Raw genomic sequence first — 72089 nt, 5'->3', positions numbered from 1 at the left:
AGAGCCTATGGAAGGAAAGATCTTTGCCAGCTTTACATCAGAATATACAAAGAGCTCTATAAATTATACTAGAAAAGAATTAACAACCCAATTAACAAATGGGCAAACAAGCTAAGAAGAGACTTCTCAGAAGAAATAAAATTGGCCAATAGTCACATAAAAATGTTCAAAATCTCTGGCCATAAAAGAAATGAAAAGCAAAACACTAGAGATGAACTGGGAAGGTGTCTCAGTGGTAGAGTGATTGCCTTGCAAGCATGAGGCCCTGGGTTTGATTCCTCAGCAACACATAAGCAGAAAAAGCTGGAAGTGGTGCTGTGGCTCAAGTGGTAGAGCTCTATCCTTGAGCTGAAGAGCTGAGGGTCAGTGCCCAGGTTTAGAGTTCAGGTCCCACGACTGAACAAAAACAACAACAACAAACAAACAAAACAACAACCCTTGACTTGCTGCTTTTTTTCCATCTCACTTCAGATTGATCATACAACATTATTGGAGGGAATGTGAATTTGTTCAACTACACTGAAAAAAACCCAACACAAAAAAACTAGAACTTCCCTGTGATCCAGTATTACCATTCTTGGGCATTTATGCAAAAGACTATAAATCAGGATAAAGTAAGGCCACCTACACAACTATGTTCATTGTCAAGGTATAGATATAGCACGAATGCCTTCAATAGATGAATGGATCAAAAAAAATATGGTATATATACACAGAGTAATTTTACTCATCCATTAGAATATTGCATCATTTATAAAGAAATGGATGAACCTGGAAAAATTTTTGTGAAGTCAAGATGCATATTTTTTCTAATAGGTGGAAAATAGTTCTATATGTATACATATAGAGTGTTGCATGCACGTATACATAAATATATTTTATGAAGTACAGTATATGTTGCAAAGAATTTAACTGGTGTAATTCTTTAGAAAATCTAACAGTACATGGGGCTGGGAAGGTGGATCAGGCGTACAGCATTTGCCTTGAATGCTTGAGGCACGGTGTTCAATTCCTCTGCATTACATAAGCAGAAAAAAAAGCCGCAAGTGGCATTGTGGTTCAAGTGGTAGAGTGCTAGACTTGAGCTGAAGAGCTGAGGGACAGCGCCCAGGCCCAGAGTTCAGGGCAACCACCAGACCCTCCCCCCACCAAAAAGAAAAGAAAATCTAACAGTACATTAAATGTATATGAGGAAACTGGCACTTGAAAGGCAGAAGAGGTTAATGAAGTCCCAATTTTCAACTCATATCCAATAATACTAGAAAAATTGAGGGGAAGGAGTTGAGTTTCAGGGATGAGGGAGATGATGAAAATAGTGTCACTGATTAGGATTCATTGTACTTACAATTAAAAATATAATTAAAAATAATTATGCCTGAGCCCCACCTATGATTTCCATAGTAACACTTTTGAGTAGCCATCCCCTTTCCAAACCACCATGAACCACCTCATCTTACATAGAAAGGGTACCACTTTGCTGTGATTGTGAACCAAGGAATTGTCGGTAGATGAAATTAATGCTGTCCACATATGCCAAGACATTAATATAAGGCCAGAAACCATGAAACTATTGCAAAAAGTGGCACGGGAAACACTGTGGCTCCTACAGGTTGAAACTTTCTAACTAAAGATCCAGAATCACAAGAATTCAAAGAAAGACTGGATAGACAGGATTGCATGAAACTTAAAAGTCTCTGCATGACAAAGAACATAACAAGGTAAATACAAAACCCACAGAATGTAAGAAGAATTTTATTCATCACACAAGGGCCTTATAGAGAAAATATACTAGAGCACAAAAAATGACCTCTAATAAAACCTCAAATAACATCCCAATTAATAAATGACAGATAAATAAATAAAAAACAGATTTCTCAGAATAAGTAAGAATGGCCTACCAACACATAAAGAAATGTTCAATATCTCTGAACATAGAGGAAATGTAAACCAAAAACAACACTATAATGCCACCTCACTGCAGCAAGGAAGGCCAATAAAATAATTTAAAAATGGCCAGTAACAAATGATGTCATGGATGTGGCCACAAGGAAGCTTTATCACTGTTGGTGAGAATGTAAATTGTTCAATTCGTCTGGAGACTGAGATGTGATTACTGTGGTTTGAAGTCAATTGTGCAGGAAATTCTGTGTGTGTGTGTGTGTGTGTGTGTGTGTGTGTGTGTGTGTGTGTGTGTGTGTGTGTGTGTGTGTGTGTGTGTGTTTATCTCGTATTGGCCACCAAAAAGACAGAAGTAGAGCTGTGGTGCAAATGAGTAAAGTGATAGCTTTCATTACAAAATCTCAGGGACATTACCCACATTCTGCGCTCAATCTCCAGTACTGGCAGTGTGTGCATGTTTCTGTTTGTGTGTGTGTCCTAGTGATTTCCTGACTGCATCAAATGTTTTGTTGTATTTAAAGTATTAAGAAAACAAGGTTTAAATATCCTGTGATTATTTTTGTGTCCCTGGGTTTGTATGTAATGTCTATGTGGTGTAGATGTGGGTGTGGCATGTGAATTTGTATCTGCATTTACTTTTTATCTTTCTTGTTCTCCCCCTCTATTAACAAAGTTGTCAGACTTGAAAGGTAGACACTACTGTTTAATGTTATGACAATTCTCCAAGCGTTTTTTTTCAACAAATGCTTATTTGAATTGTTTACTGAATGACAGAGAAGGAGGAGAAAGAGAGGGGGAGAAAGAAGGGAGTTCTAAATCTAAGACTGAAACAGCCATATTCCAGAACAAGGCTGAAAATCTAAGTATTAACTACATACAGTGTTGTGCCTTCCATCAGCTTGCTATAAGAAAGCCCTATTTGGCCACAGGTGTGGATTGTAGGAAAAAAAGACAATTCAGTAAAAACAAATTCAAATAGTCTGAGACACACAAGGAATTACAAAGTTAAAACCCAAAGTCTAGTAAACTCTAAAAGGCCTGTGTAACCCCTTAGTCCCCATAACTGATACTGTGACGTAGTGGGAAAGGCAGAGGACAGATTTCCAGCTATTGCAGACTTCTTCCTTATTGAACAATGAGCTATCACCTTCAGACATGTGGTTGCAGCACAGACTTAGCGCAGGTCTGTGAACCTGAGTGTAGAAGTTTGCATCTCCATAGTATGAATGGAAATTTGGCCTCCTATTAAGATAACACTTTGGGGGACCTTGGGTAGCTGTGGGAAAGTCTCTTTTTAATAGCCTTCCTTTGTGCATATTTGGTTTAGATGCAGGGATATACAAATAACTAGTAGCAGTGGTCATCACTCCAGGCGAGAGCAAGAGAGCCACAGTAGAGGGACAGAAATCAAGCTCATGCCATCTGCCATTTTATGCTGCTTTAATTGACATGTTCTGCATGTATTTTAGTAATTCAAGAATAAAAATTAACATTCCATATAGATTTTTAATTGCCTCTTGGCTTCTGACAAAAAGTAAATGTAAAATTGAATTTAAATGGAAAGGCAGTATGGTAAGTGCAGGGAAAAGAAATGGAGAATGATCATGGTCAGCTCCTGAAGTCCAATCTGGAGGCTTTATTTACCAACATTGGGGAATAAAATGAAACTATGTAACAAGACAGGCCTGCCTGCTTTTTCTCAGCAACAAGGCATCCCTGTCTGTTTTCCTTAGCAACAGGACAGCCCTGCCTGTCTTCCCTCATTTATGCCAGAGCCAAATGTCTCAGTAGACCATGACTAAGAGTGGAAGTTAGAGCTGTCTTTGTAAGATGAAAAAGAACAAGCCCTGGATATGTCTGAAAACCTAGAAAGCTTCTGGATACTGAAACTCGTAGGCCTTTCAGACTCTAGTCTTCCACAGAAACTAAACATTCAGAGAGAAAGCCAAGATATGCTCTGAGGTGTGTAGAATCCCTTACTCAAAGAACACACAGACCTCCAATGACACAATCCTCCCTGCCAACAATAGCCCTTCCTAGTGAGGCTCAGGGAGTAGAAGACACATAAACCTTTTCTACCTACCAGAAACCAGCCCACTCCCTGAGGGCACCAAGGAGTGCTCAGCCCTGTTGCAATACAAGGATGAAACTCAGAGGACTAACCTAGTTTCATAATGTATTCAGACCTCCTAAAGTTCCAACACCTTCCAGAAGGTGTCCATACCCCTTCAAAAAGATCAAGCTGTGATGCCCAGCTCTAAAGCCCAAACACCGTACCCCGTGTTAGCCCTATTGAGTGAAATACAAGCCAAGTAGGGCTCTCTGATAAATTTCCTAAAACCACTGGACTCCATGCCAGCATACTATCACTTGTCTTCTGGTGACAAATCCACGGGGTCATTCAAGACAAAAGCAGCTATAACCTTAACTCCACCTGCCATGGGCAGTTCAGCAAGCCTTATTCTTTTGCTCCCTCAGCAGTTGGTTTAATTTTGGGATAATTTCACTAACACTCTCTCCTAATATCACTGCCTTAATATCACTGTGGCCCCCCCTTAACCAAACAGTCAAACAAGCACTAGGTGTTTTCTTTGGGCAGGACAGATCAGCCTTTTCCATGATCCCATTTCCAGGGACTCTCCATCCCTCAGATGCCTTGGAAGAGGCATCTGCTCCCTCCAGCAGCAGGTCTGCCTTTCCTCCCAGACCTGCACTGACCACAGAAGCGTCTAGCTAGCTGGATATTGCATGTCCAATTTGGGAGAGTTGCTGTCTCCAAGTTCTATGGATGAGGAGATGCCAAGCAGGTTCTTGTGCCAGCAAGTGGGCCAGATTGAGGACTCTACAAAGCCATCCAGCAAAGTTTTACCTACCAGCCTGTCCAGTGCACAGCTGGCCAAGCCTAGTGTCTGCTTGGTCTCTGGCTTCCCTGGATCTGCAGTGTTAGGCGACCTTCATATCCCCCTCCAAGAGCCAGCATTGAATTGCCCACAAAGAGCACCAAGTGCTCCTGGTCCATCTACTGAAGTCTTTAGCAGTTTCCCCCCACCAGCATGGGACTCTCTGGTCCAACCAGTTTTAGAGAGATATTTATGGGTAGCAAGCCAGTCTAGCTTTTCATTTGGAAGCCAGCAGACTACTAATATATGCTCATCATCTGCCCCCTGCCAACCTAGACAGCCTTTCCCCTCCCACCTCCATTGCCCACCCTGTGTTTAGGGGCTCCCTGAGCTCAGCTTCTGCTCCTAAACTTGCCCATGTATTCTGAAAAGAGCCCAGAGAAACACTTGTCATCCATTGTGCCCCAGAAGTCAGGCCACAGTGAGGCTTCTGCAGCCCCCAACTTTGCTCCAAGCATAGCCACCAACAAGGGAACACCCCCAGGTTCCACCATAGACTTCTGATGGGTAAATAAAGAGGCTGTGCTTGTGCCACCCACAGTCACCAGTCAGCAGTCCTGGCATAGGAGCATCTCTTAAGACCACCCTAATGAGCTGCGGGGGCTCTGACATCAAGACAGAGACAGGCAGGTGCACCCATGCAGGTGGACATTGGAGAATCTCTTCGTCAGTTGCAGGCCTGGTGGCCTTTGAAGCAGAACATGACATTGCAAAAGATCACAGCACACACTAGAAGAACCCGATAAGCAAAGGCCTTTTGTCAGAGACCTGACAGAGGCAGGAAATCAGAGAGAGAGAGAGACAGACAGACAGACAGACAGACAGACAGACAGACAGACAGACAGACACAGAGACAGAGAGCCAGAGCCAGAGCCAGAGACAGAGAGGCTAGTTGTGCTCTATACCTGATTCAATATCCTTACATAGAAATGCATATTTTTACCAACTTAAAGAAAAAAATTCTAACTCTAACTCTGATGGAATAGCTAGGATTAGTCTAAATTTCCTACAATAAACAATCACAAAACTGGAACTTATGTGAAAATAAATATATGTATATAAATGAATAGTATAAATATTTAGGCATATATATGTATATTCACATATGCAATATGAACATGTAATGTATGTATAATGTATAATATATATGTATAATGTAGAGAGGGAAAAATGAAATACACAGTATTTGAAGGAATAATAACCAATATCTTCCCAAATTTGATTGAAAGCATGAACCCTTCTATGCAGGAATCTAGCAGATCAAAAAAGTCATTTAGCATAATTACATAGGTCCACACTAAGATACATTCCAAATAAACAAAGAAAACCTCCCAAAATGCAGAGACACCACTCATCACACACAAGTGATCTCCAATGATATTATGACAAATTCACATCAGAAATTTGATTAACTATTAGAAAGCAAGGGCAACAAATTTAAAATGCTAAAAGGACATATCTAAAAACCACCTTTCTAACATTGAACAGAAGTGGGGTCTCTGAAAGGGTATTTGTATGGTGTTCTCTGTCTGCCTTGGTACATACGACATAGAACCACTTTCTCATGCCTTCAATGATTTTGACATGCTCCATGTGGTTTGTGCTTCACTGTTCTCAATGCTGTAACAATGTAGAGGTCATAACTGTATATTGTGTTGATAGCTATTCGTGCTTGGGCATGAGTCACCTTTCCAGGCAGGGCCCATAACTCCATGTTGGGAAAGTGAGAGGAAGATTTGCTTGCTTATACCTATGTAGTCTGAATGACCCGAGTAGACATTGAGGCCTCCTCCTCATGTCCAAGGCCCATCAGCATATTGATAAAGAATGATGCACTATGACAGTCATCACCAAAATGCTAACTTGGTCTTGGCCATTATCACCAGCGTCACACACAATTTTAGCAACTGCCCTTCTTTCAAGGCCTTGCCAATCCTCCTCCTTACAGTCTCAGGTAAAATGCTGCTGTCAGTGAATAAAGAGCAGAGGACAAGGAAGCAGGTACCCTATGGAAAATAAATACTGGAGCCTCTTTCTTCCATGGTGAGAAGATAATGCAACCTGCAACCATAGAATAGTGAAGGAGTTAAGATGGTTGTGCACAAAGTTTGTGCACAAAAAATGCCAGACCTAGTAGGCCCTGTTCACAGTTTCAGTCCATAATCGTCTGTAACAAAGGCATCACAGTTACAGATAAACCATGTTCATAGTATATTTTCTTCTTTTATTATGTGCCGTTCTGTGGCTTGCACTCAGGAAATAGACATTATCCCTGAAGTTTATTTTTCCCCTCAAGGCTACTGTTTCACCACTGGAGCCACAACTCTATTTCTAGATTTTATTTTTACATAATTGGAGATAAAAGTCGCACATGCATGCTTTCATGCCCAAGTTCGCTTCAATCACTGTTCCTCAGTCTCATGAATAGCTAGGATTACGCTGAGCCTGGCAGCAACTCTCTTCCTTTTTCATATCCTTTTCTTTATTTTTTTGTCAGCTATGGGCCTGAATTCTGGGCCTGGGCAGTGTCCCTCATCTCCTCAGCTCATGGCTAGTGCTCTACCACTTGAGCCACAGCGTGGCTTCCAGCTTTCTTTCTGCTTATGTGGTACTGAGGAATTGAATCCAGGGCCTCTTCCATGCAAGGCAAGCATTCTACCACTGAGCCACCTCCCCAGCCCCGTCTTTCCTTTCCTTTAAAAACTATTATTAGGAAGATGATATTCAGAGGGGTAACAGTTAAGTCAGTTAAATTAGACAGTTAAGTCAGGTAAAGAATACATTTTAGGGGGACAATTACACCCCTTCCATTGCTCTCAGTTTATCCCTCCCACTGTGGCTTTTTTGTGGTTAACTGGAGATTCTTCCAGACTTTGCTGCCCATAGTGATATTGAACCACGATCCACAGACATCAGTCTTCTGATGAGCTAGGATTAAAGACAGGAAGACTGTTCTGAAGGTTGTTCTATATTGGCTATAGGGCTGTGGGCCTGAATGAACTTAGGCAGTGAATGACAGGCAGGTCACACATCGGGAAGCATGTGTCCCTTCTTAAGCCTGACTGGCTCTCAGAACAGATAGGGGATGCTTTCATATCAAGAAACAGTGTGTACTAGTTCAACAGAAGTCCTCATTGTATTTGTCTTATTCAACAACTATTAAGTTACTTATATTATCAACACTTTTTCTTTCTTAAGAACATTTTTATTGTAAGTTTGCAGTAACTGCAGATTCGTAATGGCCTAGGAATATATGTCTGCTATCAGGTTTAATATCCAAGCCACTTAGCTGCTCCAAATCATGGTTTATTTATCTTCAAGTAGTTCTTGAATATTACTCTTTATTACTAATGATATTATTAATATAAGTATTAATGTTCTTCAAACATGTTTCTCTTATTAAATGAATCCTTACAGTGACATTGAAAGCATCTTCAGGAGTATCTATGGAAAAGATACTTGGTTAATAATAAGAATTAAGAATGAGAAGTGTGAAAAACAGAATTAAGAGACTTACCAGTGTGACTGGAAAACATCTTCCACAGAGCAGAATCCCAGACTTCTGAAGGCAATTAAGTGTGAGAACAGGTCTTCAACCAGTTCACGTGACCACATGGGTGAGTCTCAATGTTGCCGCATAGATATTATTCTGATACCTATATGTAAGTCTCATAATCGATGGGCTTTCACAACCCCTGATTTATGAAAGTTTGCTTTCTTCTTTCCCTCAATATTACTTCATACTTTGCTAATGAGTACAGTTTTTCTTTTAAAGCATGAAAATTCAACAACATCTTTTGGACTGAGGTATTTCCTGTCTCCCTATGAATATATCTGTTATTTAAGAGGCTTGCTCACAGGTGCCAGTGCCTCACTCCTTTAATACTAGCTACTTAGGAGGCTGGGATCTGAAGTTCAGAGTTGAAGCCTGCCTGGGTAGGATAGTCCATCAGACTCTCATCTCCAATCAAGTACCAAAACAGCCAGAAGTAGAGCTGTGGCTGAAGTGGTAGAGCAGCAAAAATGGCATAAGGGAAGGCAGCACTCAGTCTGAGCCTGAGCCCCAGACTGGCCTTCAGACAGACAGACAGACAGACAGGCAGACAGACAGGCAGACACACACACACACACACACACACACACACACACACACACACACAGAGGCACGCACATGTCTTCCTGCCAGGCTTGTCAATGGGGTCCCATGAAATGGTTGGAGACTTCTCCTTAAATGGACTCAGCCTTGTATTCACTCAATTAATGTGGAAATTGACACTCAGTTACCTATAGGTGCATTGGTTTAGTTTGTGTACATTGCATCCCACTTTCTCTGCTTGTTTTCTGAGGTGAGGCTTGTAGCTCAATACAACTGTCCATAGACTTCAACATCCTACTTATGGTCTCAGGCCTGCATTCACACTCCAAATGGAAAAATAAAACATGACCAGAGAACCTCTGCTTACTTTGAAGACCAGGCAAAAGCAGCTCCCAATGAATGTCAAACTGGAAGCCAGGCTCAGGGTGTTCACAACAGACAGAAGTGAGTGTGGAGAGCTTGGGTTGTTCTGAGGGAAAGCAGAGAATGGAGGAAGATGGAGGAACTGGGAAAAGACAATCTACCTTCCCATGTTTCTTTGCAGTTCCGGATCCACAGTATAACCTTTGCTAATTGCTCTGCTCTGTGTGTGTGTGTGTGTGTGTGTGTGTGTGTGTGTGTGTGTGTGTGTGTGTGTGTGTGTGTGTGTGTGTGTGTTGTGTACGTGAATGTTTGCATGTGTACAGTGGTTCTGAGCCTTGAATTCAGGGGCTGGGCACTGGGAAGGGAGGGTGAATGTGAGCAACTATATGATATGCATGTGTGTAACTCCATCAAACCTCTCAGTGTGTGCAACTAGTATATACTAATTAAAGTGAAAAAATAATTAAGCAATTCTCAAACTCCTTCATAAGCTATTTAGAGATAACTTTAAAAAATATCAGAAAGCATTGTTGGTAGGGGATAGGAAAATGGATGTAGTTAAATGTATGGGATGATTCAATCCAGGTGCTGGTGGCTCATGCTTGTACTCTTAGCAACTCAGGAGGCTGAAATCTGAGGATTATTATTTTAAACCTGCCTCCGCTGGAAAGTTTTGACACTCTATATAAGATATACTACTCAGAAAAAGTTCAAAGTGGTGTTATAGGGCTCAAGCGCTTGAGTGCCCAAAGTTCCAACCACAAGACTGGCAGAAAAAAAAGAAAGTCCAAACTTAAGATGTCTAGGGAATTTTAGAATAAATGTCATATAAAAAACAAGTTTCTATATCTTGGGGTTCATTTTTTGTTGTTGTTTTAGGTATATTATGTAAGTTTTTGCTTCCTTTGTATATTCTTACCTCTATTGTATATCCCCTTTTGTCAGTGTTCTTGACTTTGATACCCTGCATCATGTATATCCATTTTTCTAATTTGGGGAGGGAAAGGGAAATAACAAAACGCTGAAACAAGGACACAGGTCGACCCATTGCAACAATGATACCCAGAAGACAATATGTTGGAAATTAACTTTACAAGTTCGGGTGGGGAGGGGAGAAGTGCAGGAGGTATGGGAGGTAAGGGATAGTCAAAGAAAAACAAGGGAAGGGGTAACAATGGTTTACCAGAAATGTACCCATTACTTTATATATTTAACTCTAGCCCCTCTATAGAATCCTTACAATAAAATAAAATTTTAAAATGAAAAAAATGTAGTTACAGCTAAAGTAGGAAATGAAAAAATCGTTTCACACATTGGACTGTGGCAATAGTAATTAGAAATACAGTCAATAGAAAAAAATTGAAACCCCCCACAGATTCATGCCCATGGCTACTTCACCCTCTTTGTCCCCAGGGGAAAGTAGGGAGAAATCAGTCCAAGCTTCCTATCCTAAGAGAGTCTACTCAATTCCTGTACCAAGATTGCTATCTGTAGGACATCAGATGGAAAAAAGTAACATTCCTTCCAAAAGAGCCTCAAATGGGCCATATAAACCATAGCCTCCTACTGTCCTGATTTAAATCTTATTTCCCTTCTCAAGCTACAAATACATATAAACTTGTTGAGGGCTATAGAGAAATGGACAATGACTTATAAAACGTACACTAAGTCACACCTGTAGAAAATGAAAACTTGATCCTTATATAGCACCTTGCACCAGAATCAACTCAAAATGGATCAAAGACCTTGGAATCATAGCAGATACCTTGAAAACATTACAGGAAGGAAGAGTAAAAACTCTAGGGCTCCTTGGCACAGGCCGAAAGTTTCTTAATAAAGACCCAGGAACGCATCAAATCAGAAAAAGGTTGGACAAATTGGATTGCATGAAACTGTAGAGCTTCTGCTTGGCAAAGGACATCGTGAGCAAGATCAATAGAAAGCCTAAGAACTGGGAGAAGATCTTCACTAGCCATACAATGGATAAGGGTCTCATATCTAAAATATACTTAGAACTCAAAAAATTGTATCCCCAAAAAACAAATCCTCAAACAAACATCTGCCAGATAAATAAGTGGGCTAAAGACTTAAAGAGAAAGTTCTCTGAAAAGGGAATAAGAATGGCCAATAGACACATGAAGAAATGCTCAACTTCTCTAGCTATAAAAGAAATGCAAATCAAGACAACATTGAGATTCCACCTCACCCCAGTTCGAATGACTATGATCAAGAAATCTAACAATAAGAGATGCTGGAGGGGATGTGGTCAAAAAGGAACTCTACTGCATTGTTGGTGGGAGTGTAAACTTGTTCAAACACTTTTGAAAGCAATATGAATATTCGTCAAATGACTCTACATAGAGCTTCCCTAGGATCCAGCAGTTCCACTTTTGGGCATTTACTCAACTGATCACAAACAAGGCTATATTAAAGCTACCAGCACAACTATGTTTATTGCAGCATTAATTACCGTAGCTAAGATATGGAACCAACTCAAATGTCCCTCAGTAGATGAATGCATCAAGAAAATGTGATACACACACACACACACACACACAAACACACACACACACACACACACACACACACACACACACACATACACACACAATAAAATAAAATTAGGGCTTAGGGGTAGAGTGATTGTCTTGCATGCACGAGGCCCTGTGTTTGATTATTAATCAACACATAAGCAGGAAAAAGCCAGATGTGGTGCTGTGGCTGAAGAGCTGAGGGAGAGTGCGCAGGCCCAGATTTCAGAGTTTAGGCCGCATGACCAACAAAATAAGAGAAAGCAAGCAAGCAAGCAAGCAAGCAAGCAAGCAAGCAAGCAAGCAAGCAAGCAAGCAGGCAAGCAGGCAAGAAAGCAAGAAAGCAAGAAAGCAAGAAAGCAAGAAAGAAAGAAAGAGAGAAAGAAAGAAAGAAAGAAAGAAAGAAAGAAAGAAAGAAAGAAAGAAAGAAAGAAAGAAAGAAAGAAAGAAAGAAAGAAAGAAGAGAGCAGGAGAGAAGTAGGGAGGGAGGGAGGAAAGGAGGGAGGAAGGAAGGAAGGAGGAAGGAAAGAAACAAACAAAGAAATAAAGAAGGAAAAATAAAGAGAGAGAGAGAGAGAGAGAGAGAGAGAGAGAGAGAGAGAGAGAGAGAGAGAGAGAGAGAGAGAGAGAGAGAGAGAGAGAGAGAGAGAGAGAATGTAAACCCCTTCAATGAGTCTGAACACATTAGGGAGTACGTGATGGTTTGGTGGCTGAGCTATTGGCTTCAACTTGATCCTCAGATTTCAGCCTCCTGGGTAGGTAGCATTCCTGGGTATGGAAGCCCACTCACTGTCTTGGATGCCACCTGAGGGCGTGGATGTGGATCCCCCCCCCCACTACTTCAAAAAACAATGGCCATATATTACTTTTTATTTTTCCAGACTTGAGACTTGAACCAAGTGTGTGGGCATTGTCCCTGTGCTTCTTCTGCTCAAGGCTAACTCTCTACCACTTTAGCTACGGTGACCCTTTTGGCTTTTTCTGTATATGTGCTTCTGAAGAATCTAACCTAGGGTTTTATCCATGGTAGGCAAGCAGTCAAACCACTAAGCCAAATTCCCAGCCCTGACCATTCTATGATGTCACAGCCATCTTTCCCATGGCAGCAAATACGTGTCAGCCACTGATCTTGCCCTAAGGTGGACTCAGGTAACCAGAGAGGCAAAAAGAATGAGAGGAAATGACAGGTAGCTACCAGACTACAGCTTGATGAGCTGTCCTGACTGGATTCTAAGATTACCAGATCCGAAGCAGGCTCAATTCCACACAATTCTCCTGTGATCTAAAGACCAGGGACTACTGCTGTCTTTGGAGAGACAGAAGTGAGTGCAGCTTCCTCTATGCAGCTTTCACACTGGAGAAGAAAACCAGAAATCACAATGATAATTTCTATAAATCAGAGGCATGACGTTGATGATGAGGTTGGAACAACAACACAGTGGGAATGAGAGGAGACATCCCTGAGGAGGAGACATTTGACCTGAAAGCAGGGGCACCATCCATGTAATTATCGAGGAGCAGGTTTTCCACGCAGTGAGAACAGCAAGTAAAGCCCCAATTAGGGGAATGGACCTGACTGGTTTCACAAAAGGAAAACAGCACTGACATGCTAAAGCTCACAAACCACGAAAAGAATTGTAGAATGTGGAAGAAATAGAACAGAGGTGAAGACAGGAATGAATTAGGTCGATACTGTATGCTACAAGTTACAAGGAGAAACAATTGATTTTATTCTATTTGTGATTTAACCCACTGTAGCCAAAGTGTTCAAATGCTAGCCACACATATCAGAAAAACCTAGAGAACATTTTTCAAATGTGATTCTAGCCAAGTTATGGCGGCTCACACCTGGAATCCCACTTACTCAGGAGGCTGATATCTGAGGATCAGATTTGAAACCAGCCGCAACAGGAAGTTCCATGAGACTGGATCTACAATTAAACACCCAAAATCTTAAAGTGGAATTGTGGTTCAAGTAGTAGAGATCTAGACAAGCAAAAAAAGTCAGGGACATTTCCAAGGTTCTGATTCAAGTTCCAGGATAGGCATGAACAAACAAAATGTGACTCTGATTCCTCATGCTTTGGGGTTCTAATTCACAAGCCTTGGAAATGATATCTCTACCAAATGCTCTCCTCCCAAATCCTGCTTCAGAGCCACTTTTCAAAGCTCCAGCATCACCACTGTCTCCTCACAGTTAGCATACAAGTCTACCACTGAAAATTGGAAGAAATCTTTTTAGGAATCATGAGAATTCTGATCATCTTCCCACATCCAATAAATTACCTTCTACTATTGTCTGAATGTATTTAATCCTCTTTTGAGTTAATGATCCTTAAGGAGTAAAACCTAGAGAATAATTATCAAACTAATTCAGCAGTCATCATTCTTCCCCCCAATATTTTAATGTAAGTTTATAAAATAGGGACTATACTGAATTGTGAACATAATACCTTCTAACTACAATGCTTTCTCATGAAGTAGGATTTAACAGAAACATCCTGCTTTCTTTTCCAAAATGATAAGTATTTGTAGGAAGGTACCTCACATCTCAGAAGGAAAATGCTACTGGCCTTAGATCAATTTTGGTCACCAAGCACTGACAAAATGAATTTCAGAAAAGCCAGAGGAAAAGAGTCATTATACAAAATATTTTACAATGACACACAACCAGGCCACCTGTTTGAACTTTCAGAAATAAAAAGGAAAAAATGAAAAGCAAGTCTTGTAAAATGAGCTGGGTTTTGGTGGCTCATGCCTGTAATCCTAGCTACTTAAAAGCCTGAGATCAGAGGATATGGGTTCAAACCTGCCCAGGAAGGAAACCTTCCTCTCTGCAACCAGCAGACAGAAAATATCAGCTCTGTGGCTGCAGCCCAGCTGGACATCCTCTTCCCGCTGAAGCTCCAGACACGCAAGACCCCTGACCCCAAAATAATTTGAAATGTATTCACATATTATCTTGTGTTTTTGAGATAATATTTGAAAAGTGTATCAGAAACATTTTACTGACTTCTAGATAAAAGCAGAATGAAAGAGGAAATATGTATTCCCTCCCTGAAGGGTAAAAACTGACCAGAAGGATGTTAATGGGGCTAGAAGCCCATTATCTAACATTGTGCTTAACCATCTTTCATTGCACCTTGTCAGTTAGAGTGAACAGTGAGTGTTTTGATGTGAGATTGTAAAATTAATGATTAAAAACTTGGCACTGTTGGCTCGGCTCTGTAATCAGAAGACTGAGATCTGAGGATCACAGTTCAAAGCCAGCTTGTGTAAAGAAGTCCATGAGACTGCTACCTCCACAATTAACCAGTAAAACACAGAAAGTTAAGCTGTGGTTTAAATGGCAGAGTACTAGCCTTGAGTAACATAGCTAAAGGACATCATCCAAGCCCCAAATTCAAGCCCCAGCATTTGCTCACACACATTAAAGTAGCCATCATAACGCTACAGGATATGCATGTGTTAAGCAAGGAAACGTGGTTGGGATTCTGACTGTATTTACCTAACCTTTAGTCTCAAGCATTCTATACAGGGTAGCCCTGTCTGTGAAGAGCTCTAGGTGAAATCTTTCCTCAAGATCAACACATGAATCCTAATTCACCTCTGCACATTTAAAACGACAAATACATATATACATACATATATACAGACTTACATAGCTGTATATTCCTATATGATCATTTCAAATACATAATCATACACAATTGCTTCAGAATACTGTGCCCTTCTTGACTCCAACAGAAATACTTGTTTGATTTTAACGGTAGCTGAATATAGCCAGGGTTCAGCTAACTCTTGTAATTTTAGCTGCTTAGGAGGCTGAGATCTAAGAATCTAAATTTGATGCCAACCCATGAAAATAAATCCTGAAGATTCTTATCTTCAATGAACTAGCAAAAAGCCAGCAGTGGAGATGCTATTCAAATGGTACAAAGAAAGCCTCGAGTAAAAATTCTAAGCAAGAGCTTCATGTTGAGTTTAAGCCTACTAGTACCCTGAAAGCCAAAACATCCCAAAAGACCAAAACAAAATCCAATTAGGAAACATAATTTTTAGTTTGTTAAATGTTTGGTAGAAAAATGGTTAAAACCCCCAAATTCAAGATATGTTTAAATGATGCAACAAATAAGCAACCAAATAATTTCAAGGTCAAGAATGTTCCTTAGTATACACTGGGACCCATGACAAAGAGATTAAATTCTATGCATTTCAAAAAAATCAATTAATTTTCAATAAGGGAAATAATTTACACCTATATTATAATTTATAGAAGCAATTTTAAAGTTCCAAAGGGAATTCAATATAAAACAAAAATACATAATAAATACATAATATTGCAAGTGACTATGCCTCTTGTAAGACACTAGAAACCTGTAATAGTGTGGCTTCTAAGAAGGAGAAAGAGGAAGGCTAGGCATGAGTGTTTGCGAAGAAGAGTTTACAGTTTACTGTGAGAATCACATTTTAGTATGTAACATCCTTCTTCCCTTCTCCTTCCCTGGGCTGGGCCTGGGGTCCATCAGGGGTCGGGTGCTGTCCCTGTGCTTGTTCAGCTCAAGGCTAGCACCCTATCACTTGAGACACAGTTCCACTTCCTGTATTTTCTGAGTAGTTTGTTGGGGATTATAGTGTCAGAAAGTTTACTGCTTGGGGCTGGCTTCATATCTCAGTCTCATGATCAGCTAGGAATATAGATGTGAGCTACTCATATCATGCTTACATGACACAGTTTTGAAAACAAAATTCATACACGCACTGCTGGCTAAGGCCTATAATCCTAGTGATTTAGAAGGCTGAGATCTGGAGAATGGTGGTTCAAAGCACAGCAGGGCTAGAGCTGTGATTAAAGTGGTAGACTGCCAGCTAAGGAAGCAAGGTAAGTGTAAGACCCTGATTTCAAACACAGGTATGTGAAAAATCAAAACAAAATGAAGCAACCCTCCAGCCTATAAAAATTAAAATAGTGGGCTGAGAAGATAGCTCAGTGGTAGAGTTCTTGGCTTGTAGGCATGAAACCCTGTGTTTTATTCCTCAGCACCACATACGCAGAAAATTCCAGAAGTGGAGCTGTGGCTCAAGTGGTAGATAATTAGCCCTGAGCTAAAAAGCTAAGGGATAGTGCCCAGGCCAAGAGTTCAGGACCCATCACTTAAACAAAAAATTAAAATACTGGGTTGCCCAATAGTAATATAATGTTCATTAAGTAGTGGCTTGAAAATTAAAAAAAAAAAAAACAAATACTCCCCAGATATCCATAAAAAAAGTTTCCAGAAAATATTTTAAATGTCCTGTTAGTCATATTATCTTTTTCCTTTCAGTCAGTTGTGGGACTTGAACTCATCCTGGGAACTGTCCATGAGCACATCAGCTCAAGGCTAATGCTCTAACATTTGAACCATTGAACCACTTCCAGATTTCTGGTGGTTATTTGGATAAGAGAGTCTCACGGACTTTCCTGCTGGCTTTGAATTGTGATCCTTATATCTCAGCCTCCTGAGTAGCTAGGTTTATAGGCGTGAGCTACCAGCACCTGGCCAGACATATTTTCAATAAGGAAAAAAAAAAAACTTTTTGTACCTAAAGAATATCTCAATGGAGTAAAAGAGTAGGAGAAATAGATTTATGTCCAGACAATTAGGGCAACATGCAAACCTGACACACATATAATGACAGAGATGAGAATTAGAATGATAGAAAAGAGGACTACATCCCAAAGTATTGGACAGGGCTGACAAATCAGAGTGGGGAATCAGGGTATGGGGTAAGGACTATATAATAGCTATGAGTTTTGAAAAACGGGAAGTGTTACCAGGCCTAGGAAATCATGTTTATCATACCAAACAGACATTGGAAAATTGTCCCTTACCTATTTCACTAAGGAAAATTTTAAACCACTAGTCTCCCCAAGGTGTATCAGGAAAACTAAACTTCATCCAGGTACTTACTACTTGGGCATGGTACTTAATATTTGGATCATCAAGTGCCAATTGTAAATATAATTATACAAAGAATCTATTTACTAATAGAGATTGTTAATTTTATGTGATATAGAGTCACAATCCTAAAGGTACAAACTTAAAAACAATCTGAGCCAGGCACCACTAGCTCACACCTATAATCTTAGTTACTCAGGAGGCTGATATCTGAGGATCTTAGTTCAAAGCCAGCCCAGGCAGGAAAGTCCATGAAACTCTTATGTCAATAAACCACTAGAAAACTGGATGTAGCACTATGGTTCAAGGGGTAAAACACTAACCTTTAGTTGGAGAACTGAGGGATATTGCCCAGGCCCAGTTTTCAAGCCCCAGAACCAGCCCTAATTTGGGGGTTTTAACCATTTTTCTACCAAACATTTAACAAACTATAACCACTCCCCCCAAAAAAAGCAATCTGCTGAATCAAAAGGGAGAAGTATACCTTGGACAGGCATTTGGTGATACAGAAACATTTTCATAAAGCTAAAATATATCTATAAAGCTTTACTTACCCAAGCTATAGGTCCAAAAGCCACCATTTAGAATAGAGGATCAAAGCTGCCTGCAAACCATGTCTTTTTACCACTTCAATTTTCCCACATTAATATAGGGCCAGAGGTTTGATTCTAAGAGGCACAGAACTTTCTTGGAAAGCAAAAGGCTAAGTTTCAACCCAAGGAAAAAGCCCCAAAAGCCACGTTCTTTCATTTAGATTAAGGATAAATAATTTATAGTATCTCTTTTTTTATTGTCTGATATATTTATTCATTTCAGTAATTAATGGTTTTTATGAGTACTTTATTAGACTTAAGAGTCTCATAGACTTCCCTGCCCAGGCTGGGCTTACCCACCATCCACAAATCTTAGCCTCCAAAGTAGCTAGGATTACAGGCTTGAGCTGCTGATGCCTGGCCACATTCCACCCCTTCTTCTCCCTTCTTCTTCTTTCTTCCTCCTCTCCCCTCACAACCTTCCTCCTCCACACCATGTTAAATAAGTATAGCTTTACAACTGAACTGCACACACAGACATAGGCTACAATCTTTATTCAATGAAATAAAGAGCTATATGCTAGCACCAACCCCCCTTTTGCTTTGTGATCTTGGTAATAAACTGATGAGATCGGTAATCATTATCTTAATCTTACAGACCAGGACACTGGAACAGAACCAATGATTCGCTAGGGCCAAGATCACAAAACTTAAATCCTGGGCAAACAAACATCTCAATCCAATTCCAATAATGAAGATGAGACTCAAACCCAGTCACTCTCATCACTAGACTGCCATGTACTTAATAACACCTATAGGAATTTTTGATTCCTTGCTACAGGAATGTGAGGGTAGGACATAACAAAGGCCTCACACTAATGACGTATTATTTGAGTATAAGGTTTGCAATTGGAAAGACCAGGAGAAAAGACCCAGGTCCAGCATTTACTAACTTGTGACATCATACACAAGTCATTTCAATTTGTTTGCCTCTGTTTCTATATCTGGAAAATGGAGATAATCAGAGCCCCTTCCTTCATAAAGGAGCAGGTTCCCAGCAAGGTGTAATTGGATCACACCTGAAATCCTAACTACTAAAGAAGCTAAGATCAGAGGATCAAGGTTCAAGGCCAGTCTCAGCAGTAAAGTCTGTGATAGTTTATTTCTAATTAATCACCATAAAATCAAAAGTAGTCTAGTAATTCAAACCCGTAGAATGCTAGCCATAAGCAGAACTCAGGTACAGCGCCTGGGCCCCAAGTTCAAGCCTGACAACAAAAACCAAAAACAATAAAGAGCAAGTTCAAATAATTTGTTTAAAGTAGTACATTAAGGCTGAAATCTGAGGATTGAAATTCAAAGCCAGCCCAGGCAGCTAAATCTGAGAGTTTTTATCTCTAATTAACTTACAAAGGACCAGAAGAACAGATGTGGCTCAAATGATATAGTGCCAGTTACAAGTAGCACTCACTGCCTTTGCTCCAACCTGGCATAAGCCCAGCACAAATGGCCCAAAGCAGATATTTATGGGTGGGAAACTGAACCAGTGACCTTTATAAGGAGCCTCACCTCCTGCCATCTTTTCTTGTCCAGGCCCTCTCTGGCTTAAATGTTATCTATTCTCTCACTGGGAAAAAATCAATAGCATTAAATGTTTCATATGAACCAGTTATAATTGTACACTTCAGTGGTTTTAAGTACATTCACATTTTCATGCACCGTCATTGATATCAACCTCTAGAACTTTCTCAGAGTCCAACCTTAAATTCAGCACTTATTAAACAGGATAATCCATCCATCTCTTTCCCCAGTCTCAGGAAACCCACCTTTCTACTTCCTGTCTCACAATTTGACTGTTGCAGATCTCTTGTGAGTGGAGTCATGATATTCTAGTGATAATGATGGTCATGGTGTGTATGTGTATGTGTGCATGTGTGTGTGTTCATGCTCATGCACATACCAGTCTTATTTCTTGAACTCTGGTCCTGGGCAGGACCAGAAAAGATCCCAGGGATCTTTTGCTTAAGGCTAGCACTCTGCCTCTTGTACCTTAATTCCATGTCAGTTTTCTGAGGTAGTTAATTGGAGATGAGTTTCATAAAGTTTCACTCCTCATCTCTATCCTTCCTAAATAGCTAGCATTATAGTCATGAGCCAACAACACGTGGCTAGAGATGGTGAATTTTAACACATTAGTTGTGCTATCATGAAGTGCCTAATCTTTTAGTCAAACAGGATAAATATTGCTATGAAAATATTTTTGGATGTGATTATCATTTTAATCACATAGTAAATTTAAAAAGATAAGATTAAATAATTTTAAACTTTCAGTAATAAGATTTATTACAGGCTGGGAATGTGGCTCAGTGTTAGAGTGTTTGCCTAACATGCATGAATCCCTGGGTTTGATTCCTCAGAACCACATGAACAAAACTTGAAGTGACGCTGTGGTTCAAGTGGTAGACCACTGGCCTTGAGCAAAAGTAGCTCATGGACAGTGCCCTAGCCCTGAGTTCACACCCCAGGACTGGCAAAAAAAAAAAAAACAACAACAAAGCAAAGCAAAAAAAAAAGATGATGACATTTCCAAAATAGAATGGGCTTTATCCAATGATTTGATGAATTTAAGAATTTGAGGATATTCAAATTCTGCCACTTAGCTGCAGTATAGATATTCTGAGTCTCCATCTACAGGCTGAATGATGCAAAAATTTTCATTTGCATGAGCTATCAGGCCTGATATCTCCCAATCAACGTATACACATGCATGTATACATACATGCATGTGTATATATTTGTGGATATATTATATATATGTATATATGTGTGTATATATATATATATATATATATATATATATATATATATATGCTTGAGACTAGTACTGTACCTATTGAGCCACACCTTCAGTTCCAGGTTTTTGTTGGTGTGTAGGAGATATTCTTGGGTAAAGTTTATGAGCTGTTTTCGTTGTTGTTGTTTGGTGCCAGTACCAGAGCTTGAACTCAAGACCTGGGCAGTGTCCCTTACCTCTTTCACTCACAACTAACACACTACAACGTGGGCTACAGCTCCATTGCAGGCATTTTAATGGTTAATTGGAGATCATAGCTGTAAACCATGATCCTCAGAACTCGCCTCCTGAGTAACTAAGATTACAAGCATGAAATACCAGCACCTGCTTCAGATAGTATTCTTATGGTCATACTATTTTCATTTTGAGCTGTGTGGCTTTAGTCAGTGGCTTAATCTCTCTGAATACCATTTCCTGATATGTGAAATGAAGATTAAGAAAGTACATTAATAATAATAAATACTTTATGGGGTGGGCATGGACATTTGATGGGGTAAAAATAAAATAAATGAAACCTTCATCTGCCAATACATCAGTTTTTAGTAATCAATATTTATTATTTGTCATTGTTATTATTTGTCCTGACCTTGTTTTGAAAAGTCTTATAAGATGTAGGGCAGAGAAGAGAAGTCCCACTGCAGCCTCTTCCCTGCCCCCATCTCATTGGTTTCCTTTGAGGTCACCAGCCATTTTAAAAGCCCAAGCCCAATTGTTTATAACTTGCTCCCAGATTTAAATTTGACTTTAATAACTGGTGCTCTGGCTTTGATTTTGATGAAAATGGCTAAATACTGCTGGTGACAATGGGGAGATAGCAGCCAATTCTATAGTCAACTTTGAAGACTCCCCCAGACAATAGGATAGGATAGAGAGAGAGAGAGAGAGAGAGAGAGAGAGAGAGAGAGAGAGAGAGAGAGAGAGAGAGAGAGAGAGAGAGAGAGAGAGAGAGAGAGAGAGAGAGAAAGTTTTTCCAAAAAGCTGTTTAGTCTACTAATCATGGTGCTGGCAGAATCTGTCCTGAGGACTGCCAAATGGGGTAGAGAGACCCACCATATAGCCATTGAGGGGGCTCCCTTTCTTCTCCTGGAGTGCTGGTGATGTAGGTGATTTTTTTACATTTTTCAGTCTACCAGAAGATAATAGGATAGGAGAAGGATCAGAGTGGGCATGTCACAGAAAGGATCAGATTCCAGGGAATGGATACCCATCTCTTCCTCTTCTTGCCATGAGAGGTCCTTGATGTCCCCATCTTGGACAATAACCAGGCGTGATGGTGGTGGCTGGGCTAGAGCGGCCTTGCAAACGATTTAAGGACACTTTATTTGTGAGTATACTGTTTTCTTAATGTTTGTAAAGCATTAGTTTTGTTAGGTGAATAGGTGTACATGTCTTCATTCTGACCAGATTGGTCTAATTGAACATTTTTATTAATTTACTTTATTGTTATAAAGAGAATGTACAGAGTGATTACAATTAAATGAGTCAGATAATGAATATATTTCTGTTTGTAGAGTGTCTTCTGTTCCCCCACTCTTTCCCAGCCCTTTCCTCCCATTAATTAAACATTTAGGGAATTCTCTGAAGGAAATATGGACTAATGTAAAATAAAATGTTTATGACAGTACAGACTTAACCCAATCACATTTTTTTTTGTAGAATAGAGAAATCTATTTTCTGCAATGAAGAAATATCCATGAGCTATTCTTGGAGACTGGAGGGAAGTTACTGAGCACCCTAACCTGGGCACTATGGAGAAGATCATTTGACCTGAAAGGATGCCTGAAAGAACACAGAGCTGCAGCTAGGTGAGATGATCAAGCAGGTCCAGAGCATTGTAGAGGTGGCATTCACTTATTCTCTACTGGTGATATTCACATACCATACATAGTTTTATTTGCTGTATAAAAGAAAGGAAAGTTTAGAAAATTTTAAGAGAATTTTCCAATGAAAAAGCAAGACTTACCAATATTAATGTTGTGCTCAATAATAAAGAATGGGAAAAGGTTCAGTATAAATAAAGTACTGTGAATATACTCTTTTATGAATCATGAAATTTGGTCAATGGAGCACAAATCTAACTTTATATGTTTTACAATCCTGGGAGATCTTACATACAGTGATGTGAGGGAGATGGTAAGTGTAAACAAAGGAGGAGGCAACAATGCTTGATAAGAAATGTACTCATTACCTTGCTCATGTAATTTTAATTCCTCTGTATGATATTTTCACAAAAGAAGTAATTTCTCAAATACAATCCTCCAAAACTCTCCCTGTGATAGACAGAGAAAGTTGTTTCCCACTGGATCTGACTTGTTACACACAATCCTCCCTGTCATCCATGAGATTCCAAAACCACAACCACTTCTACTACTGTGTAATCTGCTATCCACTGAAGTGCTAAGCATCAACCTCCTGGTGAAAATCACAACTGGTGTGCAAAGTTGACTTTGATTCAGAAAACTAAAAGATACCCATTTTTCAAGGACAGAACTTCTCTTCATGCCAATGTCCACTTACTTCTTCACTTGTTCATCTTCTTTCCAGTTATGGTAGAAGGATCTGTACCAGTGGGACAAGAGACGGAAGTTAACTATGCTTCTCCTTTTATGAACTAACAGGGCATACATGAGACTGGTTAAGTCCCACATGGTAATGTAAACATGACAGACAAAAAGTAGATATATATCTATACAGTTTCATGGAGATCCTGTGAAGGGGCTTATATGCACCTGTCAAAATAAATGAACAATTGCTCGTGCCTGTAATCCTATTAATCAGGAGGGTGAGCTCTGAGGATCACAGTTTGAACCCAGTCTAGTCAGTAAAATTCTAAAGACACATATTCAATTAACCAGCCAAAAGCCAGAACTGGACCTGGGACACAAATGGTAGAGTGCTACCTGTGAACACCCATGGGACAGCACTCAGGCCCCAAATTCAACTTTTGTCCCTTTCTTCTAGTTACTTCAAAGGCCTCCAAGTTAGTGATTTCCTTGGTGAGGGTGAAAGTTGGGTGCCACTGGCTCATGCCTTTAATCCTAGCCTTAGCAAACTGCTAAGGCTCCACTAGATTCTAGGCAATTGAAATATTCTGGCTGCCCGGTCCTAAGAAATTAGCCAGGGAGTGCACTTCTTTGTCTCAAGCCAAGCTTCTATGATAAAGCCCAAGTGAAACAGTTTCAGAGAGGTGCCAAGTATTCCAATACTCTGCCAGGGGGTCTCATCAGTCCTGGGTTTGAAGGAGGAACACTTACTTTTTAAACAAAAAAAAAATCCAGCACCTGCTTAATTGTTCCCCACTGTCTATAGTGGTGGAGGAAGTTTCCAATATAGAAGAGATCACCTTTCTTTTAGGCAGGGACCAGGTCCTTCACCAGCATTTCCAACAAGCTTGAGTCCAGACTCCATATATTATAAGGAATATTCAGGGTCTCGGCTGACTCAATCTCACATTAATGTGGTAAAAAGAATGGATCTTTCAAAAATGGAAATGGAAGTACAATTCAAATTGAGTAATTGTAATAGAGTGGATTGAAAACTACACAGTAAATATTTTCTCAGTATACACATATAAAAACACACAAGAAGAATGTTCTAGTATGGGCTAGGATGAGATTAAATAAGTATCCTATCATGGTTATACATTATCTGATTTGCTTTGTGCTTCCTTTGGTTTGTTCTTATAACAAGGGCTGAGACACTGGATTCATGGTTTGGCACTAATCCAATGTCTGCAGCTTCAAGTGAGGCACTCACACCTCTCATGCCTGAGACCCGAGTTTCTTCCACTTTGAAAACAACACAGGAACACCTTTCATGTTTCTGAGCCACAGGCCAAGTGAGTGGCTTGAACTGACAGTCAGTTAACAGTTACCTGGCTCTCAGGGTTCTATATTATGTTCCAATTTGAGGTAGCTAGAGTCATCTCTCAGGGCCAATGATCTAAGCTGCTTGCTTACATAAGACCACCCCAAAGATAAACTGGAGACTGAAATCTCCCTTCCCACATCACTATATACATATGTGGACATTGTCTTATCCCAACAACTTCAGCTAGGCCTAGGTACTAGCATGATTTCAGCTAAAGGAGACTTTCCTAGGTCTGCTTCATGCCTTATTTGTCACTATTTCCCTCATCCTGCACAAATCATTTTGCTCTCAGGACCCTCTCATCCTGCCATGGGCTTCTTGCATGTACTTTTGACCTCTACTTCCTAGGACATTGTTAGGATTTTGAATCTTAATCTTCTGTGCTCCTGAAGCCCCTGTGTGCTGTCATCTGGAAAAAAGGCAAGTACTTAGTGGTGGGAAAATCAAACAAGTATTGAAAAACAAACATTACACATACAGTCAGACATTTTTACAGGTGTACATTCTTGTAAGATAAAAGACTATTTTTGATATTTTTGTAATACTTTATGACGGAGGGGAAGGGGAGAGGAGAAGAGGTCCTTCATTGTTTTCTCATAATTCATTGATTATTATTTAAAATACTATAGTTAAAGGGATGTAATATTTAAAGATAAAAAACTGTGCTCCTCTTCTTTTTATAAGCTACGCATTTATGAAATATTCCTCACTAAAGTCTTGTTGACTATGTCCCATGAACTATCCTCCCTTTTCAAAATAATCAAGGAAAACTCTTCAAAAATCAGTGAGCTGTTTCCAATCTCTGGATAAGAATTTAAGATACAACATTGCCTGCGATTTTGTGCATGTATAATGTGTGTGAGAGTGTGTGTATTTTTGTGAATGTGTGTCTGTGTATATGTGTGTTTTAGGGCTTGAACTCACAGCTATATGACCATCCCGAGCATATTGCCCTTGAATCTAGTGCTCTACCAATTGTGCCACAGTTCTACTGCAAGCGTTTTGTAGTGAACTGGAGATGAGAGACTCATAAAATTTCCTGTGCAAGCTGTCTGAATTAAATCTCAGGTCTCAGCCTCCTGATTAGCTAGAGTTATAATTATGAGCTTCCAGAACCTGGTGATAAATCATTTTTACTGAAGACAGTGGGGTGATAAAGCATTGTTACTGGATCAAGTTTCAGTCCATCTTCACAACACTATATATCAAAAAACAGCAACAGTAAAATCCTATACAAAATATAATAATAAGATATAATTACAATAAAATTTAGTGATATAGTCTGCTAGCATAACTTTCAGGAAACTGTGGTCTTAATGATTTAGCATCACAAAATCAAACAAAATGAGATAATTTTAGTAGACCATGTATTTTTTAATTCCATCTTTTACTAATTTCAAAAAATTAAAAGGAACAGGAAAAAGATTCATATTTATAAGGAGAATGTAAAGAAGATAAAAATGGCAGATTATGAAATTGAAAATTCTACATTACAGGAAAATTATTGTCATGATGAATATATGATAATAATCTTCAGAGCAGCAATACATAAATATGTATTTACTACACATAGTCAAACTTGTCCCTATCTCTATCAACTTCCAATCCTCTAGTACATATTATCAATGTATTCATGTTTATGCTATATTCCAAAATAACTACCAGAGTCAGGAGGTTACCAATGTACATTAGCATTCAATGATTTAGGAGATAAACCTGCTAATTATATTGGTCGGATTATTCAATATACTAAACAAGTAGTATGTTATCTTTGCACTTCCTATGTATGTACAAACACTACCTCAAAGTGAAAAAAATACAACAAGATTTTTGAAGGCATATGCCTGTAAAGCTAGTTATTTGGGACATCAGTTCAAGATCAGTGTAGTTTTACCTGCAATGGTCCCCAATCTGACTATGTGGATGGAATACATCTGTCATCCAAGGATCATGGGGAGGATGAGAGCAGGAGGATTTCAATTTCATGCCATGCTAGGAAAGAATTTCCACATGGCTTCATCTCAACCAAACAAGGTTCAACACTACAGAGCCCCTATCAACCCCATTAGGGGAAAATAAACATAAGAGCCTTGTAGAATCAGAAATAAACAATAGTAAATAATGCCAATACAAATATCATAAACAACACACAAGTAATGTTGTTTCTCATACCAATAATCCTAAGAATAGGTAGGATTATATATGTGATCCAAAAGCACTAAGCAATTCATGATTTAAAAAAATGACAATTTGAAGCCAAGTGCCAGTGGCTCTTGCCTGTTATCCCAGCTACAGATGAGGCTGAGATCTGAAGATCACTGTTCAAAGCCAGCCCAGTAAGAAAAATCCCCATAAGACTCTTATCTCCAATTAACAACTCAAAAACCAGAAGTGGCTCTGTGAGTCAAGTGGTAGATTGTTAACTAACTTGAGCACAGAGTCTCAGCAAGAGTGCCCAGGCCTTAAGTTCAAGCTCCATAACCAATAAAATTAAATAAGCATTTAAATATCTGAATTCATTGTGAATTAATAAAATAACATCTGTTGTATACAATTCTACAGACAACTATATTATATTTTTAGTTAGACAAAGTAGGAGCACTTCAATAAAGGACACTTTTTCATAAACTAGGGCAGATAGGTCTCTAATTAGAGGAAATTGCTGGACTCTTATATACTATTTTTTGGTTGGTTTTTGTTTTGTTTTAAGAACAGGATGAGAAACCCCATCTCTGCCAACGCCCACTTGGATATGTATAACATCATTCACAGGCCATGCATAATTAACCAAATGATTTTGTTTATCTCATATGTCCCTATTGCCTATAATTTCCTATTCTCGCCTTCCTCAAAATACAAACATGTTCCACTGATTCAGATTTGAGCCAGGCAATGTGTAGTATTGGTGCCAAGAGTTGAGGAAAATTGTGACACAACAGGAAGCATGAAACCAACACTTTAGTAGCTGGACACTGGGGGCTCAGGCCTATAATCCTAGCTACTTAGGAGGCTGATGATCACAGTTCAAAGCCAGCTGGAATGAGAAAGTTTGTGAGACTCTTCTCTCCAATTAACAACCAAAAAGCCATCAAGAGATCTGGGGCTCAAGAGGTAGAGTAGCCTGGATTACAAAAACTCAGGGGCAGCACCCAAGCCCTGAGTTCAAGCTTGAAGTTCAGGCACATGAACAAAAACAATCATCAACAACAACAAAAAACAGAAACTGGGAGAAAGCTCAGGAAAGTTTGGCAGTGTCTACAAGACAAATGTACACATTACATGAATTGTGAAATGTTCACCTCGCTGTACACACCTTAGTAACAATTATATTTTTAAAATAATCTGAGAAATCGAAAAGTCATGGTACATTATAAGGTTCATCTGCTTTCCAGAATTTGAGAGCCCCATCATCTGAGTTGGTGGCAGACACGTTGTATGGCCCAGCGTGATGCGAAAATATGAAGCCAGAGATGATTTCAGATTGTCCCAACAAATCTTCTATGACTTTAAGCAAAAAACAAAACAAAGCAAACAAAATAGACTTTAAGGTTAATTAAAGATTAAGGTTAACTACAGAATTCCAGGTAGAAATATACTGTTAAATAATGAGTGAGCACATATTCTTTGTAGATACTAAAGTCACATGTGTCACAAAATTATCCACAGGAAGAAATATCCACAGATTTATAACTAGAAACTCCGAAGTGTCAGGTATATTAATTAGATAGCTGATGAAGAGAATACCACACTGTATTCAGTCAGGTAATGTATTTTATTTACCAAACTGCTGCCCATCCCATGCATGGTGGAGAGACATGGCCAGAAAAAGGACGACCCAACCTCATGCCAGGAATTATCTAAGCTGGGGACCAGATGAGTTGTGGCCAGGTGGGGGTAAATTGTGGCTACACTGGATCTGGATGTGACCTCAGGGCCTGCAACCCTCCTCTGGTCAGATGGGAGGTGTGACAAGAGGTAGCCCAGTTTGTTACCTAGCAGGAGAGGAATATGGCTGCCTCCAGGTGGGCCAGATACCTAGGTAACACAGATAAATTGTGAAAAGCACTTAAGTTTGCATGTGCAGTAGTGTTGCAGCTGTGTGGAGGTTTGTAGAAGTCCATACTTCTGATGAACTTGCCATGAGTAAATTGCATAACCATACAGTTCACTGGACAGATCCTGCTGATATATACACATACACACACATATATATATAAACATACATATGTATAGATGTGTGTACATATATACATACATGTTTACATACATACATACATATGTATATTTAGTGACATGTAAAGAAAAATAAAATTTACAATGAATAAACTTAATAAACATAGTTTCCAAAAGAATTATTTTACCTGAATCAATTCATTTCTTAAAGTCTCCAATGCTATATCATACTTAAGGTAGTTGGTGATCCTTTTCAAAATATTGTGATATTGTGTTTATTTTTTCAGATGAAAAAGCCTGCCATTAAAATACTTTTAAGAAATTCCTTATTTTTGAAAAGGAAAGGCACTTGTGCCTTCCTGTGTCATCAATTTTTTTATTCTTTCAATTATATATTCTCTCTTAGACTTATATCTGTAGATCTAACTCATCCTCTTTCAATAGTGTCTTATGGGAAGTGGAAAATGAAGTATCATTCTGTTATTTTGGGAGGTTGTGATATTATTTAGAGAGATGATTTGGAAGTTACTTTTCTACACATTCATGCTCCTCATTCAACTAAGCCAGAGATTTTAAAATAAGTAACATTTTAGCTGGGCGCCAATGGCTCATGCCTGTAATCCTAGGTACTCAGGAGGCTAAGATCTGAGGATGGTGGATCAAAACTAACCCTAGTAAGAAATCAGTGAGACTCTTACCTCCAATTAACCACCAGAAAACCAGAAGTGGCACTGTGGCTCAAATGGTAAAGCACTAGACTTTATCTGAAGAGCTCAGGGACAGCGCCAAAGCCCAGAGTTCAAGATCCATGACTGACAAAAAATAAAAAGGTAAGAAGTGGGGAGAGAGCTTGGAAGGTGGCTCAGTGGTAGAGCGCTTGCCTTGCAAGCGTGAGGCCCTGGGTTCGATTCCTCAGCACCATATAAGCAAAAAGAAAAAATCCGGAAGTGGCGTTGTGGCTCAAGTGGTAGAGCAGTAGCCTTGAGCTGAAGAGCTGAGGGATAGCGCCCAGGCCCAGAGTTCAGGCCCTATGACCGGATCCAAAAAAAAAAAAAAAAAAGTGGGAGGAAAGTGTAATGTTAAGGCTAATATTCACATATACAAAAAATTGTCTAGAAATATAACTATACTTTATAATATCTTACCAAGGTGATAATGTGAATAATAATTTGCCGTGTAAGGCAGCAACTTCACACATTTTCCCACAACATATATGTGCTAGTAGCATAACCCCAAACTAGGCTAACAAATCTAATATCTGCTACCATATTTTAAATTCCTTTGCTTAATACCGTTTATTTGCATTGGTGATTATTATGACATCTATGAAAAATATAAAATTTTGGATAAAACATTTACCAAGAAGGGGCCTGGGAAGGTGGCTCATTGATAGAGTGTTTGCCTTGTATGCCCGAGGCCCTGGGTTCGATTCCTCAGTACCACATAAGAAAAAAGAATAAAAGCCAGAAGTAGCACTATGGCTCAAGTGGTAGAGAGCTAGCCTTGAGGTGAAGAACTGAGGGAGAGCGCCAGGCCCAGAGTTCAGGCCCCACAACCGGACCCACCCAAAAAAAACATTTACCAGGAACATATATCTACTGAGGGGCATTGGTTTTGATTCCATATCTTAGCTATGTTAAATAATGCTGAAATACACATAGTTGGGCTGGTAGATTTAGTATGGTCTTGTTTGTGGTCATTTGTGGAAATGCCCAAAAGTGGGATTGCTGTGTCATAGGGGAGCTCTATGTGGTCTTTTGAGGAACCTCCATACTACTTTCCAAAGTGGTGAACAAGTTTATACTCCCACCAACAATGCTGTAAGGTTCTTCTGTCCACATCCCTTCCAGCATCTGTTGTTATTACATGTCATGGTTATAGCCATTCTAACTGGGGTGAGGTGGTACCTCAATGTTGTTTTGATTTGCATTTCTTTATCACTAGGGAGGTTGAACATTTCTTCATGCATCTATTGGTCATCCTCCTTTCCTCTTCAGAGAAGTTTCTCTATAAGTCTTAAGCTTACTTATTTATTGGGCAGTTGTTTATTTAAGGATTTGTTGTTGACGGATTTGATTTTTTGAGTTCCAGGTATATTTTAGATATGAGTCCTTTGTCCATTGTATGGCTAGTGAAGATCTTCTCCCAATCCGTGGGCTTTCTATTGATGTTCCTAGGTATGTCCTTTGCCATGCAGAAGCTCTGTAAGATCATGCAATCCCATTTGTCCAACCTTTCTTCTATTTGTTTTGTTTCTGAGTCTCTTTTAAGAAAATTTCAGCCTGTGCCACGGAGACCTAGGGTTTCTCCCATTCCATCCTGTAATGTTTTCAGAGTGTCTGCTTTGACTTCCACGTCTTTGATTCATTTCGAGTTGATTCTGGTTCAGGGTGATATATATGGATCTAACTTTCGTTTTCTACATGTAGTTAACCAATTTTTCCAGCACCATTTACTGAAGAGGTTGTCTTTCTTCCATTCTATATTTTTAGCTCCCTTATTGAAGATTCTGTGGAGTACTGTGGATTCAGTCTTGGGTTTTCTATACTATTCCATTGGTCTTCAGGACTGTTCTTGTGCCAGTACAAGCTGTTTTGATGACTGTGGCTTGTTTGAAACTTGGTATTGATATTCCTCAAACTCTGTTCTTTCTGTTAAAGATTGTTTTTGCTATTCAGGGTCTTTTATTGTTCCATATGAATTTTTGGATTGCCTCTTCTATTTTTTTGAAGAATGAGGTTGGAATATTGATAAGTATTGTATTGAATTTGTAGATTGCTTTGGGATGTATAATAAAAACAGTAGCATTTTCTTTCCACATACATTTAAAATAAATTAGGGATTAGATTAAACTAATTCCTTTAGTATGAACTTTTACTTTCATTCCTGTTGAGTATGAATAACATCACTGTATCATATCATGCTCAGAATCACAGAATAGGCTTGGAGTATAAATCACTCTATTTGATCCAACCGTTTTCTGTAAGCAAAACTAGGGCTGGGATGGTGGCTCGCTGTAGAGTATTTGTCTTGCACACATGAGGTCCTGGGTTCGATTCCTCAGCACCAAATAAGCAGAAAAACATGGTAGTGGCACTGTGGCTCAAGCAATAGAACTCTAGTCTTGAATTGAAGAGATGAGTGCCAGCCTGCAGGCCCAAAGTTCAGGCCTCACCACAGACAAGAAAAGCAAAATTATAAATTTTAAAACTAGCTAACATTATTAAAAAATAACAATTCCATAGTATGAGGAAATGTATATAAATATTAACTTACTTTTCAATGATTTAGAAATCATATTTAAAAACTAGTACTTTAACATCCTATATTGGAAAATTTATTGAAGGTAGACAATTAGTAAAATATAAAATGATTTATATATACTGTTCATTTATATCAGGTTCTAATTTAAAAAAATTAAACCAGAAAACTTTTCCATATACTGATATTTCAGGGTGATATACTTCTATTCAGTCACTTAAATTGTGATTTAATATGCTTTTCCAATTGGATGCATGGATTAACCACTTATCCAGTAATTATAGACAAAACAAAACAGACTCTGAAGAAACATAGAAGAAATTTTGAAATGATAAAAGTCTCCCTGTGAATATATGAATTCCTTTGTATGAATTTAAACAGAAAGTGTTCAAATATTTCCATATTTTCAGCAGTAATACCTTAAAGGAAAGCAGATGTGCCCTCAAGCTCAAATGCCAATGCTACTAAATTATAATTTAATAAATATAGATAGATACAATTAAATATAGATTGATAGAATTAGTATTTTAGGAACTGTCATCTAAATATTGTATATATATATATAATTACATATATAACAATCCTATGAACATTTATGTATTATATGTTTGTCTTTATTTAAATTATAAATTACATTAGGTATATTTATTATGTTTATTATATTATTTTATATATTGTATTATGTTGTATTAATTCATATATATTTTAAATACATTATCAATTTGATACTATATATGCTAATCATAATATACACAAGCATATAATAATGTACCATATATAGTATAAATAAATTTATTTGAAATAGAGCAAAATGGTATGCATATATATATTAAGAAGTGTCATTTAAATACAATCAAACGTTCATTCCTTCCCTCTAAATAAGGTTTGTAAGAATTTTGAGCCTATGTCATTCATATATTGACATAATGTAAAAATATAAACCACCAGGATTGGGAGTGAGTAAAAAATTCTTTTTTTTTTAATCGTGAAAATACCATACAGAAGGGTTACAATTACATGGGCAATGTAATGAGTACATTTCTTATCAAACATGGTTGCCTCCTTTATTTCCCCTTCCCATCCCTTCCCATCTCCCTGCTCCCAACTCACACCCCTGCTAACGCTACCCCCCTCCCCCTGGACATCTGGGACAAAAGTTCTTTTTATTAGAGAAAAGATTTTATGCATAATATTAGGTAAATAATTCCAAGTTTTTTCCCCAGCATATTGACAACAAAAACATAAAACATAGAGAGTCTCCCAGGTGTTGCTTACACTTGCATATTATCCTAGCTATTCAGAATTGAATTGTGAAGCCAGCCTGGACAAATGATCACAAGGCTCTCACCTGCAATTCATCAGGAAAAAGCATCAATAGAGTTGAGGTTCAAGTGGTCGAATGTAGGCTTTAACTGAAAAATGTTAAGGGAGAGTGCAAGGCCCTGAATGCAAACTCCAGAAATGGTATAAAGAATAAAAACAAAACCACAACATCAAACACATGGAAACACAGAAAGACAAAGGCTATGCAAACTTAAATGCTACATCATTGAGGGATCGATCACACTAAATACAATAAATGAGATTTAGGCATTTTCACTCAATTGAATAATAATTAAGGAATGGAATTATATCCATCCATTAGAAAATAGGACACTGCATCATTTTAAAGAAATGGTAAGACCTCTTAAAAACCAGGTTAAGTGAAGAAAGTTAATCCAAGGGAAACTAAGAATACATGTTTACCCTTAAACAAGAAAGATATTATTAATCTATAAATATAAAATATACAAGTGTGTACACTTGGTGTACACAAGTGTAAGAACTAAAATATGATAAAGTCCTAGTAGAACGTAAATGATGTAATTTTTAGAAAAGCTTAACTCACAGCCCAACAAAATAAGCACCCAGAATTGAGTATTCATATGTGGGAGTGGAACCAAGTGCAGAAAGGCACATTAACGAGCACAAAAAGGGTGGAGAAATACAGTTACAAAATCAAATTCATAATTAAAATGAATGAATATTTCATTTTTAAAATGTATTTAATTTTACATGCATTTATTTTTATAAATAATCTTTATATGCCTCTTGCCTTTTGTACTTTTAGGTTATCTTTCAATCTCTGTTATGTAGGCAATGCATGGACCATGTTACTCATACTTATGATGCTTGTGTTTTACTGAGATTAATGGTATGAGGCTTCATGCTTCATTTATTGTTGAGATTGATATGTATACATTTTTGTCGAGGTTATGTTCTCATTGTGATGCTCTAGACCTCTGACTTCTGACAAAAAGTGGTCATAGATGTGAGATAGCATATCAGGTCATTCAGTCTTTTATCCAATTTGGAATAAATAAAGTTTATTTTCTAAAATTACATACAAAATGACAAACAGCAAATCTGTTACAGATGTTTCTAATGTGAAACAGATTACTTCCCAAAATATCTGATTAGTGAAACTATATTTTCAAACTTACTTACCCTATATTTTAACAGCAACAAACCTATTTTAATATTTATGCCAGTGATTAAACTCAAATTGTAAGCATGCAAGAGTGCCTTACATCTGTAATCCTAGTTATTTGGGATGCTGAGACCTGAGCATAATGGTTCAAACCCAGCCTGAGCAGGAAAGTCTGTGAGTCTCTTGTCCCCAAATAATCACAGAAAAGAAACAAAAATGTCACTGTCGCTCAAGTACTTTGAGCCAAAGCATCCTAGGGACAGAAATTTCCAAAGTTCAAGACATAGGACTGGCAAAAAAGAGATTAAAATCAAATTGCCAGCACTCACTCATTTAGACAATCTATAGTGAGGGCAGGCTACTGGAGTTCACATCATTAACTGAAGAGGTAGAATTTGAGATGATCATAGTTCAGAAACAGTTAGCAAGGAAAGTAATAAGATCTCCACATCGAAAGCCATGCAGACAGAGTTGAAGAACTTAGAGTCTGTTTGGCCCTTATCAAAACTGATAACCTATGAGCAAGTAAATCAAAAAAGGAATGTTGTTTAGCAAACAAAGTATCTAAATTCATAGTCATGTTCTAAAGAAGGAAAGGAAAAAGAAGAACGAAGAAAGAGAAAGAAAAGAAAGGAGGGAGGGAGGAAAACAGGAGGGAGGAAAAAAGAAAGTGAGAAAGAGGTATAAATAAAAATCTCAGCATGTGTTAGATGTTAATAATGACACTGAATCATTTTAGCTATTATGCCATTATTTATTTATTTGGCAGAAACATTTTGTGTGAAGCCTAAATAAACCCAAAACTAGACTTGGACATCTAATAGCTATCTCATTTTTATGTTTCCTGTTTACAACACTGCTGTTTTATCCTATTGTTTAGTGTGAATTCTATGACCAATATAAAATCACATTTGGAATAAAGCAGTTACTAGGTGATCCTTCCTGGATGAGGTTGTGTGGGGATCCTGGTGGAGCCCTGTCAGGATCGAGGGAGAATCTGGTATTCACAAAGGTTCTGTGGTGGAACTGGGCAGGGATTTGAGGGTAGAGGTCGTCATGGGTAGGGCTATGAGACAGTAGGGAGGGGACAGGAAAGACTTGACTTGTTAGGGGTGGGGTTTCTATGGGAAGAGGGCAGGGCTTTAGGAAGAAGGCAGACAGGTGGCCTGGTTTTCAGTGTAAGAATGAGGGGCAACAGGGGAGCTTGTTATTTGCAGACAGGAATTTGAAATGGAAGAACAAGGCTACCAGGGAGGAGGGTTTCTGGGGGAGCACTGTGAGCCTCCATGGGATAGTCAGGGTGGGGTTTTCCGTGGAGAAGGGCGGGGAATTGAGGGAAGAGGCTGAAACAAGGAGGGGTTTTTGGTGGAGGAAGGCATGGCTATAAGTGAGAGGCTTTTGGGGGGTGTGGTTTTGAGAGGGAATGGAGGTGCTAGGAAGGAGTGGGCTAGTAAGGGGTTGGGTTTCTGGTAGAGCTTGGCAGGACTTTGAGGCATGTGGTAAGGTGGAAGTGATGTTTCTATGGAGCAGGATGTGGTGGCAGTTCACAAGCCTTATTAGGACCAGGGCTTTGTGCGAACAGGGAGAAAATCCAATGGACTAGATTAGTTAGGATGAGGTTTTCAGTAAACCCAGCCACAAATTCCAGACAGGAAGTACAGTTAGGTGGAGATTTCGGTATTGCAAAGCAGTACCAAACCTACTGTGGCTGGATTTCCAGTAGGGCAAGGCAACCTTAAAAGAAGGGACGAAGGAGGGAAAGGGTTTTCCATGTGAGCCTGGCGAGGATTCCAGAGGGAAGCCAACTGTTGCATTGGTTTCAGGTTGACCAATATGGGTGTTGAGAGATGGGATAGGGTGATTGGTATTTTCTAGAGGAGCTGAGTAGGGCTTGAAGCATTAGGGCAAGCTGGAGATGGGGCTTTGGGAAGGAGTGGAACCGCGACATGGGTACAGTATAATTATGGGCAGGACATCTGATAGAGCAGAGTGTGGATCCAAGAGAGGAGCCCAAAAGGCGGGTTTATCTGGGGAGCAAGGCACGGCATAGAGGGAGTTTATGTGGGAGGTGGAGAGGCATGTGGTGGATTAGGAGGAGCTTTCCTGGGAGGTGGTGAGCTGTGCGAGAAACTTCTGGTTTAGCAAGGCAGTGCTTCTAGGGCAGGTATAGGGAGGTGGATAATTTTTGGAGTAGCATGGTGGGCTTTGTGGTAGGAGGTAGGTTCAGGACTGGGCTTTGAGAAATTAGGCCACTTAGAAGTAGGCTAGTAATAGGCGGGGTTTCCTTTGAAACTGGGAGGGACTCCAGGGGGAAGGTTGGTTGGGGGCCCAGTGTGAGAAGGAAAGGAGGGGCTTGGAGGGACAATTATATGGGAGGGGCAAGACTGGGAGGGGCTAGGGTAGTTAGGAGGGTGTAACCAGTTGATAAGGGAGGGATTCTTGGTGAAGCAAGGCAGTACATAAAGGGAGGAGATAGGGATGTGGACTGGTTTCTGCTAGTGCGGAACAGACTTCCAGGAAGTGGTGGAGTGGAAGAGGGATTTCCCTGTAGCAGAGCAGGGCTTTCAGGAAGGGGTCTGGTTGCAGTCAGGGCTTTGAGAATTTATAGAAGGGCTACCAGAGGGTAGGTTAGTTTAGGGTGGGCTTTCTAAGGAGGAAGCAGAGTGGAAGTGTATTTCCAGTGGATCAAGTCAAGTTTCCTGGGAGGAGAAGAAAGGAAACGGGCAAGACATTGACAGTGAAGAGAAGGGCTAGAAAAAATGGTTACTACTAATAAATGCAACATAAGAATACCATTTTCTGTCAGTGTAGAATTAAATTACTTTTATGTATGCGAGAAATACTGGATAAATAAACCAAGTAATTCCGTCCTAGGGAACTTTTTCTTTAATCCAGTTGAGTGAGAATAAAACCACAGATCACATCAGGCTCAGAGGAAGACAGTAGATTAAGACAAATGAAGCACTGTACTTGATTTCCCAGCACGAGCTTTGGAACACAGGAATTATAAACTGTCTCCCTTAGTCATAATGGACACTCTATTGTCTTAAAATTGTGAATTAATAGTATCTTTCCTCTGAACATTTTAGAAATACTAAAACCAAGTAAATAATTATGCTTTAACTTTATGCTTCTATATTGGAACCTAAACTAAAACTAAATACTTAGCAAAATATAAAATATACAGAATGTTCAATCTTCCAGTATTAATTTTTTATTGTGAAAATACTGTACAGAGGGGTTACAATTACATGGGCAAGGTAATGAGTAGATTTCTTAACAAGCATTGTAGCCTCCTCCTTTGTTTCCCCTTCCCATTCCTTCCCATCCTCTCCCCGCCACCCCCAATCTTCCCCACCTCCCTCCTCCATTTTATTCTAAAAGAATTTAAAAGTAGAAAATTGTCATATGATGAGATTGCAGTATGGTTTTCTTTTCAATCACCCAAATGGTGACTTAAGCAATTATCATTGAATGCCTCAATACTTATAACATATCCAAGAATGTGAAGCACTACTATGCAGACCCTGAAGAACTTCTGAGGGTACCATGAATTGATTTTGGAATAAAATTAATGACTGCTTAAACTAGGAATTGATCTTCACAAGGCCCACAAATATTTTCCAGAAGAAAGGTCTATATTGAAAAAGAATGTAAAGGAATCAGGCAGGCAGACCATGAAGTAAACATTATCCAATGAGCAACATCTACTGAGGCATGATTGTGATCTTCATTTACCTAGGGTACAGTTACTGAGCTATGTTCTTCTCTGAAGGCAAATAACAGGCAAAGCCGCAAAAATACAGTAATCATTATTAAGACATTAAAATGTACAGAATGAATTCAATGAATGTATTGCTAGAAAGTAAAGTTATATGTCTGAAATAAAGAGTAAATTAAATATTCCCAATATCTGGCCCTCTGCTGTGCGAGGGGTACAGGCCAAGGCACAAGGAGAATGGAGTGAAGTAAAATAGTAAATATCAGTAGTTCCCAAGATACAGTGATGAAAGAAACAGGGGAGAAAATCAACCTGACCATCACAGGACTTACAACAATGAAAATCCAAGGAGAATTATCAAGGATACCCTTGCATATTTGGCAGAACAGTGAACTCATATGTGTTCAGAAAAATGTCTGGCAGTGACTTTGAAAACATGTGGAATGATTACAGGAAACTACCTGTGGTGCTCACACGGTGCCACAAGAAGAGATTAACTTATGATTTACAGAACATTGAAAAATCATAAAGGTCTTGCTTCAGTAGTACAGAGTTAAACTTTAATAAACTCTGTCGTGAAACAACACATTATAAACCAACACAAGGACAATGAAATTATATATATATATATATATATATATATATATATATATATGACTCGACTGTGTGAAATAATAGAATTCAAAAAATCAAAATACATAATGTACATGTCAAGTAATAAAATCATCCAGAAGAATAACATAATTAAGGTAATATTTCAACAATACATATTTTATTTGAAGAGTCCTGTTTATGAATAATTTGCTTTCCTTACAGATTTTTGAATGAACAAAACAACAGCAAGAAACAAAACAAAACAAAAATACTTGATAATGGAGGTTGATGCCAGTATGCCATCAATATTCCTACAGAAACAGGAGGCTAAGATTTAAAGATCACGGTTCACAGCTTTTTGCAGTAGCAATCAATGAGACATTTATGTTCCCTTGTGCAGTAAAAGACAGAGTGAAACCTTGACTCAAGTAGTATAGCCTCAGTCATGAGTGAAAAAACCAAGCAAGAGTTTGAGGCTTGGAATCTAATCTCATTACTACAGAGAGAGAGAGAGAGAGAGAGAGAGAGAGAGAGAGAGAGAGAGAGAGAGAGAGAGAGAGAGAGAGAGAGAGAGAGAGAGAGAGAGAGAGAGAGAGAGAGAGAGAGAGAGAGAGAGATTGAGTCTTGGAGTTTCTCATTACTACAGAGAATAGAGAGGGGGGAAGAAAAGAGAAGGAAAGGAAGAGGGAGAGGGAGAAAGAGAGAGAAGGAAAGGAAGAGGGAGAAGGAGAGAGAGAGGCAGAGGGAGAGAAAGGGAGTATTAAATTTATAAACTGAATCTATTAGGGAAAAATATCCTTATCAAAATAATACATCTGTAAGCATACATGTAAGGATTTCTACAGTTGAGTCATGAAACCTGGAAAGGGATAAGAGATAGAAAAGCCATCTCAAACAGCACTCAGAAGGCCGAAAGGTATGCCCTGGGAAGGGCAAACAGTCAAGTGAAGACTGGGACATAATTTTCTGCCTTAAATTTATTTAAGTTAGAGCTGTTAGGACACTAAAATATTAAGATTTTGGAGATAATATTGTTGTCTGTGTTATGGTTGATTTGATTATTGCTCCCTTCTCCACTCTAACAGCAAAGGTCACTATGTATACAAACAATAACTCATGTTAATGACTAGATTGATGCCATAGTTTGTGCACATACCCGTAACCACTGACCGAAACCCTGTATTAAAATGAATATATAGAATATTAAGAAGGATTTTGGGATCCAGAACAATGAGCCTTCTGTTTCCCTGGTGTCTTCTTTCCTATAGCACTCTGTGATTTCTCAGTTCTTTGTCCAGGTATCCCATCATCTGTGCTGTTGTATTGTTGTAGTTAGTGACAGTACTGATATAACACCTCTAAACAAACTGTTGATAGACTTTTTCCCAAAGAAGATACATAAAATTATATGAGCATCTGGAAAGAAACCAAACCTGTCATCCTGTGATACACTAGCAAGGATGTACATTTCTGGAGGATCTTTACTTCTGCTAACATAATAGATGGATAGTTCACCCTTTTGTACATTTGGTATGTGGTATTGCATAAATTTTCACAAACATATATACATTGTGAAATAATATAAGTCACAAACGACATGACTCGAATGGATGACCCTAAAGTCTTATCTCAGTTGCCTGAATCAGACTTAGATTAGTCTGAATTGCCTAATTATCAATATTTCTTCATGAAACTCAACAACATAGAATGAAGTTTAAGGGTCATATCATCCCATACCTCTAAGGTGTGAATGTGTATTAGAGTAATACATACACACCTACACTTCTCACTACTCACAGATGTATTATAATTGTCTTCAGATCAAAAATATGCTAGAGACTAATGCAAGAGTGAGGATCACCCCTGCTATTTTTCTCTGGAGAATCTTTTCTATACCTTTTACTGACTTAGCTTCTACTCTGTACTTTAGCATTATTAGGGAGGGCCACTCTGTATCTACAGCAACAATTCTGCAGCAACCTTAGCTGCCTTTGAATTGTCCCTACAATGTTGAGACCAAGGTCAATTTGGCAATTTAATCACATATTTAGTGACATCAGATCTTTTCATGCCCTGGTTTAAAATCCAGGTATCAATGCTCTTACCAGTGTGAAAGGTCTCACTCCTTTAGGTTTTTTTGTATTTCAGATACTGCATTAGATGTTGGTTTTTGAAATCGAGCTTTTAGTTTGCATTTCATTTGTGGAGGTGTTAGTGATTTTAGTTGAACTGCATATAATGTAAGGTAAATAATTTGATGTTTTGACATATGAATTTAATTTTGGCATAGGAGGAAGTGAATACACATCACTCACAAAAGTTTCTCATATGTGTTGGTATTGCTTTCTTGTGAACTTCCTTAAAGGCAGTCTTAGCAGCACATATCCTTAATCCCATCACTTCTGTCACTGATATAAGGCTTGAAAGGTCTTGATCATTTGTCACTTCATAGTGAGAACCTTTCTGCAATGAAGGGGGAGAGAATAGCAAAAAGAGCAAATTAACCTACCATCAGTTTTGTTACATATTCTTTACACTTTGACATTAATCCTACCATTATAGTATTTTTTATTATTCCTTAAATACTCTTTCCTTGTTCTGATCTGTCCTTTATGGTTCTAAAAGAAATCAGAAATATATTTCAGGAAAGTATTACATATAATATGCAATGTATGCCTAAAATTGTCTTGTTATTGAAAAAACACTTGTATTTTTACTCTGGTAACAAAGATTATAAACGAAGTTATAATTGTATTCCAAATGGAACACAGACTAGAAACATGAAGGGCAGCACTAAAGAATGCTACTGGTACCACTAATATAGTTAATAAATTTAGGCAAAACTCCTTGAGTATAAAAGCCACAGGATAGCCCAAGTAATAAAAATCATGCAGAAGGATAACATAATTAAGGTAATCTTTCAAAAACACATATTTTATTTGAAGACTCCTGTTTATGAATAATTTGCTTTTCTTACAGATTTTCAATGAAAAAAACAACAGCAAGAAACAAAACAAAACATAAAACACTTGATAATAGAGGTGGATGCCAGTATCCCATCCCTATTCCTATATAAACAGGAGGTTAAGATTGGAAGATCACGGTTCACAGCTTGCTGCAGTAGCAATTCATGAGACATTTGTGTTCACGTGTACAGTCAAAGGCAGAGTGAAACCTTGGCTCAAGTAGAATAGCCTCAGTCATGAGTGACAAAAAAACAAGCAAGAGTTTGAGGCTTGGAGTCTAATTTCATTACTATACACACACACACACACACACACAGAACACAGAGCTTGAGGCTTGGAGTCTCATTACTACAGAGAGAGAGAGACAGAGGAGGGGGAGGGAGAGGGAGAGAGATGGAGAGAGAGAAGGAAAGGAAGAGGGAAAGAGAGACAGACGCAGAGGGAGAGAAAGGGAATATTAAGTTTATAAAGTGAACCTATCCTAGAAAAAAATACCCTTTTCAAAACAATATATCTGTAAGCATACATGTGAGGGATTCTGCAGCTGAGCCATGAGACCTGGAACGGGACAAGAGAGAGGAAAACCATCTCAAATAGCACTCAGAAGGCTGACAGCTATGCCCTGGAAAGGACAAACAGTCAAGTGAAGACAGGGACATAATTTTCTGCATGTGGATCCACTTTTCCCCAAAGAAGATACAGAAAATTATATGAGCATCTGGAAAGACACCAAAGCAGTCATACTGTGATACACTAGCAAGGAAGTACATTTCTGGAGTATCTTTACTTCTGCTAGTATAAAAGATGGATACTTGTCCCTTTCATACATTTGGTATGTGGTATTGCATAAGTTTTCACAAACATATATACATTGTAAAATAATATGATTTATTTCATAGGTGACAAACCACATGACTGGAGTGGATGACCCTAACGTTTATCTCAGTTACCTGAATCAGACTTAGATTAGTCTGAATTGCATAATTATGAACATTTCTCCATGAAACTCAACAACAAAGAATGAAGTGTGAGGGTGTGGTCATCCCATACCTCTAAGGTTTTTATGTGTATTAGAGTAATACCTACACTACTCACTGCTCGACACTCATTGCCCACAACTGTGTTATAATTGTGTTCAGATCAGAAATATGCTAGAGCCTAAAGTAAAATGAGATGGGCTGTACATTTTCAAGGCAACAGTGATGATAACCCCTGCAATTTTTCTCAGTGGAGAATCCATCCTATACCTTTTACTGACTTAGCTTGTACTCTGTACGTTACCATTATTAGGGAGGGTCACACTGTATCTGCAGCAACAATACTGCAGCAACCTTAGCTGCTTTTGAATTGTACATCTAATATTGAGACCAAGGTCAATTCTTCAATTAAAAATATGTATTTAGTGACATCTGATCTTTTTAAGCCCTGGTTTGAAATCCAGTTATCAATGCTCATTACCAGTGCAAAAGGTCTCACTCTTTAAGTTTATTGTGTATCTTTGGGATTTCAGATACTGCAGATGTTGGGTTTTGAGATCGAGCTTTTAGATTGCATTTGATTTGTGGAGGTGTTAGTGATTCCAGTTGAACTGCATGTAATATAATGTAAATAATTTGATATTTTGACATATGAATTTAATTTTGGCAATTGTGGAAGTGAATACACATCACAAAGTTTCTTTATATGTGTTGGCATTGCTTTATTGTTAACTTCCTTAAAGGCAGTTCATGGCAGCACATATCCTTAATCTCATCACTTCTGTCACTGAGACAAGGAATGAAAGGTCGAGAACATTTGTCACTTCATAATGAGAACCTTTCTACAAAGAAGGGAGAGACAATAGCAAAAATAGAAAGTTAACCAACACTCAGTGTTGTTACATATCACTTACACTTTGCCATTAAGACCACCATAAAAGTATTTTTTATTATTCCTTGCAATACTCTTTCCCTGGTCTGAGCTGTCCTTTATGGATTTAAAGAAATCAGAAATATATTTCAGGCAATTATTAAACATATAATATGCAATGTATGCCTAAAATTGTCTTGTCATTGAAAAGAAACTTGTATTTTTTATTCTGGCAATGAAGATTATAAACTGCTATGATTATATTGCAGATGAAACCCAGACTAGAAACATGAATGGCAGCACTAAAGAATGCTACTGGTAGCCGGGCGCTGGTGGCTCATGCCTGTAATACTAGCTACTCAGGAGGCTGAGATCTGAGGATTGTGGGTCAAAGCCAGCCCGGGCAGGAGAGACCGTGAGACTCCTATCTCCAATAAACCACCAGAAAACCGGAAGTGGCGCTGTAGCTCAAGTGGTAGAGCGCTCGCCTTGAGCTGAAGAGCTGAGGGACAGCTCCCAAGCCCAGAGTTCAAGCCCCACGACCGACAAAAAAAAAAAAAAAAAAGAATGCTACTGGTAGCACTAATATAGTAAGTGAAATTCAGGCAAAACTTCTTTAGAGTAAAAGCCACAGGACAGCCCCAACACTGTTTTTATAATTTCATGGGAAGAATAGAACATTTTCTTTTGGGGAGGGTTCCGGTCGTGGGGCCTGAACTCTGGGCCTGGGCGCTGTCCCTCAGCTCTTCAGCTCAAGGCTAGCACTCTACCACTTGAGCCACAGCGCAACTTCCGGCTTTTTTTCTTTTTGTTTATGTAGTGTTGAGAAATCGCACCTAGGGCCTCAGGCATGCAAGGCAAGAGGTCTACAAATGAGCCACCTTCCCAGGCCCTAGAACTTTTTATTTTAGTAAAGACAAATTTTCACAGATGGTAACATCACTTGGTAAATATTTTTTTTCATATCTTTTTATTGTGAAAATATTGTAGAGAAGGGTTAAAATTACATGGGCAAAATAATGAGTACATTTCTTATCAAGTATTGTAGCCTCCTCCTTTGTTTCCCCTTCCAATCCCTTCCCAGCTTCCCCACGCCACCCCACCCATTCCTCCCCTCCCACACCAAAGTTGTAAAGTTCGTTTTTGACAGGACAACTTGTAGTTCTCATTGTTGCAATAGGTCCACCTGTACCCTTATTTAAACGACTTGTTTTTGCCCTTCCCCTCCACAAATTGTACGGACAACAAATACAGTGAAAGCAGGGGTTATACTGTGGGGGAGGGACATATATAGCAACAAAGTAATATCTTATAAATGCGTTAGAAACAACTGCTTGAAAGAAAAAAAAACATTTAAATATATATCTTAGGGTTCATTTTCCCAACATCACCTTATATGATCTTTTCGCCCTGACTCAGACATATACTAGATATTGCAAATAAGGGAAATCATGGGACCTATATTTCTTTGGGCTTGGCTTACTTCACTTAATATAATTTTTTCCAAGTCTTAACATTTCCTAACAAATGTGACGATGTCATTCTTTCTGATGGAGGCATAGAATTCCACTGTGTATATATACCCCCTTTTCTTGATCCATTCTTCTACTGAGGGGCATCTGGGTTGGTTCCATATCTTAGCTCTGATAAATAATGCTGCAATAAACATAGTTGTATTGGTAGCTTTAGTGTGGTCTTGTTTGTAAACATTTGGGTAAATGCCGAAAAGTGGGATTGCTGGGTCATAGAGGAGCTCTATGTGCAGTCTTTGAGGAAACTCCATACTAATTTCCAAAGTGGTTGAAAAAGTTTACACTCCCACCAACAATGAAGTAAGGTTCCCTTCTGTCCACATCCCCTCCAGCATCTGTTGTTATTAGAGGCCTTGATTTTTGCCATTCTAACTGGGATGAGGTGGTATCTTAATGTTGTTTTGATTTGCATTTCTTTTATGACTAGGGAGGTTGAGCATTTCTTCATGTGTATATTGGCCATCCTTCTTTCTTATTCAGAGAAATTTCTCTTTAAGTCTTTAGCCCACTTATTTATTGGGCAGTTATTTCGTTGAGGATTTGTTGTTGGGGGATTTTATTTTTTGAGTTCTAAGTATATTTTAGACCCTTGTCCATTGTATGGCTAGTGAAGATCGTCTCCCAATCCATAGTCTTTCTATTGATCTTGCTAGCTATGTCCTTTGCCATGCAGAAGCTCTGCAACTTCATGCAATCCCATTTCTCCAAACTTTCTTTGATTTGTTGTGTTTCCACGTCTCTATTAAGAAAATTTCGGCCTGCTCCAAGGAGACCTAGGGTTTCTCCTATTCCATCCTGTAATGTTTTCAGAGTGTCAGCTTTGACTCCGAGGTCTTTGATCCATTTTGGAGTTGATTCTGATGGAGGGTGATATATAAGGATCTAGCTTTAGTTTTCTACAGGTAGTTAACCAATTTTGCCAGCACCATTTACTGAAGAAGCTGTCTTTCTTCCATTCTATTTTTTTGGATCCCTTATCGGAGATTTGATGGCTATAGGTCTGTAGGTTGATTTCTGTGTTTTCAATTCTATTCCATTGTCCTGAGTTCTGTTCATGTGCCAGTACCAAGCGGTTTTGATTACTATGGCTTTATAGTAGAGTTTGTAATTTGGTATTGATATTCCTACAGCAGTGTTCTTTCCGTTGAGGAGCTTTTTTTGCTATTAGGGGTCATTTACTGTTCCATATGAATTTTAGGATTGCCTCTTCTCATTTCATGAAGAATGAGGTTAGAATTTTGATAGGTATAACATTGAAGTTGTAGAGAGCATTGGAAAATATTGCCATTTTCACGATGTTAATCTTTCCAATCCAGGAGCATGGGAGTTTTTGCACTTTTCTAAATTCTGTTTTGATTTCCTTTTACAAGTTTTTAACGTTTTCATCATACAGGTCCTTCACTTCTTTGGATAATTCCTACGTATTGTATTTTTTGTTTGGCTATTACAAATGGAGTTGCTTTCCTAATTTCAGCCACACTTTTCTCATTGTTGGCATTCAGAAAAGCCGTTGATTTTGGGGGGTTAATTTTATACCTTGCTACTTTGCCAGAGTTTTGTATCAGGTTAAGTAATTTGGGAGTGGAGTCTATGGGATTCTTTAAATACAATATCATATCATTTGCAAAAAGGGAGAGTTTTATTTCTTCTTTCACTTTTTGCATCCTGCATCTTCTCTTATTGCTATAGCTAGGCATTCTAATACTATATTGAAGAGAAGTGGAGAGAGTGGACATCCTTGTCTAGTTCCTGAGTTAAGAGGAAATAGCTTTAGTTTTTCACCATTAAGTATAATGCTGGCTGTAGGTTGTCATATTCAGCCTTTATTGTTTTGAGGAATGTTCCCATGGATTCCTAATTTTCTAAACCTTCATCATGAAGGGGTGTTGGATCTTGTCGAATGCTTTTTCTGCAGCTATTGAGATAACCAAATGGTTCTTATCCGTGCTACTGTTTTTGTGATGAATAATATTAATTGATTTGCGTATATTGAACCAGCTTTGCATCACTGAAATGAATCCTGCATGATCGTGGTGTATGATTTTTTGGATGAATTGTTGAAGTCAATTGGCCAAAATTTTGTTGAGAAGTTTTGCATGAATGTTCATCAAAGAAATGGGTCTCTAGTTCTCTTTCTTTGATGAGTCCCTGCCTGGTTTTGGGATGATGGTTATGATGGCTTCATAGAATGTATTCAGTAGTGAACTTTCTCTTTCAATTTCATTGAAGTGTTGGAGGGCTATTGGTGTGAGCTCGGCTTTGAAGGCCTTGTAGAAATCTGCTGTAAAATCATTTGGTCCTGAACTTTTCTTAGCTGGGAGCTCTCTTATTGCTGTATCTATTTCAATGCTTGATATGGGCTTGTTAAGATGGTTTAACTCATCTTGGTTTAGTTTTGGCATGTCAATATTTGCTAGGAAAAGGTCCATTTCTGTCAAGTTCTCAAACTTATTAGCATAAAGTTTTGAGAAGTATGCCCTTATAATGTTATGAATCTTGTTTGTTTCTGTGGTGATGTTTCCATGCTCATCTCTGAGTTTATTTATTTGGGTGTGTTCTCTTCTTTTTCTGATAAGATTTGCTAAGGGTGTGTCAATTTTGTTAATTTTTTCGAAGAAAGAATTCTTTGTTTTGTTGATTCTTTCTATAGTTTTTTACATTCTAATTCATTTAATTCTGATTAAAATTTAATGATTTCTTTCCATCTACTGGATTGGGGTTTATCTTGCTGCTCTTTCTCAAGGAAGTTCAGATGTCCCATTCAATTGTTGGTTTCAGATCTCTCCAATTTTTTGATGTAGGAACTCAGAGCTATAAACTTGCCTCTGAGTACTGCCTTTTCTGTGTCCCAGAGGAACTGGTAATTTGTGTGTTCATTTTTGTTGAATAGCATGAACATTTGAATTTCCTTTCTAATTTCTTCCATGACCCACTTTTGATTCAGCAGTGTGTTGTTCAGCCTCCATGTGATACCGGACTTTCTTTAGTGGCTTTTGGTGTTGAGTTCTAATTTTATTCCCTTGTGTTCAGAGAGAATGCAAGGTATAACTTCAATGTTTCTGAATTTGGACAAGTTTGCTTTGTGGCGTAAAATGTGGTCTATTTTAGAAAATGTTCACTGTGCTGTTGAGAAAAACGTGTATTCTGATGCTGCTGGGAGAAATATTCGGTAGATGTCTGTTAAATCTAGTTGATCTTTGCAGCTGTTTAGATCTGCAATTTCTCTGTTGAGTTTTTGCAGAGTTGAGCTATCTAGTGGGGAGAGTAGTGTGTTAAAATCCCCGACAATTAATGTCTTTGGATCTATGTGGAATTTGAGGGAAAGTAGTGTTGCTTGGATAAATTTGGGAACTCCGTTGTTTGGCGAATAGATATTTAGAATTGTAATATCCTCCTGATGGAGAGATCCATTAATTAGTATGTAGCGACCTTCTTTATCTCTTGTCATCAATTTTAATTTGATGTCTATTTTATCTGATATTAGATTTGCAACTCCCGAATGTTTATGAAGGCCGTTTGCTTCGTCGATTTTGTTCCAGCCTTTAACATTGAAAATGTGTTTGTTTTTATGGGAAAGGTGTGACTCCTGAAGGCAGCAGATAGACGGATCTTGTTTTTTAATCCAACTAGACAGTCTTTGTCACTTAATTGGAGAGTTAATGTTGAGAGATAGGACTGAGAGGTATTTGGGAGTTCCTGCAATGTTATCCACCTTCTTTGTGGCTATGAAAACTGGGTTCTTCCTATGGTAATTGGATTCTCAGTTTGGATGTGGTTTCCTGGCCTCTATTGTCATCTTGTTGGTTTTCTATGTGTAGAACACCTTTAAGAATCTTTTGTAGGGCTTGTTTGGTGGAGATGTATTGTTTCAATTTTGCTTTTCTATGGAAGGTTTCTATTTGGCCTTCAGTTATCAAGGAGAATTTAGCTGGGAACAATATTCTTGGATGATAGTTTGTTTTAGGGCGTGGCATACATCATTCCTGGCTCTTCTTGCATTGATTGTCTCTGCTGAGAAATCTGAGAGGATTCTAATTGGTTTCCCTTTATAGGTGATTAATCTTTTCTCCTGGACAGCTTTATGGATCTTTTCCTTGGTCTGAATTGATCCTTTGTGGATTATAATGTGATGATGGGATGTTCTATTCTGGTTCAGTCTATTTGGAGTTCTAAAAGCTACTTGTATCTGAATAGGCCTATCTTTTTGCATGTTTGGGAAGTTCTCTGCTAGGATCCTGTTAAACAAATTTCCTAGACCATTAACTTCTGTTTCTAGGTGCTCCTCTACACCCATTATCCTTAGATTAGGCTTTCTGATGGTGTCTTCCAAGTGCTGGATAGATCTATCATATTTCTTGGACTTGTCTTGGATGGTTGTATGTTCTTTCTCTATAATGTTTAAGCTGTTTTCAATCCCCGAAATTCGATCTTCTGCATGGTCTAACCTTGTGTATAGACTTTTTACTTTGTTTTTTCATTTCTTTTCGTTCTAATTGGTCATCTTTGTTGGCTTCAAATTCTTTGTTGAAGCTTTGGTTTAGATCTTGTATGAACCTTTTACTTCTTTAATTTGGTGTTCAGTGTTTATTCTCAAATCACATAGTTGATTGGTTATGGTTTCCTTGGACTCCCATTTCTTCTGTTGGGTTCCATTCAGCATTCCCTTTGTGGTATCCCTGACTTCCTTCAGCTCTTTGTTAATGTATTCCATGAATGCCTTTAGTGATCTTTGTGTATTCTCATCATGTTCTCTCAAATCCTAGCCGGCTCATGCCATTCCTGCCTTTTTCTTTGAGTATTCTCTAGCTGCTCACGCAAATCTTGTATCAGTTTTTGAGTAGCTTCCTCACGCTCCTGAAATTCCTTTATCAACCTTTGGATTGCCTCCTCTCTCTCCCTATCATGCTCATACAGAGTCCTTTGGAGGTTTTCAATCTTTTCCTGCTTTGACCTTTTGTTTGCCTCCTCTCTCCCTATCATGTTCATTAAGACTCCTTTGTAAGTTTTCATTCTTTTCATTTATCATGTTTGCCAGCAATGTTTGCAGAGCTATTTGGGAACTCTCCTCTGGATTATGCCTTATCTGTTCTGTCCCCTGGTTATCATGAGTGGGACTTGAGATACCCGGAATTGCAATATTTCTTGTGTTTTTCCGGCCTATCTGCCCATTTGGGATGAAATTAATACCAGTTTTATGCTATAACACGAACTTAAGGCAAACACCAACCAAAATCTGTATTTGCACAGTCAATAGTCTGCAGATACAATCTAGTTCAACACATAAATCTATTCAACATCAAACAGCTTTTGCGGTTTGTAGTCAGGGATACCACAAAGGGAATGCTGAATGGAACCCAACAGAAGAAATGGGAGTCCAAGGAAACCATAACCAATCAACTATGTGATTTGAGAATAAACACTGAACACCAAATTAAAGAAGTAAAAGGTTCATACAAGATCTAAACCAAAGCTTCAACAAATCGCAAAGAAGAATTTGGTAAATCAGAAATTATTAGGTGTAGGGAGAGATGTGGCTAAAAAATAGGAATAGAGTGATGTGGGAAGGTAATGGAAGAGTTAACTTAACTAAGTCCTAATCTCAAAGCAGGAAATAGGTTGGATAGGATGAAAGTAGAGAGAGAGAAAAAAAGAAAGAGAAAGGGAAAAAAGAGACCAGAAAAAATAGAAAAGTAAAAATGAAAAATATTATGCAATATCGAAAACAAAATATTCAGAGAAGAACCTGAATATAATGAGAGAAGAGGAGGGATATAAAGGAGATGTGAAAAACTTAAAAATAAAAATACTTAAAATATTATGTAGGTATAAAGAGGTAGTACTGCTATTAAGGAATTTAAGTCTCAAAGGTTTTGAATTGAGTAATAAATTTGTGGATTAAGTGTGTACACAGTATGGTATAAGGTCTAATAATCGACTATGGGTTTATCTGAGGATGTGCAGAACGACAATTAAGTCACATAAAGAAGAATGAAAGAGAAGAAAAGGTGAAAAGGATAAGAAAGAAACAAAAAAAGATCCGAAGTTCAGTAGAACTAAACAAAAACAAAATAATTTTTTAATGAAAAAAAAGAAAGAACAACGCACACACAGACACATACCCCTAAAATAAAAAGTATAAGAGGGAAAAAAAAGTTACTAGAAAACAATTTTTTTCAATAAAGGAAAAAATTGAAAATTAAAAAAACAGTTTTAGAAAAAAAAATTATAAAAGGTACAAAAACAATAGAAAAAAATGTTCTTTGATTTTTTTGGGAGGGGTAGGAAAAATCCTGTATCTCCCTTGTGTCCATAACCAGCCCCTTGTTGGAGTCTCTGGTCTTCTTATGGTGTTTTTTTGTCCTGTGGCTTGGTTGGTTTTTTAAGTCAGTTTGTTTGAACAGGCAGAAAAATGGTCTGCCTTACCCAGGATTTTATGATCCTCTTCCCAGAATAGTTCAATGGGAGGGAGATCTGCTTTGAGTTTCACAAAAGAGGGAGATGGCTTTTTCCTCAAGTTTGGAGATACTGTGATGAGGCTATGTTCTGGGTAGAGTTGAGGCCTTTCAGCAAACAGTAGCTTTTCCTGGGGGCTAGTTTGTGAGAAACTCACAGAGCCCAGGCTGTAGCCACTCTGAGGGTTTATGTTTACTGAATTTCAATTGATTGTCAAGGCTGCTAAAAGGAGGGGCAGCCTCTGGCTCTGATTACCCAGTGAAGAAAGCCACTCCTGGGGCTGGCACCTGAGCTGGGTGTCTTTTCCCTGGGTGGAGCTGAGTCTGGCATGTAAGTTTAGGTTCTTGTGACCTGCTAAATGACCCTAGTTTTCTTCCAAGGCCTGAGTTGGGGCTAGCAGCTCCACCGAACATTGTCAGTATCCAAGATGGAGATCTCTGGTACTGGAGGGGGGAGGGGAGGCCTTCCCTCCTCTGCTCCCTGAGAAGGAGTGAGGACGTTAGGCTTCTACTCTAGCTGAGTCTTGGTTCCTGGGTCATCTCTGGTCTGCGAACTGCAGGATGAAGATATCTGCTCCTTGGGAGATCTTGCTGGTGTTGAGTAGAATCCGCTCACCCACTGTGCCTGGCTCCTTTGTTCCTGACTCTCTGTTTTGCAGTTATGGCGGCTGCTGGCAATTGCTCAGATCTGTCTCCTTGCCTGGATTTTCCCTCTCTGGCCTAACTCTCTGTCCTGTGATGGCACACTTGGTGTGATTCTCTGGCTTAGGACTGTTCACTGGAACTCTAATACTGCTTTTTATGTGAGAGCTTGTTTAGCCTCCAGCTTCTCCTCCTCTATCTTTCCGGAACTCCACTTGGTAAATATTTCTGAAGGCCTTCAGGAAGGATGCTGTGACCATGGTGATAGAAGCATATTTATCTGGGACCTACTACACAAGGTGCAGAAACCATTCCAAGCATTGCACCTTCACTAAAGTAGTTTTAGTGCTCATAACAGTACTGTAATATAGGACAGGAATTCAGTATTTCACTAAAAAAGACCTAGGCAACAAGGCCAAGCAAATTTCCCAACTATCTAAGACTGACCACTTGCATACCCATAATTCAAATCTAGTTTTACACCAGGCGTTTCTAAGGATATTATGTAAATGTCAGATTCAATACCTTTTAAGAACTATGGAGCAGATAAACCCACATTATCTTCTTCATTATGGTTATAATGGCAGTAAAATTGCTACAGAATGTAAATAATTTTAAATGAAAAGGGTATGGGTAATGACTTTGTAAGTGATCTTTGTATCAATAAAGATCGGTTTAATTTCTAAAGAAACCTGGATGAACATCATTCAGCTTTCACTGTTTGTGGAAGTAATTAGAGTAATTGTTTAAGGAGTAACAATCCATGTCAACAACACCTGTACTTACTAACACAGGCTTTTAAGTAGCTTGAATACACATGGAATAGTTTGATAGTGATATATAATCCAAAAGGAATAATTTTTTGTGATAAGGTACTTTGTTGTACCAAAGAAATCCATTCCTTATTCTAAAACATGTATTAATTAATGGATATCATTGTTATTACTATAATCTGTGTATAGTATATATAATGTTATTATAACATAAATGATATATGTATAATTACTGATATTCTATAACTGCTATAAATTATATAAATTATAAAATTAGTTTATTATTATATTGTGAAGGATACAAGGAATGACGACTTTATTTTAATAAACATATTTGTATGTTTTATTTGCATAATTTGTTTTTGTGCCAGTACTGAGATTTGAACTAGGCCTGGTGTTGTCCTTGAGCTATTTTGCTCAGGGCTAGCAGTTTAAACCTTGAACCCAGAAAAACTTCTTACATTTTTTTCTTGGCTAATAACTGTCTCACAGTAATTTTCTGTTTGGCCTAGCTTTAAACAGCTATCTTCAGATCTCCACCTCCTAAGCAACTGTGACTGTCCTTGGCATATTCTTAAGTCATTATTATTGAGTATTCACTATATTATGATATTTCATTTCTAAACCAATTCAGAATAAACAACTACTTAATATGTAAAATATTATGTTGCAAAAGAAATTGTAAGGACTCTTACTTTACTATCAATTTTCAAAGGTATTGCTAGTCTAACTGTTTTACAAGCAGAAAAATTGCATAAACATCCCTATCTTTTTTTTTTTAATTTAATTTTATTTTATTTGAGGACATACTGTACAGAGGGGCTACAATTACATGGACAGGATAATGCATACATTTCTTACCAAGCATTGCAGTCTCCTCCTTTGTTTACCCTTCACCTCCCTTCCCCGCCTCCCCCCTCCCCCCACCCAATTATACCCCCCTCCCCCCACAGAATTATACCCCACTCCCCCCACCCAATTATACCCCCCTCCCCCCCCCCACACCGACATTGTAAAGCTGGTTTTGACATGACATTTTGTACTTCTCATTGTTGCAACAGGTCCACCTGAATCCTTAAGCGACTTGTTTGTCTCCATCTCCTCCACATGTTATACTGACATCAAATATAGTGAAAGCGGGGGTTACACTGTGGGGGAGGAACATACAAAGCAACAAAGAAATAATCTTATAAATGCGTTAGAAACACATGCATGAAATAAACGAAAATATTAAAATACATATTTAAGGGTTCATTTTCCTAGCATCACATTATCTGACCTTTTCCGCTTGACTCATACCTATACTAGATATTGCAAATAAGGGAAACCATGGGACCTATGCTTCTTTGGGCCTGGCTTACTTCACTTAATATAATTTTTTCCAAACCTTTCCATTTCCTAACAAATGGGGAAATGTCATTCTTTCTGATGGAGGCATAGAATTCCATTGTGTATATATACCACATTTTCTTGATCCATTCATCTACTGAGGGGCATCTGGGTTGGTTCCATATCTTAGCTATGGTAAATAATGCTGCAATAAACATAGTTGTGCTGGTGGCTTTAGTGTGGTCTTGTTTGTAAACATTTGGGTAAATGCCCAAAAGTGGGATTGCTGGATCATAGGGGAGATCTATGTGAAGTCTATTGAGGAACCTCCATACTGCTTTCCAAAGTGGTTGAACAAGTTTACATTCCCACCAACAATAAAGTAAGGTTCCTTTCTGTCCACATCCCCTCCAGCATCTGTTGTTGTTAAAGTTCTTGATTTTTGCCGTTCTAACTGGAGTGAGATGATATCTCAATGTTGTTTTGATTTGCATTTCTTTTATGGCTAGGGATGTTGAACATTTGTTCATGTGTCTATTGGCCATCCTTCTTTATTCTTCAGAGAAGCTTCTCTTTAAGTCTTTCGCCCACCTATTTATTGGGCAGTTGTTTCTTTGACGATCTGTTGTTGGGTGGTTTAATTTTTTGAATTCCAAGTATATTTTAGATATGAGACCCTTGTCCGTTGTATGGCTAGTAAAGATCTTCTCCCAATCAGTGGGCTTTCTATTGATATAGCCAGCTATGTCATTTGCCCTGCAGAAGCTCTGCAATCTTATGCAATCCCATTTGTCCAACCTTTCTTTGATTTGTTGTGCTTCCGGGTCTCTATTCAGAAAATTTCGGCCTGAGCCAAGGAGACCTAGGGTTTCTCCTATTCCATCCTGGAATGTTTTCAGAGTTTCTGCTTTGACTTCAAGGTCTTTGATCCATTTGGAGTTGATTCTGGTGCAGGGTGATATATAAGGATCTAGCTTTAGTTTTCTACAAGTAGTTAACCAATTTTGCCAGCACCATTTACTGAAGAGGCTGTCTTTCTTCCATTCTATTGTTTTAGCTTCCTTATCGAAGATTAGATCGCTATAGGTCTGTAGGTTCATTTCTGGCTTTTCAATTCTATTCCATTGGTCCTGAGGTCTGTTCTTATGCCAATACCAAGCTGTTTTGATTACTATGGCTTTATAGTAGAGTTTGAAATTTGGTATTGATATTCCTCCAGCAGTGTTCTTTCCGTTGAGGAGCGTTTTTGCTATTCGGGGTCTTTTATTGTTCCATATGAATTTTTGGATTGCCTCTTCTATTTCCTTGAAGAATGAGGGTGGAATTTTGATAGGTATCGCGTTGAATTTGTAGATAGCCTTGGGAAGTATTGCCATTTTCACGATGTTAATCTTTCCAATCCAGGAGCATGGGAGGTTTTGCCATTTTTTAAGTTCTGTGTTGATTTCCTTTTTCAAGATTTTAAAGTTTTCATCATAGAGGTCCTTCACTTCTTTGGTTAAGTTAATTCCTAGGTATTTTATTTTTTGTGGGGCTATTACAAATGGAGTTGCTTTCCTAATTTCAGCCTCACTTTTCTCATTGTTGGCATATACAAAAGCCATTGATTTTTCGGGGTTAATTTTATAACCTGCTACTTTGCCAAAGTTTTGAATCAGCTTGAGTAATTTGGGAGTGGAATCTATGGGATTCTTTAAATACAAGATCATGTCATCTGCAAAGAGGGAGAGTTTTATTTCTTCTTTCCCTATTTGGATCCCCTTTATGTCTGCATCTTGTCTTATTGCTGTAGCTAGGCATTCTAATACTGAGAGAGTGGGCATCCTTCTCTTGTTCCTGAGTTAAGACGAAATGGCTTTAGTTTTCACCATGGAGTATAATGCTGGCTGAAGGTTTGTCATATACAGCCTTTATTGTATTGAGGAATGTTCCATGGATTCCTAATTTTTCCAGAACCTTCATCATAAAGGGGTGTTGGATCTGGTCAAATGCTTTTTCTGCATCTATTGAGATAACCATGTGGTTCTTATTCTTGCTCCTGTTGATGTGATGAATAATATTAATTGATTTGCGTATATTGAACCAGCTTTGCATCCCTGAAATGAATCCTGTTTGATCATGGTGTATGATTTTTTGGATGAATTGTTGAAGTCGATTGGCCAAAATTTTGTTGAGAAGTTTTGCATGAATGTTCATCAAATAAATGGGTCTCTAGTTCTCTTTCTTTGATGAGTCCCTGCCTGGTTTTGGGATGAGGGTTATGATGGCTTCATAGAATGTGTTCGGTAGTGAGCTTTCTCTTTCAATTTCATTGAAGAGTTGGAGGAGTATTGGTGTGAGCTCTGCTTTGAAGGCCTTGTAAAATTCCTCTGTAAAACCATCTGGTCCTGGACTTTTCTTAGCTGGGAGGTCTCTTATTGCTGTTTCTATTTCAATGCTTGATATGGGCCTGTTAAGATTGTTTAACACATCTTGCATTAGTTTTGGCATGTCAATATTTGCTAGGAAAAGGTCCATTTCTGTCAAGTCCTCAAACTTATTAGCATAAAGTTTTGAGAAGTATTCCCTTATAATGTTCTGAATCTTGGTTGTTTCCATGGTGATGTTTCCATTCTCATCTCTGAGTTTATTAATTTGGGTGTGTTCTCTCCTTTTTCTGATAAGGTTTGCTAAGGGTCTGTCAATTTTGTTATGTTTTTCGAAGAACCAACTCTTTGTTTTGTTGATTCTTTCTATAGTTTTTTTTGGATTCTAATTCATTTAATTCTGATTTAATTTTGATTATTTCTTTCCATCTACTGGATTGGGGTTTATCTTGCTGCTCTTTTTTAAGTAGGTTTAGATGTGTCATTAAATTGTTAGTTTCCGATCTCTCCAATTTGTTGATGTAGGAGCTCAGATCTATAAACTTGCCTCTGAGAACTGCCTTTGCTGTGTCCCAGAGGAGCTGGTAATTTGTGTGTTCATTTTTGTTGAATAGCATGAACATTTGAATTTCCTTTCTAATCTCTTCCATGATCCACTCATGATTCAGCAGTGTGTTGTTCAGCCTCCATGTGATACCGGACTTTCTTTGGTGGCTTTTGGTGTTGAGTTCTAATTTTATCCCTTGTGGTCTGAGAGAATGCAAGGTATAAATTCAATTAAACATCCCTATCTTAACTGTCTTATTTTCAACAGTATACAAACTACAATATAAACATTCATCTTCAGGAAATCACACGTCTCTAATCACATATTCACCTTTGATTATTCTCCACATCATTATGAACATCCTATGAGATAGACTACACTTATCCACTAGAGTCAGCCTACCACAGCAAACACTTTGTGATACTTCCTGGATAAAGTTGCTTGCCCTCATCCTCATCAGACTTGCAGCAACTTCAGTGAAGAGCATTTTCTCCTGCTCCGCTTGTAGACAATATCATCCTGTTCTATTTCCCAGCAAATAAACTGTGGCTAGCAGGCTTGAGAATTTTTAGATTCAGAGGTTCTTTAGGATTTTTCCTTTAGAATTTTTCCTTTTCTTTCTTTGTAGGTGAGTTGGAAAAAGAAAAAAAAATTAGGCAGTTTATTTTAGTTTAAATGAAAAGACATTTATTTGAAATCACTACAAGTTATTGTTTTTTAAATTTATTTTTAATTCAAAGAGAATAGGGCTGGTTTCAGTGGTGCTTGCCTTTAAACCTATCTATTTAGAAGGCTGAAAGCTGAGGATCATAGTTTCAAGACAGACAAGGTAAAATGGACCTTGGTACTAAACTAAGAACCAATAAACTAAAGGTGGAGCTGTGGCTCAAATGGAAGAATGCCAACTTTGTGCAAAAAATAAGAGCAAAATAACTTAGGCCCTGATTTAATCCTAGTACTAGCATACAGATACTATATATATATATATATATATATATATATATATATATATATATATACTATATGCATACATGTATATATACATATATATATACTATATGCATACATGTATATATACATATGTGTGTCAATGTGTAAATTATATATGTATATGTATGCATATATAATTATATAATAAATTATTTGCAAGTGTCAACTATGTACAAGCAAGCATTTAGTCTTGCTCTTAAAACTAGAATCATATACAATTATGAACTCCTGACCCTCATGCTCTTCTTTTTACCGAAGAAACAGTGCCTTTAGTAATGTATGTTTTTTGAATTTAGATAATGGATGAACATTTTTCACACAATGAATTTTGAAATACCTTTGATCTATTTTCCCATGCTTAAAACTAGCAATACAATTAGTAATAGTAGCCACAATTTGGAACTTTTCTGTATCAATGGAAAAATAATCTGAAGAAAATAGAGTCTGGAAAGAACCAAAGAAATCCAGAGATACATCTATTTTCCACACAATTGTTCAAGTGGAAGGAAGGCCAACATAGTTTCTTTAAAGTAAGAATTAGTCTAAGCTCTACACACCCACAGTTAACACTACTTGTTGTGAACTTGCTGTTTGTACTCTAGGTAGACTTTATAGACTTGGTTATTTTTGTCAGACCAAAATCTACTTGAGGGGCTGGGAAAGTGGCTCAGCGGTAGAGCTCTTGACTTGCATGCATGAGGCCCTGGGTTCGATTCTTCAGGGCCACATAAGCAAAAAGAAAAAAGCCAGAAGTGGTGCTGTGGCTCAAGTGGTAAAGTGCTAGCCTTGAGCTGAAGAGCTGAGGGACAGCGCCTAGGCCCAGAATTCAGGCCCCACAACTGGACACCCCCCAAAAAAATCTACTTGAGTGAGACATAGGAACCTTAAGTAAGACTTCCAGATAAAGTACACAGTGTGTTAGAAAAGGAAACCATAGTCAAAAAATGAAACTTACATTTTGTTGCTCACAGCATGTGAACTCAGGGCCTGAGTACTGGCCCTCAGCTCTTTCGTTAAAGGTTAGCTCTCTACCACTTTGGTACAGAGTACCATTTTTTTTTTGGTAACTAGAGAGACATCTCATAGACTTTCTTTCCAAGAGAGCTTAGAACTTCCATCCTCAGGTCTCAGTCTCCTGATTAGGTAGGATTGTAGGTATGAACCACCAGTATCTACCACCCCCAAACTGAAACTTTTGCGATTCTAGTAAGTTCAATTTTCAGTTTAAACCTCAAAATGTATGGCCAGGAAAGACCTCCTAGAATGGTTCTTGCTACTAAAGAATTGAAATTACAGGGGCTCGAAGGTGTCCCAGTGGTAGAGCGCTTGCCTTGCATGCCTGAGGCCCTGGGATCCATTCCTCAGCAGCACATAAGCAAAAAGAAAAATCTGGAACAAGTGCTGTGGCTCAAGTTGTAGAGCACTAGCCTTGAGCTGAAGAGCTGAGGGACAGCGTGAAGGACAGTGCCCAGGCCCAGAGTTCAGGCCCCATGACCAGACACCCCCCCAAAAAAAAGAAAGAAATTACATGATGAGCAACCAGGAAGTTGTCTGTTAGTAAAGATGTAAGTATAGAAGGATGCTATTAATTTCAGTTATTTTTTTCAATATGATTGATCTTCAGTACATATCTGAGCTTGTTGTCACATTGCATCTACCTCTTGGCATGAGCTGAGCCTGGGTCTATTTTACCTCAAATGCAAGAGATGCAAAAGAATAGCCTATAGTATTCCTGCCTAGGATCTGGACAAGTAGTTGAATGCCTGAGAGAATCAATGTATTCCTGGCATGGGAAGGTGTGGAGAGACAACAGCCTAGGGAGCAAACTTGTGGTGGCAACTTTAACCCCTTCTCCTTCGAAGAAACTGACCTCCCACAAAATTGCAGTGACATAATTCACGTAGTTTATTTTCTGATATGAAGGAGGCATCATGTCTGACTAAACAACTCACCAACTCACTCATAGTCAAAGAAAGGGAAGTTTTTTGTGTCCCCCTTACACCCAGTCTAAGTTTATCTCCATCTTTGACTTTGTCCAGACTCTAATCCTACCAGAAGGTCCCTGATGAGCAGGAAAGTATGTTCTCCTGTCTTCTGACTGGCCCTGTGGGAACTGAGAAAATTTTCAGATTTGAATCTGTTCCTCCTGCTAAGGCTGTGGCTGGTGGAGAGAAAGCTCATTCTCAATTGTGCCCTAGTTCCAAATCTTTTCAGAGAAAGCCAAGGAATGACAGAGTCTTCCTGATGAAGTGAGTTTCCCCATTTATGAAGAGGTCAATTAATATCTGATTCTGAGGCCCAGGTGGAGGTCCTTCACCAGATCCTCTTAGCTGTAGTGGATGTTAGCTCAGACTCCAGGCCATCCTCACATTTCTCCAGCTCTTTCTCATGAATCAAAAGGTCACAGGAATTGACTTGAGAAACAAGGAGAAATGAAAGTAGCAGAAGAAACATTGACAGGTGAAGCAATTAGAAACTCTGGGTGAAATAGCTCAGAAAATCTCCTAGGACAACTCATACAATTTGGGAGTCACATCATAAAATTAGGGAATAAATGTAATGAATTACTACCTAAATTAGTAACTTAATTGCACTTACTACAAGTGTTCTGTCAAAAGGTAGGTGTCCTACCTCTATATTGATGAGGAAAACAGAGCACATTCTTTCGTCACAAATTTCTACTGAGTATCTTCATCCAAAACAGAGATTGTTCTTACTCTCTACTTCTCTGTTATTTTCCTTTGGTGGTTCTAACAATAACATTTGAAAGTGTTAACATCTTCAGACATAATTACATTTTAATTTAATCCATTTGTTATCAAATAAAACAAATTTTGGGGAAAATCTGTCTATGTACATTTTCTTCCATGGCATATTTATTTGATGATATTAAATATTATTTTCATAGTTTCATTTTTTAAAATGAGCAAAATATTTTGTTAAATTAGCACTAATTAGTTGCACATTTTTCCTGTTTTTCCATCTCTGTATATGTGTAAGATATATCTTGAAAACACCTCATATGTTTTCATCATCTTCTTTCTTTTTTTCCCAAACACAGATTCATTGTGCATCTTCACAGAATCACATAAACTATTTTGGTGATATTCTCTCTCATTCACATTTCTGATCCTCCAGTGAATTCTTGCTATTACATATACTCAAGACAGATCCTGTTCTATCTTCTCATAAATATTTTAAGGATATTTTATGTTTTGGAATGAGTTTCATGAGTGTACACCAAATATGCATATACCTCAGTCGAGTTGACCATGCAGATGAATCTGTTTTTCTAACCTCCATCCATCTTCTATCATTCAACAGCTTTTGATAAATTTCATTTTATACCTCTTTATTCAACTTTTCAACAAAATTTGTTATTAATCTTCTAACATTGTCTTTCCCCTAATTGTGGCCTTCTTAAAATTGCTTCAAATTAGAACTATATATGATTGTCCTGTATGTGTTCACTGATATATTTAAATTTCAGTCCCCCATCCACTTATTATAGGCTATCTTTAACCTTTTTAACTGCTCTGAAAATCATTATGGAGGTTCATCAAGAAAGCAAAACTCAATGCCATAAAGCCCAGTGAAATTAGGATTGTGTATATCCAAAAATATTTTGAAAAGAAATAGTAGACGCATTCATTTCTCTTATATCCCAGTATATGTTTATAGCTATGAATATCACATTTTCTTTATTCCCTCTTTCTGCACCCAGGTTGACTGCAGAGCTTGATTGCTATGAATACTCCTCCCATGAACATGGATATTCATGTTGAATCATATTTCTTCCATATGTACCCAAGTTGCTGTAAAGCTCATTAAAATATGTGTCTTTTTTTGCATTGTCTAAACTGCCATTCTGATCTCCATATGGGTTGCACTAGTTTATAATGCCACACAACTATATATAGTTCCTGATTTATTTCAGCCTCTCCAGCATTTGTTTTTATTTGTTTGAGTTGTGATAAGTATTCTGATGTGTAAGATGGAATTTGTGACTTTTTGATGTATATTTCCTTTGTGGATAAGAATTACAAACATTTCATTTATTTATTAAACATTTACATTTGTACATGATTCCTAATCAGTGTTTCTTTCTTTTTTTGTTATTTGATCAATTTTTAAGTTATAGAATTTGTGATTTTCCAACAAGTCGTTTAAATAAGGATACAGTTGGACCTGTTGCAACAATGAGAAGTACAAGTTGTCATGTCAAAAACGAATTTTACAATTGGGGGGGAGGATCAGGTTGGGGGAGAGGGAGGATGGGAAGGGATGGGAAGGGTAAACAAAGGAGGAGGCTACAAAATGCTTGATAAGAAATGTACTCACTATCTTGCCGATGTAATTGTAACCCCTCCGTACATTTTTTCACAATAAAAAAAGAATTTGTGATTTCTCCCATTCCAACAATTTACCTTAGTAAAAAATAAATATCACTACAAAGGTGCACAATTTACTAAAATCAACCGATTGTACATTTATAACACTGTTTTTTTTACAACCAGGCAATTATTTCAATAAAGATGCCGAACATCTTTCACTTGAAAGATAGATTGAAAGGATAGTATCTCATATTAGCCCTAAGCTAATCTCAGAATTAAAAGTCACAGCCGAGGCCCTGAATTGGGCTAAGTAAAATGCACTAACACAGTAAAATAGCATTTAAAGTGATCAAAGGGCTTCATAAGTTATTTTTAAAACAGCACCACCTTCAACAGTAAATGGTAAAGTTCACAAGCAGACCATAGGAATCTGAACATCAAGAAGATCAAAGGATAAAAGTATACAGAAGGACAACTTTAGAACGTTGACTCAGAATTGGGATGGGGGGAAAACCATTATATACCAAAACTTAGTGCTGAAGGGAAGAAGTGTTTTACCCCAAACCTCAGCTGTGTCTGACTCTCTCACACTACACACACACACACACAACACACACACACACACACACACACACACACACACACACACACACACACACACACACACACACACACACACACACACACCTCGTGTACACAGAGAATCCCAGGGGCAGTTATATCTGGAACAATGAAACTTTTTTCCTCTTCCTTCTAGATAATCAAATGTGATGTTTTGGTTGACTCCACAGCCTCCCCACACCTGAGTAGAAGGAGAGAAAGGATGCCATAGACTGCAGGATGGCCTTGTGTACCCCTGGCTTCCTGTGTAAAAATGCAGTTTGTGGTCCCCTAGGCAGGGGCGGCCAAGCTGAAATGGAGGTACACTTTGCCTGGAGGATGGCACCCCGGAGTCCTGCATGCTTGGTGAACCAGGCATGAGAAACCCTGTGAGCATCTCTGTGATGGCCTCTCAGCGCTGTGGAGAAGTTGATACCTGTAGTTGGACATGGCAGAAGACAAGAGGACAGCAAGAATCCTGAAGGCAGGAGAGGCACAGGAGTGAATGTGCCTTTCTGTGGAGAAGACTAGGCCACGCTAAGGAAGTTCCCAGGCTGCACAAGGTGGCCACTGTGCAGGTCCCCAGATTCATCACCCAGGCTTGTCCACAAAGCCTGATCCTGATCCAGAGCTGGAACCTTACCCGCTTCCCTGGGCTCGGAGCAGCAAGAGCAGTGAACTCGAGACATGCTTCCTACACCTGGCCTTTACAACTCAACAATTTCAGTCACAATTCTTCTTTCCCTGGTATCCTAGCCTCTGCTACTGTGTTCTACATAATTCATAGTACTATGGATCCAGGCACCTGATCCCTGACACCCGTGACACTGATACTGCATTGCCTAAGAAAACAAGGGCAGATTGGGCATAGCCAGTATACTTGGATACCCCTGGCCTCTTGAAGTCACATTGGGACAAGTTATTCTTCAGATATTTAACATGAGTGACTAACTGGATGTGGAAAGGAAAGAGGTTATACAGAGGTGACTAGACACAGATATATAATTTTGCGTTTTAAAAATTATATGAACATGCATATACATGGTACTTTATTAATTTATGGAATAGTTGCATATAATTAATGCTATTCAATATTTTATGCTCTGTGATAGTTAACTTATGAGTTTACCATTGTCAATAAGAATTGAGCTATTAACAAATGGAATTTCACTGTCAAATACTACAGGAAAATTATTGATGCTAGTACCAAAATGAAAGCCAGCACAGTTAAACTGAATAAAGCTACAAGTTTGAAAGGAGGGGGTTAGTGTTAACGGCTTCTATACATGGAATCTGGGAAGAATACAATGTGTTTTGTTGAATTACTAGTTTTTTTAACCTTGTTAGAAATCAGAACATTATTATTTATTCTTGCTTTTTGGGAACTCTTTAGTAAATGGTTTACAAAAAAAATATCAACATGAATTTGAAAATTCATGATGTGAATTATCAGATTAACATTATTTGCGAAGCTGCCCTGAGATGCAGGCAGGCGTGATTCCTTTTCTATTAAATTAATGAAATAAGCTTAGTTTTAAATGGATGGAGAGTCCATGACATTTGTTCCAAAACAAGAAGATACAGGAGAAAATTAAAGAGAAAGGAGAACCAAGTCTTCTGAAATTAGCAAAAATATATAGAAATGTAATTTAAAAATTCATGGTCCAAAGCAAACCCTGGCAGGAAAGTTTGTGAGACTGTTATCTCCACTTAACCACCAGAAAAGAGGAAGTGTTGCTGTGGCTCAAGTAGTAGAGGGCTCCCCTTGATATGAGGAGTTCAGGAACATGTTAACACTCAGGCCCAGAGTTCAAGCCCCACAACTGACAAAAAGAAATAAAAAAAAAAAGCATCAAACAACCTGAAGATGTTGTCCAGAATAAAGAATGTGGCACTATGCATTTACATGACTTAGTCACTTGCAACTTAGTTTACCAGGGGAGGGTGGGTGATTTGTTTGTGAGCCAAAACCTGCAAAACTATTTTGCACTTTACCAAGGAAGGAGGGAATGGAGGAATAGGAAAGGTGTTAGATGGCCTGTCCTTTTGGTTCAGTGATTGTTTTCTGGAGTCAAATTCAGAGAAATTTCACTGGTAATCCTACGTGCATGAGGAATTATGGAGCCATGCATTGGAAGTGGTCTTTGTCCTGTACTTGGACTGGTTCCAACTGCCACTAGGTAGTCCAGGTCCCACTTCAGGACCAAGATGCCTTGAAGACAAGTTACCCACCAGGCAGGTGGACCTAACCACAGCCAGAAACGGCAAAAAGTGCCATGTCAAGGGCAGCACGTGAGATCTAGACCAGACAGATTTTTGTCATCCACATTTTGTATTACTTTGATTCTACAAAATAATATATGGATTTTAACACCTTCCCCCTCTCCCCTCTCCCCCACTTTGGATAAAGCTCACAAAAATCCTGCCTCTAGCTCCCAGGACACATAACTCTTAGGTTTTCCCAATCGTATCCACGATAGAGAATGACTTAATTGTATTTTTGGGGGGTCCGGCCCTGGGGACTGAACTCTGGGCCTGGGCGCTGTCCCTCAGCTCTTGAGCTCAAGGCTAGCACTCTACCACTTGAGCCACAGCACCACTTCTGGCTTTTTGCTTATGTGGTGCTGAGGAATCAATCCCAGGCCCTCAGGCATGCAAAGCAAGCGCTCTACCACTGAGCCACCCAGGCTGACTTAATTGTATTTTGAATACATAAAGCATGCATATGAAACTAGCACATTTTGATCTTAGGAGAAAACAGCCTTGTTCCCCTCTACTTTGTTGACTGATAGGCAGTTTTAGAGGAGAATATGTTTTCCTTTTTAGCTAAAAAGCTTGTAGGAAACTATGTTCATAATCTGGCTGCTCTTCCCCATACCTCAACACCTAAAATACAAATTTCACTAGAATTTGCAAGAAAGAATACAAAAGCCAAACATTGGGAATGCTCACATACAGAATGTTTACAAAACCCTGAATATAACTTGTTGTCTGAGGGAGGGGCTCTCTTTACATAAATTAACGAACCCAAAAGAGCAACCATTAGTACCTGACATGAGTGTCAATGGTTGCTCTTCCATTGACAAGGAGCGGGGCAGCCTGAGCCAGCAGGAGGATGCAGGGAAGGAAGCTTCCACACTGACCTGGGTACAAAAGTTGGAGTAACGACCTCTGGGCCTGTCTTTCTCCTCAGAACGCAGCAGAGTCATCCCCTGCTCCAAGATCTGGCGAATGGCTCCGATTCTGTCAGCCCCATTATGAAATGCAAGTGTGAGATCCCAGGGAAGGGTCATTCAGGCCCTGGACCTGCAAGCAGTTGCTAGAGTGCTTCAGTGGCACCATGCCATGTAAGCCATGCCCAGGTAGAGCTTCCAGCGACTGCAGCTGGCTCTGTGCTGTGGCACCCACTGAGGACTGCCCTAGCCTGCCAGAGAAGAAGAAGGTAGTGCAGAAGGTGGAAGGGCTGCAGCTAGGCTTTTACTTCACCAGAGGCCCCAGCATGCCCAGTTGGCCCAGTGTGCCAAATAAAGAAGCTGACATCTGAACTACTAATTTTATTGAGCAGTTGTAAATAAGGTGATACACATTAGTGTATGCACAATGTTATATCCTGAGTCTGTAGTTTCCAAAGGACATTGAACTCCATACTAGCAAGAATGGATTTTATTTTTTGTATTTATAAGGCCATAATGGCAAACTGAAATAGAAGTGCAATAAAATTGTTATCCAAAAACATAGTATTAAATCTCAGAATTTGAAAAATAGTTGCATGTAAGTACTGCAAATGAAGTTATACTAGAATGGTAAAATATGCACAAACTATATTAATTCAGTTACATTCAAAAGTAATAAAAAGGAATTACAGAAAGAATACTTACTGTACACAAAATACTACAATGTTTTTAAAGGTTGAAATAACATAGGTTATGTATATTGTTGTAATAAAACATAGTATTTCCATGTTCTTGTCCTGTTTATATCACTGAAGGAAAATATTAGAGAGTAGAAATTATATGTGGCACCAGTTGCTTCCGTTACCAAGAAAGAAGTGGCACTTCTAAATGTGCATCCTGGAAAGACCCTCATACCCAGCACACATAGACCCATCAGAGGTCCATGTGATGACTCTGAGGGACTCCAAGGTACCACAAGGCTGATGCATTGCATCTATAAAACCCTCACCTTTGTACTACATTGAGATTTAGGGAGTAAGGGGGCAATGGAGCTTATAAAAAGAGTCGTGATATTCCAAGAGAATATCTAAAACACCAGTCCACACATACACATTTCGACTTTCTACCTGAACCTAGGCAAAAATACAGTGAACCAAAGAAACTGGGCCCTAGAACTAAGTAAAACTTACTAATCAGACATGAGTGAGGCAAGCAAATTTAGCCTAACACACAAATATGCAAAATATTCTTTGTTTATACAAATACACTTGGAAACAAAGTGCAATAGAAGATAGATACCTTGTATTAATTCTTACTCAGCTAGACCACCTTGGCTCATAACTACAGTCTTATAGAGGAGAATTGAGCTCATGTGAATAACAAGTCTGCAATATGACTTTTCCCAAATCACCAGCAAAAGCTTGGCTATATCGGGTGCTGGTGGTTCATACCTGTAATCCTAGTTTCTCATGAGGCTGAGATCTGAGGATCGTGGTTCAAAGCCAGCCCAGGAAGGAAAGTCTGTTAGACTCATCTCCAATTAACCAATAGAAAACTGGAAGTGGTGCTGTGGCTCAAGTGCTCACCTTGACCTGAAGAGCTCAGGGACAGAGCCCAGGCCCAGAGGTCAAGCCCCATGACCAACAAGGTTTGAGGCATAACTTAAGTGGGAGAGTGACAAGCAAGCAAGCTGAATCCTTCAGTTCAAACCCTTGTACAAGATAACAAGCAAGCAAACATACCCTCAACATTTTCTTTTCATGAAGGGAAGGAATGGGGTGGTTGTTCCATCAATTCTATCTAGGGAAATCATAAGTGATCTTTCTGGCAATCCTCAAGCTGACAGAACCAGTATCTTCTCTTTTTAGGAGAATCTCTCTCTCTCTCTCTCTCTCTCTCTCTCTCTCTCTCTCTCTCTCTCTCTCTCTCTCTCTCTCTCTCTCTCTCTCTCTCTCTCTCTCTCTCTCTCTCTCTTTTTCTGTGTGCGTGTGTGTGTGTGTGTGTGTATGTGTGTCCATTGTGGGGCTTGAATTCAGAATCTGGGGACTCTTCCTGAGCATTTTTGCCAATGCTAGCACTTTACCAATTTTAACCACATTGCCACTTTCAGTTCTGGTGGTTACTTGAAGATAAGCGTCTCATGGACTTTTCCTGCTTGGGCTGGCTTTTGAACCTCAATCCTCAGATCTCTGCATCCTGCGGAGCTAAGATTATAGGACTGAGCAACCTATTCCCAGCTAAGGGAAGTCCCTAACAGGATGGTCATCTGAATGCCAATTAACCATTCTTATCATTTTCTGTCTGGTGCACAGTTGGACTATAATTTTAGCCATGTATTTACTAATAAGGTGTTTAACCCCTGTGCTTCCATGTGAAAAGTTAAGAGTTAACTGCTCAGAGAAGTTCAGAGTTCAGTGAATTAATACACAGTTCTATAAAGAGCAGATTTTGGCACACAGTAATACTTCAGAAATGCTATTCTTATAACAAACTACAAATTGTGACAGTTATCCTCACATATTAAAACACATGGGATCATTTCACATTCATCTAAGGAAGCAACATCAAAAAGAAGAGCAGTTGTGATTGTCTGTAAAAAGAAAACATTATTGGTTATATAGTATTGAATTCATTCATCTAGAATTTCTATAACTGAGAAGTACACATTGTATATTATTGAAAGCAGCAATGTTACATCACTATTTAGACAAGGCTGAGACCAGCCAGTGTCACTGTCATTTGATATAGTTTTTCCAACTTTCAAAAGCTTGACAAGAGAGAACAAAAACAAGGATTTCTCAGCATGGTTGGCCAACCTGGCTGCTCTACAGGGCAGCACCAGCAGTTCAACCAGATGCTTAGTAACAGCTATGGCCAGTGGAGATTTGTTGACTAGCCCTCATGGAGATTGCCATCTCTTAGAGAGATCAGAGAATCACTTTGTCTTTTATGAATGCTACAGTATCTCCATAAGTATGAACATTAGAATGATGCTATATTTTATTCTGTTATTCAACCTTATATCACCCAACTATATATAAATGTTCATTGGTTCAGAAAGAATATTATGTGTTCCCAGAGGTATCCAGTTAATGTATTTTCCAACATTCATATAAATTTACGTCTTTATTTAGGCAAGTCACTGCTTAAGTCGTCATATTAACTATTAATCTTATTTTTCCAACGTATTTTGCAGTTTTTGTTAAGAAAAATAGAAAAAGGAATAGGAACAGGTTGGACTCTCCATTTCGACATGTCTACTTACTGAGAATCAGCAAGTGGCAACCAACCTTCCGGCAGGAGTGGAGGCTACAAGGAGCTGGATTTGGAGGTGGGTTTTGTGGGGTCTGAGCCAGGGGGCAGAGGTTATCAAAAGCCTATTAGGGCAGAGAAAGGTAGGGACTTTCAATCAGCTCACAGTGGAATGTTGAAGGCCAGGCTTGGGTCAGACTGCCCTGCCTGCACATCAAGTCCACACATACCTGGGCTTTGCCTGGTCCATATGTGCCTGAGACAGTAGGGCGGCAGTCATTCCTTCATATTCCATCTTTAGATACATAAGAAGTTTGGGACAAGAGGGGAGAGGTAAGTCTTTCATATAGGGTCTTTGGATAGATAAAAGGATTGGGCTGGAAGAAGAAACCAGGAGTTGTTAGACTCTTCTTTGGAGATTCTTTGTCTGGTCCTATTGGGGATTTATTATCCAAACTGTCCTGTTCGGAATTTATATTCCATTTGGGAGTTTCTAGCAGAGGTATCATCCTAGTCCTGAACTTTCCTTTGTTTTTTTTTTTTTTGTAGGCCATGGGGCTTTAATTCTAGGCCTAGGTGCTGTCCCTCAGCTCTTCAGCTCAAGGCTACTGCTCTACCACTTGAGCCACAGGCCACTTCTGGCTTTCTGGTGGTTAATTGGAGATAAGAGTCTCAAAGACATTCCTGCCTGAGATGGCTTTGAACTGTGATCATCAGATCTTAGCCTCCTGATTAACTGGGATGACAGGAGTGAGCCATCAGTGCCCGGCTTTGGTCCTGCACTTCAGATGAGGTCAGGAATGAATTATTCCTGAGAACCAGGAAGGACCCGGGGGTGGGAGGGGTGGGAGGTGAGAGTCCATGGAAGCAACGTGGAGTTATGAGAACAAAGCAGGTTCTCATCAGCTTTGAATAGAAATTAATTATTTTGATAATCACCAATAATTATGGCCTTTTTACTCTTAGGATAAGTCACACTGATAATATTGATATTTCTATATCTACATAGATATAGATTTTCACAGTGATATTTCTATAGTGCTAACCAGATGCTAGGCACTATGTGTACATTCTCTCCCTTACATATACACACACTCCTTACAACAACACTTTAGCACAAGTACTATATTGTTACCATTTTATAGATGAAGAAAACAGAACCAAAGAAGAAAGATTAAATAACTTGTCCAGTCTGGTGAGTGGTGGAGCTAGAATTTGTACTCACCACTCTGGGTTCATGTCTATGCTCTTTAGACATGCTGCCATGGGCAGGTGAAGAATGAGTAAAAGTTCTAATGGTTTGAAGGTGAGGATGAATGGAAATATAGAGAATAGGAAATCAATACTTGCGAAAGCATGTCAGATGTGAGGACAGTAATAGAGGACAGGTATGTCTGAGATTAAAAATAAGAGACATGAAGTGAACCCAGGGAAGGCACAGTTAGAGCCAGGGGTCCTGTGGAGGCCAGACCATGTAGGAATGGGCAGGTCAGATCAGAAACTTAAAGAAGAACAGGATTCAGTGAGCAAGAGGGCACAGTAGTCTGAATGCCATTTTGGCATACAAGGTGAGAATGCAAGGAGCCATGTGACAGCCAGATGACTGTGCTGTTGGAGGTAGGGTACAAATCACACAGGGCAGAGGGAAGGATTTAATTTGGGAGAGGTAGTCTCAAAAGGAGTTCCATGGGTGATTCCTAGGCTTCTAGTTTGTGGAAACAACTAAGGAGGCTCAGAGGCTTGTAATGAAAGTAATTTGCTAAATCCTGGATATGTGGAATACAAGGAATATATGGGATCAGGGGAGGTGTCCAGAAGTATACTGAAGGAAGGACTCAGAGATAAATTCTGGAGATAAACCTGACAGTTTAAGCTACAGGATACATAAGATCCCACAAACAGGCTCTAGAAGAAGAGACGCTGAAGGAAATGGCATTTTAAAAGACCAAGAAGATAAGGATGAGCCTACAACAGAGATACGGAGAGGCAGAAGGTAAACCAGTACAGTAATGTCAGAAGCCAGTGAGAGGACATGTTTAAGAAAGCAATAAAGTACAATGCTTCTGAGAACAAAGAAGACT

At 38.7% G+C, this 72089-nt stretch overlaps 1 protein-coding gene across 1 annotated transcript in view; it reads left to right on the top strand.

Annotated features, from left to right (window-relative positions):
* The first annotated feature begins 71364 nt into the window (after positions 1–71364).
* LOC138823695 (GATA zinc finger domain-containing protein 14-like) overlaps positions 71365–72089 on the top strand; it is a 13462-nt gene continuing 12737 nt past the window's right edge. Inside the window, exon 1 of the mRNA XM_070017201.1 lies at positions 71365–71396. Coding sequence (XP_069873302.1) covers positions 71365–71396 — 32 coding nt within the window. The remainder of the gene's footprint in view (positions 71397–72089) is intronic.

This window comes from Dipodomys merriami, unplaced genomic scaffold (genome assembly GCF_024711535.1).
Source record: "Dipodomys merriami isolate MVZ:Mamm:240054 unplaced genomic scaffold, mDipMer1.0.p SCAF_1211, whole genome shotgun sequence".
Taxonomy (NCBI): domain Eukaryota; kingdom Metazoa; phylum Chordata; class Mammalia; order Rodentia; family Heteromyidae; genus Dipodomys; species Dipodomys merriami.
The sequence above is the reverse complement of the archived record's forward strand: the minus strand, read 5'-3'. Positions and strand labels throughout refer to the sequence as shown.